A 72,089-nucleotide genomic window follows, 5' to 3' on the forward strand; every position below is an offset into this window, starting at 1 on the left:
CAGTCGTAGAGGGAATGAATGATGCACTAATGTCTGAAATTATAAGGCAATTATCACATTTTCAATTACATACCACATATGGCAATTAACATTTTGTTAATCATCCAGCTTCTTTTTTACGTGGCTTTTTAAAATAAGTGGCTTACCCTCTAACTCCATAAAATTACTGTTTACAATCGGTGCATACATAATTAGACTTCAGACTCTGTATTTGTTCATAGTGCCCTTCCAAAGTCTATTCACACCTTGCAGGGTATGTGTATATAGGCAATCCTGGTCTTACACATTTGGCAAGTACAGGAAAAAAAGAAATAGATAGGTGAAAATTGGTTTACATAATATTATTAGCCATTATAAAGATATTGCTGGACCACAAAAATATAAATATAAAATAGGTTGCTGGTCTCCATATTCTAGCACCCTATCCTTTGTATGTATTAAAAGGCACTGGGTTGCCATGGATCGCTGCACCTGCATTTGAAATTCTGGGGGTTGTAATGTTTCTTTAAATTGTATCAGCATTCCTTAAGTGGCAGATTTTTGAACCCATCAAGCACTCTGGCTTGTTGCCAAATGGGTTTTGTTTTTTAACGGGTTTTTTTGCCAAAAATAAAATGTTCACTACCCAAAACTTAGTAAGCTTTTTAATTTTTGTCAAAAAACTTTTTAAAATATTAATTCAGCACCAAACTAGAGCAATATATTGCAGAAAAATTATCAAGGGGAATTAAAGGCAGACTGCTAAAACCCATTAAATAAACTCCATACAATTTTTTTGCCACCAATATGGATTCATGCAGTTTAGTTACCATCAAGTATTATAAAAAAAAATTATATGACAGAGAAATAGAGAAAAAAGGAAATCATTTTTAAAAATGTGAATTATTTGTATATTATTATTTGTTTAAAAAGAACTCTATAAGAGACCACCTTCCTGTAATTCAGAGATTTCTGCATATCGGGTTTCCCAGTTATACAGTATAATATTCTAATGTGTCAATAACAAAGGGCAGATTCATTAAGATTTGAGATCATGTTTTTGTGCACAGCAAGGAAATTATCTCAAAGATATTCAAGTTCACATTTTTTAAACTTAAATTTTCAAGATTTATTTACAAAAAAAAACCTTATCCAGAGAGCTACGAATTATGGAAAGGCTCCCCCCCAGACTCCATTTTAATGGAATAATTATAATGTTAAGAAATCATTTCCTTTTTCTCTGTAATAATGAAACAGTACCTGGAACTTAATTCTAACTAAGATATATTTATTGCCTCCAATAAAGATTAATTATATCTTAGTTAGGATAGAGTATAGGGATCCACTATTTTGGATTTGGCTGAACCCCCTAATCCTTCGCGAAAGATTCGGACAAATACTGAACCGAATCCGAATCCTAATTTGCGTATTCAAATTAGGGGTGGAAAGGGGAAAACATTTTTTACTTCCTTGTTTTGTGACAAAAAGTCACGCAATTTCCCTCCCACCCCTAATTTGCATATGCAAATTAGGTTTTGGATTCGGTTCAGTCGGGCAGAAGGATTCGGCCAAATCCGAATCCTTCTGAAAAAGGCTGAATCCTGGATTAAGTGCATCCCTAATGTTTTATTATTAAAGTGAAAAAGGATTTTATTTATTTGCTTATAATGCAGTCTATGGGAGATGGCTTTGTTGAGCCTCCTGAATAACAGGTTTCCAGATATGGATCCCATACCTATACATGTGTAATCCCAAACAAGCACAATAAAATAAAACGTTTGTATGTTGGATAGACTGGTGAACACCTGGCTGTGTTCTTGCCACTCAGTTAGGTGCTTTGCATTAGGAATCTACTCACAATTGGCTTGTGGTATTGAGTCTGACTAGTCCTAGTTTGGACCCTGGGTGAGGGAAACGCAGGTACTATGAATAGCCAACTAATCAAGTGCCAGTATTTTAGGTGCAAGAGACACTTTTTCTGGAAAAAAATACCGGCCTTTCTATATATTTATCTTTTTTCTCTATTAATAACATTGGGATCAACAATCATTTTTAGGCCAGGTGGCAACCTTAGGTGCAAGTGTGGTTTTGTCAGACTCCCTCCTGCTAATCTCTGTTGTCATCTTGAGTGGGTTTGCTTTAATTGCACTTTAAACATGGCTGCCACTGATCCCTCTAGTTTGTGCAATACCTCAGGAGCACTGTTCCCTCTAGTGCACACCCTTTTTTTTAAAAAAAAGTGCTCACATAGTTTTAAAAAGTGCACACAAAATAATTTTCTTGCGTACACAGCCAAGATGAAACAAGAGGAAACATTCCTCAGGCAAACATACTGCAAGGAATAGAGTGTAACTGTGTATGTGTCATGTAGAAAACTCCCAAAGGTGCATACTTTGTTTTTTAAAAGGGGATCTTCAACCAAAGACTGATTTTTTCCATCATAAAAGCAACTGACATTCTAAGCACCTTTCCAGTACTCATTCAGTTTTAAAGTTATATGTAAATGTAATAATCACTGAAATTAGAGTCAGAACCTAAAAATGTTATTTATCTGTGTAGATCAGTGACTTAGAAATACAACGTATACCTTTATTTATTTTTTTACATTACACAGCCAAAAACACTTTGTAATTTGTTCCAAAATAGTATGAGAGCTTTCATTGGTAATGCCTTTAATCACTTAGCCAAAGCTAAACACTGAAAGCTCACTAATGTTTATTCCTCGCCTGTTTAAATTGTCATAGATTGCACAGAGTTTCATTTTTCATCCTGCTTTATACTGTATACACTATGCTCTCTTTACCATAAAATAAATGGAACTCTTGTGCCGTCATATTTAAAATTTGTTTTTGTTAACTCCTTCTTGTTTTTTCCTCAGCACAATTAACTGTATTTGAATGTTATGAAAATGGCAAAACTGTTAGGGGCAGATTTATCAAAGGTCGAGGTGAAGTTTCGAAGCGAAAAACTTTTTGAAGAATTTCGAGCTATTTTTTTGTGTACTTCGACTAGGGAATAGTCATACTTCGATTAGAATTTGAAAAAACTTTGAGATTCGAAGGTCGAATTTTTTTGAAGTACTGTCTCTTTAAAACTTCGACCTCGACCATTCGCCACCTAAAAGCTGCTGAAGTGCTTTTTTAGGCAATTGGGGGAGTTTGGGAGATCGAAGGTCGGAGTTGAAAAAACTTCGAATCAAAGGACGATCGTACGATTCGAAGTAGGCCGGGTTTAGGTTACGGTTTCCATTATTTTTAATAGAACTGCAAATTTGCAAGTTGAATTGGGTCATAGTTTCATAGTTTTATTTCTTGGTATAAAGGGTACTGTTTTCCCACTCATAAATTTGCACTAATTCAAAAGCATGTGCTTGCAGAAAAATAAGTGACAATTGAGTACTCTGTGTTTTGATTTAAATGTTCATCTTAGTACAGGTGTATGGGACCTGTTATCCAGAAGGCTCTGGACCTGGGGTTGTCCAAATAACAGATCTTTCCATAATTTGGATCAATATACCTTAACTTAACTCTTTACTAAAAAATCATGTAAACATAAAATAAACCCTATAGGCTGGTTTTGCTTCCAATAAGGATTACTTATAGTTGGGATCAAGTAAAAGGTACTGTTTTATTATTAAAGAGAAAAAGGAAAATATTTTTCAAAATGTGGATTATTTGGATAAAATTTAGTTTTTTTACTTTTTTGGAGCTAAGTCAGAGCTTTCTGGGTAATAGGTTTCCTGAAAAATGATCCCATGCCTGTACTGTGGAGTGAATTGAAAAGGCCCAATTCTTACCGCGAAGTGCGGTGGAAAAAAAAAATCTGCATTGTGGGTAAAATTACATGGTGATTTGTTTTTCCCATTGAATTCACTGAGCAGTAATCCACAGCAGTATTACTGTAGCTTAATAGTAGGCATCACACTGTCCAAAACGTCACAGTAATTATAAAGTACAGCCACTTTATCAAGTTTAATAAAAACATAAATGTTCATCCATGTTTTCAGATTTTTTTATAATCTGATTCTACAAGTTAAACTGAGAACTGCAAGACCCAAGAAATGTTAGAAACGAGCATATGTTTTTTTAATTAGGCTATTCTCCATGTAAATAAGGATTGTGCCCAGGATCAGAAGGAATAATTTTAGCTTTTCCCATCCAAACTTGACCAGAATACATCAAAGATCAAGGAATATCATGACATAACTTTTAGTATAATATTCTGAACATACTTGTCAAGGATTATATGTGTCCTTGAATGATTAATTACATGCCTGTTATCAACCGAATGCTTGATGCATGGAGGCTAAGATTCCAGTTAATGAATTCACTTGGCAACGTACTGCCAGGTACATTTCTTGACAGATATTTATTAAATAATATCAGTTTTGTCATATGCATCCTGTTTATTATGTCACTCTCTTTTTGATAGTATGGGATCTGTTATCCGGAAACCCGTTATCCAAAAATCTCCGAATTCCAGGAAGGCCATCTCTCATAGATTCCATTTTAAACAAATAATTCAAACTTTTAAAAATGATTTCCTTTTTCTCTCTAATAATAAAACACACATATTCGATTTTAAAACAACAAGAGTTAACATGAGATGGGTATTGACATTTCTATTTTAAACAGGTCATACATTTATACTAGTTTGCTTGTTTCGACTTTTCCACACTCAGAATAAAAATTATTTCAGATTTGCAAGCTATTTCCAGCTTTTTATCCAAAAGCTCAGAATTATCGAAAAAACTTCCACAGACTTTATTTTATCCTTTTCCTTTGTAATAATAAAACAGTACCTTGGACTTGATCCAAAATAAGATGTAATTAATCCTTATTGGATGCAAAACCAGAATATTGGTTTTATTTAATATCTACATAATTTTCTAGTAGACTTAAGCTATGAAGATGGTAAAGATGGAAAGTTCTGTTATCCAGAAAACCCAGAGTCCCGAGCTTTCTGAATAACAGGTCCCATATATGTACCACTTTCACTATATCACACTTCCTCTATCAGCTAGCATCAAACTGAATAAGTTCTATGGAACTATTGTGATTGGATGTTGGTGACTGTGCTACCCTTAAGGGTTTAAGTGAGGGGGAATTCCCTATATATATTAAAATAGCAGTCTGCTCAATTATACCCCTGACTCTTATTATGTATAAGATGAGAAAACCAGGAGTGACCTAGGCTAATAATTCATTCACTTTAGAGGAAACATTGCTCCTGTATCATAATCATAATTGTTGCAAAATTATCTACAGCTCACTTAAGGTACATCCCTATTAGTTGAGAATAAAGGTATTCGGATTGCAAAGTTATTTACAACTTACCAACTGTTTTGCTACAGTTCTACCTGGAACTGTAGTCTATTTCAATGTTAATCTGCAGTGAGTTGTTGTGTTTTCTTGTTGGTAAGACATTTCTAAGCAAATGGCATATAGCATTTACTTAATTTCTTCACCCCCGTTATTTTCTGCATACCTTATTATCTCATTATTTGTGTTAGGTCATCATATTATGGTCATATAAGCTTTCTAAAGCTGGTATACAACAGAGGATCTGTGAGCTTTCTAATCAAGTGACTCTTGGCCACCCACATGGTGAACCAAATCAGGTTAATTCAACTGTTTGTGCCCCAGGCCATAGATTGGACCATCAAATGGGATTTTGCAGGATATCTTATTCTGTCCAATCCACAGCATTATCTTTTTCGGGCACCCATACATAGTACGATTAATCAGCTCTGTCTGGAGGGGAAACCTTAATAGCATTGCACTGGACCATTAACTACCATATACAGCAGATGTTTTCTTTGACATTTTTATTTCATCATGTAAGTAGGATATTTCAAGACATTCTCTAACAGCCTATCCGTTATTTTCCCTTGAAACTCCATTTGCAGTTGAAAGAATCCCTGGTCTCTCATTTTGTTTCTACTGCTCATTTATGACCTCAGTGCTAATTTTTCTTCATTCCCTAGGAATGTAATCATTGATGTATAAGGTATTATTCTGGAATCTCTTGTTATGTTTAGCGTGACAGTTTTTTTACCAGACATTCCTGTATCTGCAATTTTTAGGGGCCTATTTCAAGCAATGTATTAAAGATATGATGAAACCATGTGAATCTCAATATTTGTGCTACAATATGCCATGTAAGATAGGCATATTCTAGAATAATTTTTTTATCATGATTGTTGGGTTGAGAATAGACATTGGCATTTGTACAATTGTTTTTTTTTTATTAGGTCCCATTGAGTTCAATGGTCTTTCTATGGTCTATAGTAGTATAACATATTGGTGTTATTTCCTAAGCTATACCAATAATCACACCAACTGTAAAAATAGCAGACTTTATATGCAAGGAAGCTCAGCATTATTCGTCATGTTTTGTCTTCAATGCATCATTTAAAAATAAGACATCTATTTTTGACAACCTTTCTGATATCACCATTCTTTAATTCATATCACACATATACTGTATAAATAGGCCCCATGTTCTCTTGTAAGGTAATGGAAAACATTGGGGCACTAAAGGGTGAATTGTGTTTTTTTGGAAAAAATTCACCAAAATGACAATTCCCAGCGAATTTGCCAATTTACTAAAAGGCGAAGAAGACAACTTGCTAGCAAAAAAGCTCAGCACTAGAGAAGTTTCCCATCATTTCGCTGCAAAAAAATTCTCTAGCGAAAATTCAGTAATTTATCGGTAGTGATGTGCGGGATGAGCAGGCGCGTGTCTATAAAAGCGGAGGCCGAAAGTCGGAAGCAGGTAGTGTAAGGTGTAAGGGCACTATGAGTAAGTGCCCCAATAGGCACGAAACGCGTTAGGTATCATGTCCTAATAAATTTTCTACTTTTTTACATTTGTTTTCGTATTTTTTGGAGACCCTCACATTCCGTTTGGACACTGTAAGGCCCGCCACCTGCAAATGGTGGTGCAACGTCGGGCCGAACCCACCCAACCCACGGGTCCCGCGGGTATCGGGCTGGCCAGCACATCACAAGTGAATGGTACCCTTTTCCCCAAAGTGTACTTTACCAGATTCAGGCTGGCAAACTTGCATTATAAAGATAGAGCAGCCACTTTTAAATCGCAATCTACATTGCTCTTTCCATGCTACTTTTCTCCATGGTGAAAATTCTCTAGAGTTTTTCCCACTTCTTTTGTATTGGGAAATATTCTGGTGAATTTTAGAATTTCCGCAGAGAATTTAGGCCAGGCGAAAATTCCCCACATTTCTCTTGAAAAAGTGAATTTATGATTTTTAGTAAATATGGAGATGTGTTGTGAAAATACACCTTGTGGAGTGAGAGGAACTGTGTTGAAGTTAGGTGAAGAGAAAATTCACACTTTAGTAAATGTGCCCCATTGTATCTACTTTATAATGTAACAATAATGTGGGCTGTAATTTAAATGCATCATGGATGTGTTCTCTACTTTCTTTTGTATAGATGTCATTTCAAGACAGAAGCAGATAAAGCTCAGTTCCAACCACAAGAACAGTATACAGCAATTATCTTCAAGGTGACTTTCAGGTGCCACTTGAACTTTCAGCATTCCACTAACAAATGTTATTAGGATGGTTGGAGTTGAAACTCTAGAATAGCTAAAAGGCCATAGATTAAATATCACTGGCATTTAATAAACGCAGCATTGGATGTATGGCAACACCTTAAATAACATATACAGCTATTCTTGGAAATGAACGTGGTTTTTAATTTAGAAGACATTTTAATTTCTGTTTTTGTTTTTTTTTTAATTTCTCTGCCTCATTAGCTTCCATATTAGAAAACTTAACATGACGAACACTATCTGTACAGACAGCAGCATTCAAATTGTGCTTAGACACTTCTGTTTACGTAGCCTCAGCAGCAAAGACTGTATGGCTCGTATGACTCAGAGTACTCCTGGTCCTATAGATAAGTGATAGTATGGTATGTCTGGACAGCTTTTTTTTAACTCACTATACTCTCCATACCCCAGCTACTGTACCTGTTCAGCCTGATATCGAGAAACCAAGCATTAAAGATACAAAAGTCTGGGTACTTACAAATTATAGAGATGTTAAGTACAAACACAAAATGACAACACACAAGCTCTTCTTGGAGGTAGCATAATTCTGATTATTGTGCATTTATATTATGTATAAGATATGAAATTACAAGAACCAACATGTTAGAGGGACATTGGGGAAAGATTCTTTAATACATGAAGAAAGTGTTAAATTAACTTTGCTGGAAGATGAGAAAATCCGTAATATATATTCGTCATTTATTTTAGAATCAAATGGTATGATAATAAACAGTTCACGATGTTATCAAAAAGCAATAGAGCTAAATGTTTACAATAAATTCTATTAAAAATAAATACAAAAATAAAGAATGTGTGACCCCCTTGAAAAAAAATAAATAAACCTGTATTCTCAAACGTTTCAGTTTAAGATTTAGCATTTCAACCCTGGGGTTTCAGATAATATTTATTCATAATAATCATATACATGCTCAAAAATCTATTTCATATGTGCAAAACAGACAAGTTTAAGCAAAAACAGGGGGCACCCCTGGATTCAATTTGACACTGAATATAGAATAAATGCTATAGGTCAACAATTTCTACAACCTTCCAAAAGTTCATTAGCAAACCAAGAGCATTTAACTGAAAAGATGTATGAAAAGAGTAACTACAAGAATATCAACATTTATCATTAGTGCATTTATAGATAACATGGTATTTAGGAGGAGCAAAGAGATAATTGCACATTTTGTGATCTGATGATCTGTATTGATGGCTTTACATTTTTCAAGCACTGCAGTTATCCTGTGCCTGCGCCCTTCCTTCCACAATGCAGAAAATACCCTTGCCTCCTACACACACACTGAATACATTTTAATGCAGCCTAATGCAAAAATAGGGCAAATGGAATACAGTCTACAAACAGGTAGACTTTAGTGCAGTTATGGGATCAGTTATCCGGAAACCTGTTATCCATAAATCGCCAAATTACAGAAAGGCCATCTCCCATAGACTCCATTTCAAACAAATAATCCAAATTTTAAAAAAGTAGCTTGTACTAATGAATCCTTATTAGAAGAAAACCCAGCCTATGTGATTTATTTAATGTTTACACAATTTTCCAGTAGACTTAAGGTATGAAAATTATGTAAAGATCCATTATGTGGAAAACCCCAGGTCCCGAGCATTCTGGATAACAGGTCCTATACTTGTACATAAAAATAAATATACAGAGAATTTTAGTGTCTCATGGCTTACTAATTAAATACTGTAGTTTGGGTTACTGGGTTCCCTGAACTGGATCCCCTAGTATCTTGGGCCATGAACTTTGTTAGGAAAAATCAAAAGAGGCTGGCACAAGCCTGGACCACACCAAGTAGAAAAGCCGAAGTCAGAGAGTAAAGATTGAAAGCTTACATTTTATTTTCCATAATTAAGAACCAAGGCCTGACGCGTTTGTGTCGACAGAGGATACTTAGTCATAGGCTAAACACTGAGTATTGCATACAGGGTATTTAAAAGAGAAAGAGCCAACGGGAAATAAGCAGGTGGATAGTTAACCTTTTTTAAAAAAGTGTAGAATCAACTAATTAAGTTATATAGTAATTTAGGATCTTATGGTAAAAATACACATGAATAAAATCTAAACTTTAAAGAAAAACAAGACTTAAAAAATTTTGAAAATGACAGCGAAATTGTTATTATAATTGCGGATAAAGGGGGACAAATAGTTGTATTAAATAAAATTGATTACATAAAAGAGGCTATAGAAAGATCGGAGCCAACTAAATTAAATGTAGCCTTTAGCCCGCAGGTTGGTAATAATCTCAATGAACAAAAAAGGCACAAAACTGCTACACTGAATAATGGAGAGTGACACACCCATCCAATTCAACTGCAGCCAGCCAACCAGTTCAGGCCAAGGTTGCTACAATGTATTAAAATATAACTTTTAATTCAGACTGTTTTAAAAGAATTACTCATTTGGCAACACCAGCACACACACACACAGCGTGAAAAAACGCTACGCCATGCGGGACCATGTCCCTAAAATAACACACAATTAAAAACCCAGAGCGTAGGCTGGAATGGTGGTGGGTATATGCAAAGTATTTAGTAGCGGGTTTAAATACCCATTATCAGTACCTGCTCAATAGGGATATTCCTCAGTATTACAAAATAGTGCCGGTTCCCACCCTTCCCCCAGCACGCCTTCTACCTAGCTACGTTGGGAAAGGTGGGAGCTATTCACACCACCTTCACACCACCTTCCACCTACGCCGTCCTACGCGTTTAGCTGACAAGCAGCTTCGTCAGGGGCCCCTGACGAAGCTGCTTGTCAGCGAAACGCGTAGGGCAAGGTACCCTGCATTTCCAAGCCTTTGACAAAGCCCAAGATTAGTGGGCAAAACGCATGTCAGACGCATTTTTAATTTCAGTTAGGCAGGGGCGACTGAACCTTAACCTGTAAAGAGCCATTGGTATTTCCACAGATTGGGAAGGAACTCCGAGTGGGTGAAGGGGTTGGTGTTTGGAATGGAATGGAGTGTTCTTATATTAGAAATTTGATCAGTGTAACTAATTGAATTACCATATTTGGGGCGACTGAACCATATTCAGTCAAGGGGCATCGACTCTTCAAATGAATGGGAAGGAACTCCAAGTGGGTGAAGGGATTGGTGTTTGGAATGGAGTGGAATGGTCTAACATAGCAAACTAATCAACTGCATAACGATTTTTGAGGTTGACGAAGCAGGTTTAACATTTATATGTAGCAATTTGCTCTATACCTAGAATTGTTTTACCTTCAACTTTTGACCACCTGGGAGGCGACTCAATTTGGTTGAAGGGGTTGGTATTCTAGGTGGATTAATGGTGTTAACCTTGACTCTGTATACAGCTATCAGTATGCATTAGGCTACAGCACAGCACACGGCTGATAGAGATCAGATTATTTGTTCCATTGTTCATAACACCAAACCTATTGTCTGGTGTGTCGGCTCCCTGTTCCTTACTTTGATTTTAAATGCTTTTTCACAGGACACACATTTTAATTCAGTAATTATTAAAAGTCAAGTTTTATATGTACATATGAGACTGTGGATTCAGCAGATGGGAAGGTGCAGTGAGATGGATCATTTATTTTTTTCTCTCTACTTATGCATTTAATTTTGAACCCTGCACACCATTGTTTGCTTCTCCAACAGTTGGAAGGTGCTCCCTAATCTTCAATTTACATGTTGTTGTACGTTTTGCCTTGGGGTGTTTTTAATATCTTCCATTGGATTTTAATGACTCTTTTCTAAATTGTACATTTGGTAGATCCACCTGCTCATTTCCCACTGGCTCTTTCTCTTTTAAATACACTGTATGTAGACACAAAACCTGTCAGGCCTTGGTTCTTAATTATGGAAAATAAAATTTAAGCTTTTAATCTTTACCATCTGTCTTTTGGCTTTTCTATTTGGTGTGGTCCAGGCTTGTGCCAGCCTCTTTTGATGTTTCCTGGTGTTTGCTCCCTTTGCTGAAGGTTTGGGGAATGTGCACCCGGGCCCACCGTATACAGTGGTAAGCTTCTTTCAATGTACTTAACGTACTCCTTTCACTGGTTCTCTATTTTTATAATTTGTATATTATCCATGGACTTTGTTAATCAGATTATGATTTACTTATTTAAACAATTCAACAATAATGCCTCATCATAAATATATTTTAATCTTATATAAAATGGCTCTCCAGACTATTGCTACTATTCAAAACTAGAGTAAATTCATTCAAGTACACAAATCAGTATTAATTCATCAACTGGTAATAGAGTAAACCCCCAGATACTTCTTTTTCTGCAGTTTCAGATCCCACACTAATCACAATGTGATAATACTTCCAGACCAAAATGTAGAAACAAAGCAGAAAATGCTAGTATTTTAGTCTGCAAATTGTCTTTTTTTGATGCTTACCATGACAAGTTTTGAGAGCTGGTCCCTTTTTTAAGTATTCATTTATCACACTGATTATATCAGCTAAATACTTTAAAAAAAACTACTCATAGTGGCATTTTACAGACATCTATTCATCACTAAAAAGAATAATAGTAATATACCAGTCATTACTATTACTGCAGTCAATGAATTGTGTATTGTAATTTTTTACAGTATATAAAGCAATGGTGTAATCACATATAGAATATTCAATACAGAACCGTATGCTGTCCAGGACATAAAAGGACGTTTTGAAATACTAAAGTAGAGAAAGGGCAGAGTAGTGAATTTTAATCTAATAAAACAATTTGAAGAGCTCAGCTATAAAAAAAGATTAACCTCATTGTGATTGTTCAGAAGAACAAGGGACAGCGCATCCCCTTATTTTGTTGAAGAAGAGGAACACCAGGCCAGGGTAACAGGTAAATGATTATAAGTACTGGGGGGGGGGCAACTTGGCACCCCCCAATAATTTAACATTTTCTTATTCTTTAAGCAGCACCCTTAATGTAGATGCCTTTATTGTTTTATGTGTTTTTAACATTGGTTATATTGGGTTATCCATGTTTTCTCCAATGCATTTCTAAATAAGACCCAAACTGCTGCCAATTGTTGCAGTATGGTACTTTATTTCACTCAAAACAACTACTCTGCATAGACTCAGTGGTATGTTCAATCTCAAATGCAGTTCATGGAATTCTATTGTAAATGAGATTTATAATCATGGTAGTCTCCCCAGACCGCAAAACATTACGAGTGCAATCATTTAGACTGATCAATATATGTTGAAAGCTATATACCAGTAGATTTACAGATGAGATTTTAATCAGCTGCCAATAATTGCATGAAAATCTTCACAAATTCAGTTAATTTACTTGATTTGTGAAGAAACAAGGTAAAAACAACTTTATATCATACATAGATATATGTATATTAAAATAAAACACACTGGTAAAAGCTGTGTGTTTGCTTTAGAGAGACTTCTATAGTTTATATAAATAAGCTGCTGTGTTGTCATGTGTAGCAGCCATTCAAGCTGTAAAGAATGAGAGAAAGCACAGGTTACATAGCAGTTAACATATAAAACACAAATGTATTGGACATGGGTTATGTGTTATTTGCTATGTAACCTGTGCATTTTCTCCTTTTTTCCAGCTTGAATGGCTGCCCACATGGCTACACAGCAGCTTATTTATATAAACTATAAAAGAGTTTCTGAAGCAAACACAGCAGTTATACCAGTGCATGCTAACAGTATATTATATATTAATTACTTTAAAATGTTTTAATTTTTTGGTGTTACTGTTCCTTTAATGCATTAATATACTTAGCACCACTACATTATATATAATCTTGTTGCCCATTGCAATGTTTAGGCTAATGAATTGCCTCAAGTTCAATGGTAAGTTATTCAGCATTGAGAATTATTGTCATAATTTGGTGTTGCCATCTATCTGATGTGGTTGTGGTTGACTAGATGTCTATACCAAGGTTGGAAATAGTTTATTACCTGAAGTCCTTAAACTCTTAGTTACAAATCTATAGCCTGACTGTAAAAGACACATGCATTTCCCTAAAGGACAATAAAAATGAACATAACGATTTAAGAGACTGATCCTATCTTAAAGAACATTTAACACTGAGATTATAGATTTGTAAGTAGCAGATCTAGGTCTCTTGGTATACACATCTCCCAGTTTGGTACAAACATCTAGGCAAAATAAAAAATACCACATGGTATGTATAGATACAGAGTCATAAGATGCATCACGTGCCGGTATGTTCAAACTTATTCATAAAAAGTGTAAAATAATATAATTGTAGCTTAAGGGCAGGACTACATGACGCAATTGGACCTGACACGTCGCAATGCGACTAAACGCATGCAACGTCACGTGAAGGAAGTTTTACAAGAAACTAAAGTGAAGGAGAAAACGCATGTTAGAACTACATTGATCCGACTGTCGGATGAAGCAGCGCTTTTATCCGACAGTCGGATCAATGGAGTTGTAACATGCGATTTCTCCTTCACTTCCGTTTTATGTAAAACATCCAACACGTCGCATGCGTTTAGTCGCATTGCGACGTGTCGGGTCCAAGCGTGTCATGTAGTCCTGCCCTTTAGCTGCCATTTTTTAAAACTGAATTGCAAGACAATTGTAAAACTGTAGCTGTAAAAGAAAGAGAAAGACATTTTTTATAAGAATGGACCCTACCAAGGGCACTATCTGCAAGGAGTTTGTTTGTTCTCCTTGTATCTGTATAGGTTTCCTCCATGTTCTCCGGCTTTCTCCCACACCCTAAAAACACACAAACATATTCATTGGTTACTGATAAAATTGACCATAGTGTGTGATTGTGGTAGGAATCAAGATTGTATGCTCAACTGGGGCAGGGACTGATGTGAATAATATATAAGCTCTGGCCTTAAGCTGGCCATAGATGCAAAGATCCGATCGTACGAATCATCGTACGATCGGACTTTCCCATCTCCCGACCCGCCACTAACCATTCAGATCAAAGTCTTACCTGTCAGATTAGTTAAAGAACAGATCAGCAATGTTCTGCCCCTGACAGCAATCGTACGATATCTATGTCCAACCAAAGCAAGTGACAGTCTCCCTCTTAAAATCGTACGATCAGCAATAGAGATATTATCGGCAGCCGACAGAAATTTTCTAACCTGTCCGATCGACCAAACGACCGATCGACCAAACGCCCGATCGACCAAACGACCGATCGACCAAACGACCGATCGACCAAACGACCGATCGACCAAACGACCGATCGACCAAACGACCGATCGACCAAACGACCGATCGACCAAACGTCCGATCTCCGCCGGACGAAAAATGACGGGACTCTCCACACACGTTCCGAAAATCGTACGAATCCTCGATTCGTACGATCAGATCTTTGCGTCTATGGCCAGCTTTATATATACAGTTCCCAACTTTTGACTTTATTCTGCTTTAAGTGAAAGCCAGAGGAACTGCTAAAGGTCACAAACCAAGAAAGACAGACAAATGCATCACTTACTTAAGTGGAATAGCCTGTGTTGGCAATACAGCTCAAGTGTACATGGGATATAGAAAATACACTGCATTTTTTAACAAGGTACAACAATGTCAAACAATTAGACTAATACTATCAATGCAGTGACAGATAGATATTAAGATATAAAGACTATGAAATGTTACTTTTAAATAGGTACCTGTATAACAGTAATAAGCAATGTAATTATGTGTGCCTTGTACTTTACATCGCTCTAGATGCTGCCATATTTGGCTGCTGGGCTCAAGTCAAATGCATAATTTTTCTAACTATAACTGGAGAATTATTTTTTCTACTGTGTCATTTCAAAGAGCACTATACATATATAAAATATATAAAACCTCTCTTACCCTGAAAAAGTGAAAGATGAATTAGTACAGAGTATTTTGTTGAGTTGCAAAACTGAGCAGCTAAGCGGTTTAAATCATATAAATATATAATCTTCATAATTGTTAAATGTATATATACCAAACTGAACAATAAATAATTGCTTTTAAACTTCCATCCATATTGATTTTAGGTTTATTCCTATAACTGAGTAAAGATTTTTGCTGTTCTGCTAAAAGCCTTTTCTTCTTCCAGTATATGTTTAGTCTATGTGGATCATTTTACTGGCTGTCATCCAAGCATAAAATTCTAATCAAATTACTTTTTCTTAAAGGGTGACCACATCTTTGGAGCAACTCTTCTACATGTATTTTTATTGCTATGAACTGCCCAAAGTCAGTTTTACCAGGTTTAATTCATATAATTTATGTTCATACACATTACAATTTGTCTATATGCCTTAATTTCACTATGTGTGTGTTATATCTACATAATAGATGTGCATGCATACAAACATATACAGATATGTACAACACTTTAGTAGACAAAGAAAACTTGGAGCTGACTGATAAAAAATTATATAGAAAAAAAGGTGCGGGACCTATTTTCCGGAATGCTTGGGACTTGTGTTTTTCTGGATGAGGGATCATTCTGTAATTTGGATATCCATGCCTCCAAGTTTATTTAAAAATAATTTAAATGTTAAATAAACCCAATAGGATTATTTTTCCTCCAATAAGGATGAATCTTATTTTAGTTGAGATCACATAAAAGATACTGTTTTATTATTACAGAGAAAAAGGAAATTTTTCAGTTATTTGACTTTAATGCAGTGTATAGGAGAGGGTCTTCCCATAATTCAGTGTTTTCTGAACAACGAGTTTCCAGATAAAATATCCCATTAACTCCAAGTTTTCTCTTTGCGAACATGGAGCCTACCATTCGTCCAGACTGCTCATGTGACATCTAGTCCCACATCCTGGCACTGGATTACTTTAAAGGGATACTGTCATGGGAAAAAAAAAATTTCAAAATGAATCAGTAAATAGTGCTGTTCCAGCAGAATTCTGCACTGAAATCCATTTCTCAAAAGAGCAAACAGATTTTTTTATATTCAGTTTTGAAATCTGACATGGGGCTAGACATATTGTCAATTTCCCAGCTGCCCCAAGTCATGTGACTTGTGCTCTGATAAACTTTAATCACTGTTTACTGCTGTACTGCAAGTTGGAGTGATATCAACCCCTCCCTTTTTTCCCCCAGCAGCCAAACAAAAGAACAATGGGAAGGTAACCAGATAGCAGCTCCCTAACAAAAGATTCTGGCAAAAATACTTTCACAGAGGTTGGGTGTGGTGGCAGGTGCTCTCTTTTCTGCATCTCAATTCTGCTCAATAGAAGGTAGAAGTATTTTCGGGACTATTCTTTCACTAAGGGAAGCACTGGAGAGATGTAAAGCTTGGAAGTGGGGTAGATACTTTCTGTCTTTAGACCAAGCTAAAGCCTTCGATAAAGTCAATCATGAATATCTATGGGCGGTTTTGCACAGATACGGTATTCCGGAACAATTCATAAACTGGATTAAAGTACTGTATAAAGAGGCAAAAAGCTTTCCATTGATTAATGGTTGGAAAGGCGAGGACTTTTCGGTGAAGGCTGGTGTGAGACAGGGGTGCCCTTTGAGCCCGCTCCTGTATGTTTTCTCTTTGGATCCTTTCTTGGGGAGACTGCAGGAGTGTGGGCTTGGGGGTGTTCCGTTTCCATTGGGCCAATCCTTTAAGTCCCTCGCCTACGCGGATGATATAACTCTAGTAATATCAAAACCTGAGGAGGAGGGAAAGGTTTTGGAGTGTATCAGAAGCTACTCTGAGGCCTCAGGGTCTCAGATCAATCATGAAAAATCAGAAGCTTTTTGGAGTTTAGACGGGGAACCAAGTTTTAGACTTGAGAAATTCCCAGTAGCCTCAGATCTAGTTAAAATCTTAGGGATCAAATTTGGGAAGGGAGATCTTGATAAGGTAAACTGGGAAGAAAAACAGAATACTGGTCTTGCAAAAGTTCAGCATTGGAAGGCTTGGAAGCTGACCTATAGAGAAAGGATTGACATTATTAAGACTTTCTTGATTCCGCTCTTCCTTTTCGTCTCTTATGTCTTCTTGTTGCCAGAATCTTTCTATGCCCGGATCCAGAGCCTCTTCTTCCAAATGCTTTGGGGAAGTAGGCTCAACCCAGTAAAAAGAGGGATTACTTTCCTGCAGAAGAAAAAGGGAGGGTTGGACATGCCGTGTCCTGTGGTTTTCTTCTGCACCATCTTCCTAAAGTTTAACTTTGGAGGAGTGGTGCAGGGGAAAGAGTCTCTGTGGGAAGTCAGTGTAAGAGATTGGGCATCACCTTTCATCAAAGATTGGCTACTCGGTGGTAGAGTGAAAGAGGTAAGGATAAGAGGAGGCCTTGTTCCCACTTATCTGCGACAAGCGGTTAAAACAGTAAAAAAATGGAACATCAGTTCTGATGAATTAAGATCATTGCATAGAAAATTGGTCTATTGGAAAGTTATAAACTTACATTTTGCATCTCCAATAGGAGTAAAAGATTGCCCGGAAGAGACTTTAGCAGAAAGCATTAAGTTCCTTACTGTCACGATCGCCGCCCGGAGCAGGTCCAAGAGCTCCGGGCGGCGCGTCCCTCCTTGCCGGCGTCGCTCCCAAAATGGCGGCGCCCATGGCCGCCACGTGGGTAGCGGCGCCGGCGCGATGACGTCAGCGCGCCGACGTCGGCGCAAGGGCGTCAATGACGTCGCAATGGCGCCAAATTCAAAATAAAAACGCCAACTAGACGCCAGAATGGCGCCCAAGTATAGGATTACTTCCCTAAAGTGTATCCTGGGTTTCCTGTGTGCCTTTTTGCCTAATTCTTGTTCCTGACCTGCTTCCTGACCCTATGCCTGGACTTTGGACTTTGTTGATATCTACCTGCCTGTGAACTCTTGCCTGGATCCTGACTATTCTTCGATTAACCCTTTGGACACCGCGACCTTGTACCCTCAAGAGGGCTTCCTCCTTGATCCTGACTACCTCCCTGGAGGGAGCTCCCGGCTCCCTGACATTATACTTGGGCCATGGATCCTACTGAGGAAGCTACGCCTGATGTTGGTCGAGCGCTCCGCGGACTGGCATCCCGCATGGAGGAATATGAAGCCCAGCAGTACCGCATAGGACAGGCACTCGATACCCTTCTCTCCCGAGTGCCTCCAGCGCCTCCTGCTTCCCAAGCGGCTGCAAATCCTCCCATGGCGGACGTCTCGTCTAGCACAGGTTTCTCGTCTGGTGAGCCTCGTATTCCGCCTCCTCCTCGCTTCAGTGGGGACCCACAGGCTCTAGAGGTTTCGCTACTCAGTGCCAGATCCAGTTCGAGTTTCAACCCTCGCACTTCCCCAATGAACGTTCCAAGGTGGGGTATGTGATGTCTCGTTTGGTGGGCAAACCGCTTGAGTGGGCAACATCTCTTTGGGAGAAGAATTCTCCACTGACTTTTGATGCCAAGGCTTTTCTTCAAGCATTTCGTACTGTGTTTGATGCCCCGGGTCAGGTCACTAATGCCCCTTCTCGTCTTCTGCAACTCCGGCAGGGTAACCGCAGTGTCAGTGACTATGCTATTGACTTTAGAACTTTGATGGCTGAAACTTCCTGGAATGACGATGCCTATAAGGCCGTATTCTATCAAGGTCTGTCTATTCGCATTAAAGATGATCTTGTCTCCAGGGAGTTCCCTGACCTGCTGGAGGATCTGATCGCACTTTCTATTAAGGTGGACACTCGGCTCAGAGAGCATCAAGTAGAGGGGGAGCGCTGTAAAAGATTTCAACCCCTGCTGGCACCTCGCTTCCAGAGACCTCTCCTGCAGACTCCTGCTACTCAAGCCTCTCCTTCTCCTCCAGAGGAACCAATGCAAGTTGGAAGGGCTCGTCTATCCGAACATGAAAGACTCCGTAGACGAATGGCTGGCTTATGTCTGTATTGTGGCGGACAGTCTCATTTTGCGAACTCTTGTCCGGTGAAGCCCACGAGTTCTGTTCCCCAAGGTATTTCTAGGGTAACTCATGTAGGGGGCACTACTCCGAAGTCTCAAGAGAACACTCACAGGTTTCTCCTTCCATTACAGATTCGCCTAGCCACTAAGACTATTGTCGGCTCCGCTTTCATTGACTCTGGAGCTGCTGGGAACTTCATGGACGCTCAATTCGCCAAACACATGGAAGTTCCCTTATTCCCATTGTCTACTCCTCTCCGTGTCACTGCCATTGACGACAGACCCCTGGAGGCTGAATTTATCTCCATGACGACTGGGGAATTGCCTGTGCAGGTTGGGACGCTGCATAAAGAAAGACTTTCGTTCCTAATTATTTCCTGCCCATCCGTTCCAGTTGTGTTGGGTCTCCCTTGGCTGCGCCTGCATAATCCTTCCATTGATTGGTCCGCAGGACAGATCTCCCGTTGGAGCCCATTTTGCCAGCAGCACTGTCTTCCTGCTGAACCCCTCCAGAGGGTGAATATCTCTTTGTCTGATCTGAAGACTCTACCCCCCTTTTACAAGGAATTCGCTGATGTGTTCTGTAAGAAGTCTGCAGAATTCCTTCCTCCACATCGACAATACGATTGTCCTGTCGATCTCCTGCCTGGAACCATGCCCCCTAGAGGTCGTACTTATCCTCTCTCTCCAGCGGAGACCACTGCCATGAAGCAGTATATCCAAGAAAATCTCCAGCGGGGGTTTATTCGCCCTTCTACTTCTCCTGCCGGGGCAGGTTTCTTCTTCGTGGAAAAGAAGGATGGAGGCCTACGTCCTTGCATTGACTACCGGGGCCTTAATAAAATCACTGTTAAAAACCGGTACCCCTTACCCTTGATTGCTGAACTCTTTGACCAATTGAAAGGGGCTAAGATTTTCTCTAAGTTAGATCTCCGTGGGGCGTACAACCTCATCCGCATCCGTGAAGGGGATGAATGGAAAACGGCATTCAACACTCGGGATGGGCACTATGAATATCTCGTGATGCCCTTTGGCCTCTGTAATGCCCCCGCTGTCTTTCAGGAGCTTGTGAATGACATTTTCCGGGACCTCTTGGGGAAGTCTGTAGTCGTGTACCTGGATGACATCCTAATCTTCTCGAAAGACCTCGAATCTCACCGCTCCCAGGTGAAAGAAGTACTCTCTCGTTTGAGGAAGAACTCTCTCTTCGCCAAGTTGGAGAAATGTGTCTTTGAAGTGTCTAAGATTCCTTTTTTGGGTTATATCATCTCCCCAGAAGGTTTCGAGATGGATCCCGTTAAGGTGTCAGCAATCCAAGAATGGCCCCTTCCCTTGAGCACCAAGGCTATACAAAGGTTCATCGGATTTGCCAACTACTACCGGCAATTCATCAGGGGGTTTTCTTCCCGCATTGCACCTATCCTTACTCTCATCTGAAAAGGGGGCAATCCCAGGTCCTGGCCTCCAGTTGCCGTAGAAGCTTTTCAGTCCCTAAAAGACGCATTTTCTTCTGCCCCTCCTGATACCCCCATCGGATTGGCTTTTGTACCTCCTGAGCTTTGTCTGCCTATTCTGCAACAGACTCATAGTTCCAAACAAGCGGGACATCCTGGTCCTGTTAAAACTCTTGAACTTTTACGGCGTCTTGTCTGGTGGCCGACAATCCGTAAAGATGTCAAAGACTTTGTTTCTGCCTGTACTGTATGTGCCACTTCCAAGTCCAGCCATTCTCGCCCCAGTGGGTTACTACAGCCGTTGCCTGTTCCCTCTCGTCCTTGGACGCATTTGGCAATGGACTTCATTGTTGAACTTCCTCCCTCCTGTGGGAACACCGTGATTTGGGTTGTCATTGACCGCTTCAGCAAGATGGCCCACTTCATTCCTCTACGGAAGCTTCCATCTGCAGTGGAGTTGTCACAGTTGTTCATCCAGTTCATTTTTCGCCTACATGGCTTCCCGGCTGAGATCGTTTCTGACAGAGGGTCCCAATTCACGGCAAAGTTCTGGCGTTCCCTGTGCAAAGATCTGGGTATTAATCTTCAGTTCTCCTCAGCTTATCATCCCCAGACCAATGGAGCGGCTGAGCGAGTGAACCAAGCCTTGGAACAGTTCTTGAGGAACCACGTTTCCCTTTGTCAAGATGATTGGTCTGATCTCCTCCCGTGGGCGGAATTTGCTCATAACAATGCCTGTCACACTTCCACTGGAAGGTCCCCTTTTATGTTGGTCTATGGTCAACATCCTCAAGCCTTGGAACAGTTCTTGAGGAACCACGTTTCCCTTTGTCAAGATGATTGGTCTGATCTCCTCCCGTGGGCGGAATTTGCTCATAACAATGCCTGCCACACTTCCACTGGAAGGTCCCCTTTTATGTTGGTCTATGGTCAACATCCTCAAGCCTTCCCTCAAGACTTTGTGTTGTCTGATGTTCCGACCGCTGATGACCATGCAGCCCACATGTCTGCTATTTGGGCTGCAACCAAGTCAAACCTGGAGAAGAGTGCTCTGGTTCATAAGACGTTTGCAGATCGTAGACGTAGACCCTCTCCTCCCTACAAGGTCGGTGATAAAGTCTGGTTGTCTTCCAGGAACATTCGGTTGAAGGTACCATCTCCTAAGTTGGGTCCGAGGTTCGTAGGTCCGTTCTCCATCTCGGAGGTGATCAACCCTGTGGCTGTCAGACTTCAGCTTCCCCCTGAGATGCAAATTCCCAACGTGTTTCATGTCTCCTTGGTGAAACCCGCTACCTCCAACCGCTTTTCCGTTGTCCAGCCTCCCCCTCCTACCATCTCTGTGGATGGTCAACAAGAATATGAGGTGGAGAAGATCCTCGACTCCAGGATCTCCAGGGGCTCTCTTCAGTACCTCATCAAGTGGAAAGGCTTCGGCCCTGAAGAATGCTCCTGGGAAGGACGCTCTGATGTCCATGCTCCTCGCCTGGTGAGTGAGTTCCACTCCAAATTTCCCCAGAAGCCAAGTCCTGGTGGTCCGGAGGCCCCCCGTGAGGGGGGGGGGGTACTGTCACGATCGCCGCCCGGAGCAGGTCCAAGAGCTCCGGGCGGCGCGTCCCTCCTTGCCGGCGTCGCTCCCAAAATGGCGGCGCCCATGGCCGCCACGTGGGTAGCGGCGCCGGCGCGATGACGTCAGCGCGCCGACGTCGGCGCAAGGTCGTCAATGACGTCGCAATGGCGCCAAATTCAAAATAAAAACACCAACTAGACGCCAGAATGGCGCCCAAGTATAGGATTACTTCCCTAAAGTGTATCCTGGGTTTCCTGTGTGCCTTTTTGCCTAATTCTTGTTCCTGACCTGTTTCCTGACCCTTTGCCTGGACTTTGGACTTTGTTGATATCTACCTGCCTGTGAACTCTTGCCTGGATCCTGACTATTCTTCGATTAACCCTTTGGACACCGCGACCTTGTACCCTCAAGAGGGCTTCCTCCTTGATCCTGACTACCTCCCTGGAGGGAGCTCCCGGCTCCCTGACACTTACACATAAAAGAATGCCAAGGAAATTTTGGGACACTGCATGGCTGTCGTTACAGGGCAAGATGTATGTGAGAGGCAATTTAAAATACCTCAATGTGGTAGACAGAGAGTGTCCATGGGGATGTAAAGTGGATGAATCTCAAGAGCATTTTCTCATAGATTGTCCAGTTTCTAGCTCATTAAGAGAAAAAGTGGCAAGACGTATGAACCTAAATCTATTAAAAGATTTAGATTTTGCAGAATTTTCTTACGGAGTGGTCAAAGGTAATAGAACTGGTGGAAGAAACAAAAACACTTTGTACATCATTCTTGCAGTAATACGATATCACCTGTGGCACATGAGGTGCAGAATGACTACAAGTCAGATTGAAATGTCAGTAGAAGCGGTAACAGAGGCAATCAGTAGAGATGTCACTTTTATTAAGTCAAAAGAATTTGAAATTTCAGAGACACATAAAAAAATGTGGGAAGGAATTTGTTTTTCTTGCTGAAATGTAATATGAAAAATGTAATATGTGACTGATTGTAACTTTTTTCTAGTTTGATTTATTGTAAATCTGAATATTTTTAAATAAAATTCCCTAACAAAAGATAACAGCTGCCTGGTAGATCTAAGAACAGCACTCAATAGTAAAAACCCATGTCTCACTGAGACACATTCAGTTACATTGAGAAGGAAAAACAGCAGCCTGCCAGAAAGCATTTCTCTCCTAAAGTGCAGGCACAAGTCACATGACCAGGGGCAGCTGGGAAATTGACAGAATGTCTAGCCCCATGTCAGATTTCAAAATTGAATATAAAAAAATCTGTTTGCTCTTTTGAGAAATGGATTTCAGTGCAGAATTCTGCTGGAGCAGCACTATTAACTGATTCATTTTGAAAAAAAACATTTTTTCCCATGACAGTATCCCTTTAACTCTCTCACTGCACAGACTTCAATTAAGGACACATTTCATTCTGGATCTGTTAAAAATCTTCACATCATTAATTAAAAGTTGTCAGCATTGGCACAGCATACTGAGCACACCACTGATGTGTTTCGTGCCCTTTCAACAGGCACTTCCTCAAAATATCCCATACCTATTTATTAACAGTCCTATAGAATCTGCCTGGGTGAATAATAAATACAGTAGAACCCCAATTTTACATCACAGTTTTTATGTTTTCCAGCATTACTCATGGCCTGGTACTCATATGCTTTATTTGTTTCTACCCGGATTTTATATATCCCCAAATTTTATATTCGATTTTAGTGGCCCCTTGGAAAAAATAAAAGCTGGGTTCTACTGTTAATAATGATTACTGCCTGAAATATGTATATATATATATATATATATATATCTATATATATATATAGATATATATATATATAGATATATATATATATATATATATATATATATATATATATATATATATATATATATATATATGTTTATTTTCTGGGCCTGAAAAAGAAAAGAATACAAATTCCTCATAGTTGTCACACTGTATTGTTTTTGTTATTGTAGAAACAAATTATTTTTGTATTTCCTTTTGAAATTCAACATTCACAATCAAGGCACAAAGAAAACTCAAAGTTCCACAAGCCAGAGACCTAAAGGAATTGTTCAGTCTAAAAATAAAACTGTGCAAAATAAAAAATGTTTTCAATATAGTTACTTAGCCAAAAATGTAATGTATAATGGCTGGAATCACTGGATGTGCAACATAATAGCCAGAACACTACTTCTTGCTTTTTAACTCTCTTGGGTTCTACTGATTGGTTACCAGGCAGTAACCAATCAGTGTTTTGAGGGGGGCACATGGGTCATATCTGTTGCTTTTGAATCTGACCTTCAAACTAAGGATCAATTGCAAACTCACTGAACTTTTATGTCTCATGTGGCCCCCCTTAAAGTCGCTGACTAACTCAGAGATAGAGAGCTAAAAAGCAGGAAGTAGTATTCTGGCTATTATATTAGACATCCAGTCACTCCAGCCTTTACAGAAGACATTCTTGGCTAACTATATTAGAAACATTTTTTATTTACCCAGTTCTTATTTGTATATTGAACTGTTTCTTTAAAGGAACAGTAACACCAAAAAATTTAAGTGTTTTAAAGTAATGAAAATATCATGTAGTGTTGCCCTGCACTGATAAAACTGATCTGTTTGCTTCAGAAATACTACTATAGTTCAAATAAACAAGCTGCTGTGGAGCAATGGTGGAAATTGAAAAACAGCTAAATGGTACAGGTTAACTAATGGATAACAGATAACACCATTAGACAGACAGAGCTTATTTGCTACCTGCTGTGTAACCTGAGCCTTTTCTCATTTGAATGGCTGCCCCTATTGCTACACAGCAGCTTATTTATATAAACAATATTAGTATTTCTTAAGCAAACACAGCAGCTTTACCAGTGCAGGGCAACACTGCATTATATTTTCATTACTTTAAAACACTTTTATTTTTTGACGTTACTGTTCCTTTAAGCCGTCTGTAGACGTGCAGATTTTATTCTTTGTGTGATGAACGCTTGTTTGTTTCAGTCTGACGATCTACCATTAACAATTCAGATTAAAAGAAGTAGGAAGAAGAACAAATCAGATGATATTCTGGCCATTAATTGAATGACAGCAATCATACAAAAGTTATGTTCGACAAATAGTAGTGACAGTCACCCATTGATGTCATCGGGTAATGCATGCAGAGATCTTATTGGTAGCCAAAATAAATCTTCTAAACTGTCCAATCGACTGAACAACCAATTGCCATGGTACTAAAAATGTCAAGACCCTCCACACACAATCCAAAAATCTTATGAATCTTTGTTTCGTACAACTGTATCTTTGCTTTCTATGGCCAGCTTTAGATGAAAAAGTACCTGCTTACAAAATCAGTTTGCGAGCAGCCGAAAATGGACTGAAGTAAGATAATGGAAATAGTATCACTTTTTGTCATAATCTAGAACTAAAGCACTTCTTTTCTGTAGAAATTGCAGCACAGCGAGACTGCAACTTCATATGTGTATGGTCTTGTTTAATTGTTTGGGATTTTCTGGCTCTAATTTTTTATATTTTATTAAACTATATATATCATATTGTTATAACCATCGGATTTTATGTCAAAATCACTAAAAAATATTAAATACAACATGCATATTAAAGATATTTTCCATTTTGCAGCATAGCGTTGCTTTCCTATATTATGCCAATTGAATTTATTTTTTCAATCTTTCTATGGATTTGATCCATATAGCAGCAAAATTACTTTGTAACTTATCTTACCTTAAACATAGAAGAGCCATTTCTGTAATTATCTACAATTCAAAGTAGAATTGCAGCTAATCATAGGACATGTTATTTTTTGTTGTTCACTCATATTCAGTGCAGCCATTCAGGGGAAATAACCAGCTGTTCTATAGCACGTAACTTATATAACTTGTACCTGTTCACCTTCTATCGAACAAAAGAGGAATTTGAGAAAAGAGATTCTGTTTTCTTTTTGCCTCTTTAATGTCAGAGCATTATTTATTTTTCATTAAATGAGCATTGGGGGCTTTCAATATGTGGGGAAAGGTTTTCTCTTTAAATTCTGTATTAATTACAGGGGAACATCTTTTATGGAGGAGGGTCCGCTAAAAACAAGCCATTCTGTAATTTTCTAACAATTGCCCCTTTGTAATGTAATCAAAATGACTATATACAAAATAAAATGGCCAATCAATCGTTTGGTACTATTTTTATATTGATCTTTAGTTTCACTATATAGTCATACATTTATGACTGTAAACCTATGTATATGAAAATGCATAAACTTGCAGCATGACTAATAAAACATAAGGTCAGGCAATGAATAATGTGCAGCTATTCTCTCAGCTGCTTCCCTGTTCTCTCCAATGACGTCCCATGCCCTGGAGTTGCACAAGTTGGCTGAATGGAACAGAATCACATTTTTCTTATTTTACATATGCAGAAGAGGACTTGGACATTTTCCATGCATTTTTAAGTTCTGTTCAATTGATTGCAATGCAATCGTTGTATTTCAGTATATATTACTTTGTAAATAAATAAAAAAATAATGATTTCAGGCTCTGAAGCTTCTTTAGAACACCAAACATAATTAACTATATAATAATGCTCATATACTCCTCCCTAAATCCCTTATGTATCAGTGTAAACAATTAAAGCAAAATTAAATTAAGAATGTTAGAAATAATGTGACATCATTTCTGTATACAAATGAAAGATCATGCCAGCGACTTAATGAGTAAACCAAAGAATATAATGAAAATATACTGACATAATCATATTCCATTATAATTAGTTTTATTCTAATTAAATGCAGCTGAGCATTTGCATGTGACCAAATGCATTTCCACATATGTTCAATGGATATTTACATTTGCAACATCCAACACTATTTATTGAAAGCATTTGGAAATACTTTTAGATACAGTGTTAGGACTTTCTGAACAGTTTTTAAATATGAATTATTAAAGTTTCCATTGAACAAAATAGACCAAAAAGGACTTTGTATCGATAACAGATAAAAGATGGCTGCACAATCTCGAGTGAAATCAGGACTTTTGTTTTAAAGAAAATCCAGTTAAATTAATAACTAGTTTTTGTATTGCTGGTCCTTTCCTATTTATTTATTTTTATTGTTTTGATTTCTTTTTTGTAAATATATAAAGATGTTCTGGATTAAAGGCATTCATGTTGCAATCTGTTTTGAAGGATGTTGTGAAGTTCTCCAATTATCTTTGCTGAACTGTCCTTTCACACTTTGATAAATATGTCCCCTTGTGTTTGCTTCTGTGCTCTTTGTTTCCATTATGATAATGCACTGTTCCTTGGACTTCCATCTGCGGCATATTATGGAGCAGATTTTGATATAGTGTAAACTCACCATAGAAAAACTCACCCACTTCTGATTCATTCATATGGGATTATTAGAAGTGTATATATCAAATGGTGAACTGTATTTTTTTATCGATTGATCAATATACTTCTAGAAATCGCATAGAAATTAATAGAAAATGGGCTTGCATTTCTGAATTGAGGTTTTATTTCATACATTGATAAATCTGCCCATAGCGTTTAACCAACATACTGTATTTTCATTGGTGGTAAAAACATCTCTGCCAAATGTTTTTCTTTTTGGTATAAACATTATTAGATTCAAAGTTTCTTAAGTTGTAGAGCCTCATATTATCAGTCTCATTGCTGGATGGGTCTCTGCTGCTAGCATTCAACATTTAAAAGGTATATTCTGTTGGATCTCATGGTAATGTAAGGTGTAGTGTTTGTGATTTCCATAAAATATATGTGGGAAATGTAGATAGTTATGTAGATGATGAGTTAGATAGAATTCTAAGAATTCTACGATGTCTGAGGAAAGGAATTTGTCAATGGCAATGACACATGTGGTGTTTTGTCTCCTGTGATTTGCCAATGCAACAAAATGGCATAAAAGTCCTTACCATTGCGGGAGCGGAAAATTGATGCAGGTAAAAAACTTAAATTGCAATTAAGTTATTTGAGTTTTACCTAACACCATGACTAAAATGCAGGAGACATTGCACCATTGCCCTACCTAAAGGGTGAAACAAAAATTCACTGAAAAAGAAAAACATTTTTGTAGCAAAGGAAAACATTTCCCACATGTATTTTATGGAAATCACAATCACTACACCTTACATTACCATGAGATCCAAGAGACTGTACCTTGTTGAATGTTGCATTCAGGGCACCTATCACAGGAAAACTGGTTTCACTACCAGAGGTGTAGGCTAGTAGAGCTATGCTCCGGTTGCTTGTAGCAGTTCTCCTAAGTACTCCTGTATAGTTTAAAAATTGACACCGTACAGTGATGGAGCTATTATGTTTTTAAATTTGTTTCCTAGCATGCACCATAAATCATAAGATCCAAATAAAAATATTTTTTTCCTGTATTGACTTTTAGCAAAATAACTGGAAGTCAATGACAATGTAGTACTATTATATTTACAGGTTCAGGTTTCAAACATGCAAGCAAAAGGAGAACAGCAGGCACATTATTTCACATATCTTTTACACTACAGTTCTCCACGTAGCTACAGATAAGTATGTGCAAAACTAAAGAAATTAAAGCTGCAATAGTAAATGCATCCTTGCAGTGCTTTTTAAGTATGCCTTGTAGCTCTGGCTTTGGTGATAAAATCTTTATTTGATGTTCCATCTGTATAGAGTTTCCCACGCCAATTTCAGTTATGCTTGTTTGAAATCTTGGAAATGTTTCATAGGAAGTAGTTGTGTGTTTAAGTGAGGTCCTGCCTGGTCCAGGAATTTTCTTTTTATTTAGGCTATCAAATTTTTCAGGCACGTTGCTTAAGAAACAGCAATGAATGAAGTGTGCAAGAGATTTTTTTAGTCTCTGGAACATTTCAACTCCACTTCCTTTATATTCCCAAAGTTCCCTGACCTTATACACAAGGTTTAGCATATCCCTTCAAAGAACTGATACAAAATATTTTGCACCTGCCATTTGTATGGCAGGCTCTACTTTTTATAAGAATCTCTTCTTTCTAAACAATACAGAGAAAATTTAGGGGCATATTTATTATGTGGTGTACAAAACAGTGGAATAATTTGCCACACATAGCCAGGCATCAATGTGTAAAAAACAGCAAATATTGCATTTTTCTTTGAGCAAATTCCACTGGAACTTACTTACAAAGGTCTGAAGAAGTGTAAAATAGCAGCAGAAAATCTGGCATTCACATGGCACAAAATAAATCAGACTCATTCATTTTACACAGCTTTTTACACCTTTTTTTGGTGAATTTTGTTTTACACAGCATATTAAATAGGCCCCAAGTGTATATAAGGAACTTGCTTAAATTTTTTATTTTTATTCATTTTTTTCTTTAACAATCTATTGGTGGTCAGTGAGCATAGGCAGTGTCGGACTGGGACACCAGAGGCCCACCCAAAAACCTTAGTCCAGGGGCCCACCAAAAAAACCTTAGACCAGGGGCCCACTCTCCGTACTATTATTCTTCCTCACTCATTCAACCTCTATTCTCCTAGTCTCTTTTCTTTACATACTATAATCCATTATTCCATCTATTTTGCCTCTTTTCTCATAGAATTAGGGAATGACCATGAAATAGTCCCAATGTTTAGCAGCATGAGGGCCCACTGACACCTGGCCCACCGGGAGTTTTCCTGGTATCCCGGTGGGCCAGTCCGACACTGAGCATAGGGTGGGCAGTGATCATAAGTGCAGGCATTGCAGAAATGTAGAGAAAGCACAGGAAAACAAAACTGAGCCTAGCACCAGAAGTGTCCCTTATGGGAGAGGCAATGGCAGTTTTCAAGATAAAAAAGGGGAATTTTTACCTGAAAGATATTATAAATAAAATGGTTTCTTCTATTTTAAGGTTTTGGAAATAGTTTAGTGGCTTCTAAAATATCTTGCTTTGGCATTTTTAGGCTTAATTTAATTATTTTATTTTCTCTTATCCAGAAACCTGTTACCAGACTTAAGATGCAGGGATCCAAATTATGGAAAATCCCATATCCAGAAAAAACAGGTCTCAAGCATTCCAGATAATAGATTCCATACTTGTATTTGTTGTAGGACATGTAAAATGTATGATGTGTTAATAGAACTTTTCTGATCTAAGTTAGAAAACTGATTCCTAAAGACAATTATTCCTGGAGAATCCTCTATAATGTCATGTTTTTATGAATATATATTAATCAGTATAAGTCAAATGGTGAACTCTAACTTTCACCCGTTGATAAATACAAATCTAGAAATTCCATAGAAATGATAAGAGAATGGTAGAATTTTACTGGGATGAGCTCTAATTTCCCACATAGACAAATCTGCCCCAAAGTGTCACAAAGGTAAACATACTAGCCAATATAATATTAAAAGTATGTATTTTTGTGAGGTGTCAATTGAGTGACTGTAAATGTAATTTCATTGAGCCACTGTAGGACATGTATCTTTTTGTTCCTGTACCACTCTAGTGTTACTGTGTTTTGGATGGCTGAAAGTGTGGACTCCACTTCTCTGGCTCAGAAACGTTTGTTAATTAATAACGCTCATTACAGCTTGAAATACTAATTAATAATTGTTGATGCTCTGCCACATTTGAGAGACAACAAACAAAAAAAAGGTTCTTGCTACATGATCCAACAGGATGTAGTTAAATAAGTGGATAATCACTACTAGCTTTTTAATAAAAAAAGGTATAATAAGGGGAAAAAAAGCATTATTTGTCCCTACTGTGCAACAATAATAATTATCTATCCCTTAACATAATAACTACAAAAAAAAACAGCAAAGAGATGGAGGAAAGAGATGGAGGAAAAAAAACAGAAAGAAAGTAGAAAGGTGTATAACCAAGGTGCACATCATAAAAGCCACCTTGGTTTTAATAACTCTAGCAAAAAGGAATGATATGTATCTCCTGTTTTTTAATGTGTGATCAGTTATCAGAAGGTCATGAAACAGGTTAAAATAATTACATAAAAAGACTTACTTTGGGGGGCCGTATTTATCACAATCTGAATTTTTCTGAGTAATTTAACTTAAACAGTCCGACCAAACTAAAATCCACGATTCAGTTATTTATTATTAAAAAAAAAACACGATTTAGGGAAAAGCCATATGGCATGATTATTACTGGAAATGTCCCTATGCATATTTTATTTAAGGATAATCATATATATGTGTTCTATGTGCAGTTTTGCTTACAGATCCTCACTGGAGAATGATTTTGCATTAAGTGAGTCACAGGCCTGGGGAAACATTTATTAAAAAAAGTATTGCTTTAAGAATCATTTTCTAAGGTTGTAACAATATTTCCTAGCATGCCATAATCCTTGGTAATGTACTGGGGTTTGCTGGAAGTTCAGAATAGCATATACTTGACTGTATATTCTGTTCATATATTTTCTGTTTAGTGTATAATGTTGTTATGTTAGCATTACATCATGTTGACAAAGTACAGTTCTGTAGTTATAGATAACTGGGTTCCAAATTATTATTTCTCTTCTTTTTGAGTTCTTATGCCATATTACTGCCCTACAGAAGCATGCAATACCAGAAAATCATATACTGTTGCTGTGATCTCTTGTTGCCATTTAATTACCTGACCCTCCACATCTTCCTAGTATATAATAAATGTTAATGATGTTAATCTTAGAACAATCATTCACCTTTTTTTATCCCTTTCTCATATGTTTGTGGATCACTGATTCAATGTATTGCACATGCAAATCATGACTTATTATCTCAGAATGCTACTGTGAGTCATGCACTTCCCTGGCATGTTCTCATTTGATTATACATTATGATAATTTTAGGATTAGCTCCCTATATCCTTAACTAATCAAATCAAAGCTTATCGGTTTCACAAAACAACCTTTTCCTTTTATATTCCTATCCACTGTACCCAAGTACCTACAGATCTCATTATACCAGTCACTGTTGTATCTTGTTTTACCATTTCTGCTTAGATGTGTTTTATTGTAGATATTCCTGATTTTTCTGTTTATTTCCTCTCCGTTAAACATAATTTTTTTCTCATCCAGATTCATATAAGTGCTTAATTTGATGTCTACAATTTCTCAAGGCAAATATCTGTTAATGGCATAACAAATATTGGTTTCGTCCAAAGAGTGCTAAGACTGTTGTTCAGTTACAGCAGAACAAAGTCTATTCATTTTCACCATTTTCTTCTGTTCCTTCTTTTGACCTTTACTGTCAGTGTCCTCGTGACCTTGTATCCAGTTGTGCATTTTAATGAATACCATCTTGTAAACTTTTTTGGCAGTTGCCTCATGTGATATTATCTGATAATTTTGACAGTGGTATAAGAACAGACACCAAAGGCAGGTTACATAACCTATGCCTAGGGGAGCTCTAGAGATTTCTCTTTTCTTTAAAAGCTTCACCTAATGTCAGCTTGTGTTGCTGATATGATAACAAGCTGTGCAATGTTTGAAAGTCTTGCCAGAAAGTATCCTGTGAAAGTGACCATTGAAAGACTACAGTCTTTTTTGTTTAGTGCATAGAGAGAGGCCAAGATTAGGCACATTATACTTAAGAACTGGATCACCTTTAACAAAACAGGGTGGCGGACAGTTTTTAGTGAAGTCACCTAGTTTGCATGTCTTAACATATGTTTTGGATATCAAAAAGCACCTGTGTTTATATTAGAAAGCATTTATGTGCTGTGTTAGATATACACCATTGAATCACTGAAATACATAAAATGAAGATAATATGAGAAGCAATTAATTATAATGCAGGGTTCAGTTGTGTTCTATATGCTCTTTACCACTTCAGAATGCATAGAGGCTTGATAAATGGCTAAAATAACCCAATATATGCTGTTTTTCTTACACAATACATTTTTATCTGAAATGTTTCAAGAAGGACTTCAAATTCAAAAGGTATTTGATATGCATACATTTAGGGAAATATTTACTAAAACTCAAATTTATCTATTTTTTTTTTTTTTTTATTAAAACAAACTCGACCTAACTGCCATCCACATATTTAACTCATTTATCAAAAAATCAGCTTAAAAAAAGGCAGTGTAGGAAAAATCTTGAAATTTTTTTGAGTTTGATTATCATATGATTTTTTCGGATTATCATACGAACATCAGGCAGATCACAACATCTTCAAATTGTAAAAGGGATATCTGCCATTGACTTCTGCATGACCTTGACTGGTTCTAGCTGGTATTTTCGGATTTTTTTTTTCCTCTCAAAATTCAAGTTTTCCCCTGTAAAAACAACACCAGAAAAAAATTGAGGCTTCATAAATAGGCCCCTTGGTGTAATGCAAGATTAAAATACGCACAGATAGATGGATACATACAGACATTACTAGCCTTCGGCCATGTTAGGTTTCTGTACATCGATTATTGGTGAAGTCAATTATAATATAATAAGGGGTTATTAACTGAAATCCGAATGTATCTAATTTTGTCTTATTTATTCATTAAAATAACTCGAAAAAAATCGGATTGCAGAAAAGCAAAAGCTAAAGAAAGCTAAAACCTGAATCGTATGTATTCTTTTGGTCTTTATTACCGAATAGCTAGATTTTTTCAGGTTATCACGCGAAAAACCCAAATTTTTCGGATTATCGGGCTAAACCCAGTGCACACCCACGATATCTTCAAATTGGAACAGGGATTTCTGCCATTGACTCATACAGAATGTAAGCTTGAGGGATCCACAACAGACACTCTCTTCACTTTTAGGCAGTTTATTTACACATAGGGGTGACCATTTCAGCATGCAAAACACATTTGATGAGTTCACTCACTAAGCTTGGCTACCAGAAAAAACACATAGGTTGGGATCACCCCTGTACTCACGATACTTTCTGCTGGGGGTAGTGCACAGCCTCCTGGCTTTCCTCCGTCTCTCAGACTTTTGGTCACCGCTACCTCTGCACCTTGCAGTTGCAGGCAGCACCCCCAGTCCCTCTAGCAGCTCCTCACACAGGCAGATAACCTTCCTGAGCTCCAATTTGGGAACTGGACTTACAGAATGGATTATCTGGCCTGCTTTCTTTGAGCAGAGAAGCCATTCTCTGTTTAGCAACACCTTGTCTGGAGCTTAGATGCCCCTCTATGGAGAAAACACACCTTTCTGCACATCTCTTTGATCACTCAGCCACAATGACCTTGACAGGTTGGAGATGGTGGGTTTTTGGATTCTGGTTACTATACCCCAGCAATGCGGTATAATAAATTATGGGAAAATTTCCATGAGCCCTAAAAAGCCTTAGTAAATAACCCCCTAAATGTTATGTGTAATAATTATTTTTTAAATATGGACATTTAAAACTACAGTATTTGTATAGTTAAACAGATTTGTATGTGTATAGAATAATAAACCTGTAAATAGTCCCCTTTGCATTGAATATTAGGATCAATTCATTTCCACAAATTGATCTAATATTCTAGATTTGTATTCGAGAACAGAGCTAACAAGTGATTTGCTGGCTGAATTACAGACGTTTATAGGATTTGCAGCACCTTTCGAGACATTCCTGCAATACATAATTTTGATTCAGAAATCTTACACATTTTAAATAATTAATGCTTGTTTTTATCAAACGGATTTTGTCATAGACATAAACTATAAATCTGAAGACGGGATCTTTTATTTCTGTGGAAGAATTATAGTTAAACCATCATATCATATAAGCTTTTATTCCTATAAATTATAAAAGATGCATTTTGGCACAAACGGTATAAATCACTGCAATTCTGAAGCAGTATTTTTCACTGTGGTGTCCCATAGCTTTAAAGGCCCCATTTTAGAACCAAACAAATATTTTTTTCCCTAAGGCTCCTATGAAGGTGTTACTGGATCACATTCCAGTTTTAGTATTTTCAAATGGCAAATCACAAACTTACTTATAAAATGCCATTAGCCTATATTGTATTATAATCTAGTAGACTTTATTCAATATATGTGCTACTGTATGCTGAGTTCAACAGATTCCCATATCAAGGAGCAGACAGGTTCCAAGCATATCTGAGATTCAAGCCTGTGCCTTGACTTATAAACTTCCTTTTTTCCTTTAAAAATTGTTATGAATCTACAGCCTTCGCATTAGTGAGGGGAGGGGGCATAAATCAAGTCTTATAAAAGGATGCATTAAGTTTATTCTGTATGGGCATGTTACTCTATTTTCTGGCCATTTCTGAGATAATTGTAAAAAATATGGGTTAAAAATAAAATGGACTTAATTTGGTTAATAAATGTTCTGTGCTAGCAAATTTGAACTTAATTACATATGTTCTCATGAAAATACTCCTCCAGCTCCTGCACAGGGCTACAAAAAAGTTTGTAAAACCTAGAGTAAACATCTTTCAAGTACTGAACTGAAAATGAACAGCATATTCTAGAATTTCTATTTAATGTGCTGGGATTGTTATATAATGATTTTGGCAAAGATAACTTAAACACTACCTTCTTCCCACGTAAGCCAAATGTGCTTTTCAAACTGGCGGCAGATGCAAGTACTGTAAAACAAGCTGACAGAATGCTATGCTGATTTAGAATAAGGAAAATAAGAAAAATAGGGTGAATGTTTTGAACTTTAATCAAAGGAAAAAATAAATATATACAGGTTTGGGACCTGTTATCCAGAATACTCGGGACCTGGGGTTTTCCGGATAAGGGATATTTCCATAATTTGGATCTTCATACCTTAAGTCTACTAGAAAATCATATAAACATTAAATAAAACAAACAGGCTGGTTTTGCTTCCAATAAGGATTATATCTTAGTTTGGATTAAGTGCAAGGTACTGTTTTATTATTACAGAGAAAAAGGAAATCTTTTATTAAAAATTTGGATTATTTAGATAATTCTAAGCCTCTATGGGAGGCAGACTTTCCACAATTCGGAGCTTTCTGGATATATACACACACATTTTTTTCCAATGTCATTGTCCATTTTTCCCTAAAGGTGATTTTTAACAGCTTGTGAGCTTCTAACAAACCAAAGAAACCATTAAATGCTATGCTCAAAAATCACATTTGAAGGTTAAACCAAACTTCTACAAAATTTTTCATTGCATGACGACTACAGAGAAAAAGAAAAATTCTAGTTATAGAAACTTAATGATTTTGAAATGCAAGTTTCTCTTGGATATTGCCTTAAACATTGTATTGCTGCTTTTCATTTAATATTTTATACAATGTATTTTGTGTGCTATTTTGTGTCTGTCACATTACTATATCAATCAGCAAATTCAGAGAACAGATACATATTAAATCACAAATGCCTACTTATGCCATCTGAAATTATTTCTTTTAGCGAATATCTATTGTCAGGTGGCACAACAACAATACAAATTAAAAAGATGTAATGAAAAAGAAATGGGCAAAGCAATGGGCCCTGCAATGTTGCATGGGCTTGCACTTTTATATTAGCTAATAGTTATGAAAGTTAGCAAGACCATAATCTCCCTGAAGAATAGTCTATTTTAAAACAGAGAAAGGTTGGGTGAAAGTCAAATTGTGAACTGAAATGAAGTTACTTCATGAAGTAGGAAGAAATTCAGTAACTTAATGCAGTTACAGTATGTGAGTATGCCTTAAACACATACAATTAGACAGCTTTGCCTCAATATGTGGCAGGTTTATGAGGATTAAAACAGATTAAAAGTAGAAAGTCATGGACAGTTTTGTTATTTTAACACTGCATAAGTAGTTTGTTATTAAAATTGTCCATTTTCATTGATTATATTTGTATATTCTTTATTACTGTCCCTTTCCAACCTGTAAATAACCCCTTCCTTTAAAGAACATCTCATTAGAATTCTGGATTTTCACATTAAGTCTTTATTTTCACTGTATTTCTTTTTTGTTTGTTGAATAAAAATCAAGCATTTCTTTTGGCTTTTTATCTAAGTCACCAGCTCCCTTTGGACCGCTGTGGAGAAGAAAGCTTGTCAGAAACATTGACATCTCCACAATTCAGAAGCGCTTCTCAGCACCAGCAACTCAGGTGGGTCTGAATGGAAAAAAAAGTGCAACACTTGACACTGCTACTCAACAGCCTGCCAACTCCAGACAGAAGTTAAACATGATGTCAAAGAGGATTTAGCAAACAATTTCACAGACAGAGGAAAGTTTGTTTGCCTTTAAATAAATATTTCAAAATACACAGATCTAAAAGTGTTTTTAATATTTATATTTATTACAGTTTCGCTGTGACTAATGTAGCTCCCCTCGCACGGTGCTGTTTGTGCTCATAATCTTAGGCTTGATCTCAACATTTCCAATATGAACCAACAAAATTAAATATAAAGTATCAGGAATGGCAAACGTCATTGCATTAAATGCCAGATCATTTATTACATTTTATACTTTCACTCTAGGGATATTTCATGGGGTTTCCATGTATCTGCCCTTATGCAATAGTTCCCTAATATGTACAGCATTACCAAAAAAATGGACACAACAGAAGCCCCATTCAATTTTGTATTTGCCCCCTTTCACTGTCACACAGTTATTCCTATTATATGGGGTATTAAAAATTCTAAATTTGCCCCATAGAGGTTTAAAGGACCTAAGCTGCATATTAATGATTTTCAAGACTGGACCATTTGCAACCATGAAAAATTTACCATAAAATGTTACTTGCTGATTGGTTGCCAAAGGAGAAAACCTTGCAGCTTTTATTATATTACACTTGATAAGGTGTTCTGGTTCAACACAGGGAAACAACACATGCTAGGGGCCATTTATATAAGGAACACAAGTCAAGAGCACTAAGGAGCATAAATCATGCCCAGTTGTGCTCATTACATTGCACTTGCATCTGGACATTGCTACACTCTGCACCTCAAGCCTGATTACAAGCGAGGGAAATAGCCATGTGCTTAACTCCTGCCATAGTCATTTACAATACATTTCATTGCATTAAAAATACAACACATGATTTACTGCCCATATTTAAGAGCCCTTGGGCTGCTTTCATCAAATCACTATTATTTTATTAACACAAATTTATAAAGCATCAACATATTTTGAAGGCCTAATAATAATAAATGCAGTAAAATTCAGATTACATTGAAAAAATACAACCGATAAAAGGGGTAAAGGAGATCCTGTTCAATAGAGCTTACATTCAGATATTTTTAACTTACTTTATGTTCAAGTTCTGCCAAATATACACTCCCTGAACTAGTATGAATGATTTTGTGCGTGTATATGTATTATTATGTATTATCACAGCTTTAACCTGATAAAAGATTAATGGGCTTCATGGTCAAAGTTACCCCAAAGAAGCTCAGCTGTGGTCAGTGTCTAAAAATAATCACATGGCATTTTTTCCAACAATGGAAGACCAATGGAGCAGAAAACCCCACATCTAAAAATATGAGTTCATAGTGCATTGTCATTTCCTTTGCTGGAATTTTTCGGGCCAGTGCTCAGAATGTGACATCACCTGTATTGGGAAATGGCCACAGTCTTTATTCAAACATTTCACCAACCCACAACAGAGCAACATGTCAACTGAAGTTTTTTCTAATGTACAACATATGTAATCAGGAGTTTGTAGAAGCAAAGCTGTTGGCTACTGACCCTGGCACTTAGTTCATCAAAAAGATTAATATTTTCAAATGCCTGAAAACTGCAAAATAAAAGCTGTGACATAAATAAATACATAACATAGTAACATAAAACCCCTTAATACATAAACTATAACTTAACAAAAAGAGGAAGGGGGGATAGTAATGGAATATGGAGTACACATGTCCTTTGACTACTGCTGATGGTAGTACTTACCAACAAGCTATTACAGTTACAACTCCCCCAATTGCATAACCTTTGCCTTATTGGTTCAGACAGCCATGGTCTAGCTCCTTCCTCACCCATGGTGAACATATTGCTGGACAGATTTTCTAAATGTTTTCTCATTTTTATATTCTACACTTTAAATATCCCAGTTTATATTACCTTCCTAACTAGTCATATAGTTTTTTGGCTTTGGGTACCCCCTGAAGCTTTGGGGCTTATTTATCAAAGGTTAAAGTTAAAAAAACTTCTAACTTTGAATTCAAAAAGACCAATCGAATGGAGGTCGAAGTTTTTTTGGGGTCAAAGTGGGCCGAATATGATCTTACTTCGATCGTACGATCTTACTTCAATCGTACGATCTTGCTTCGATCGTACTTAGATTCGAAGTTTTTTTAACTTCGACCTTCGATCTCCCAATCTCCCCCAATTGCCTCCATACAGGTTGTATGTGGTCCCCCATAGGCTAAAACAGCACTTCGGCAGCTTTTAGGCGGCGAATGGTCGAAGTCGAAGTTTTAAAGAGACAGTACTTCAAAAAAATTCGACCTTCGAATTTCGAAGTTTTTTCAAATTCAAATCGAAGTATGACTATTCCCTAGTCGAAGTACACAAAAAATAGCTTGAAATTTTAAGTTTTTCACTTGGAAACTTCACCTCGACCTTTGATAAATCTGCCCCTTTATGTATCCTTATATAATATACCCCAGAAGAACTAATACTTTGAAAAGTGACTGACATTTTGCAAATAAATTATTACTATTCCTAGATTAAGAAATATTATTCTGATCCCTTTCTACATTGAAAATTTGTAAATAACCTACTCCAGATATTAATGCAAGCTACGGCAAATATTGTTGAGCAAGCATGCATTAATGTTTCATAAAGAGGGTACAGTCTCTCTCTGCCGGTTCCATTTAGAATATGATTGTGGCTGCTAGACAAAGCAAACATACCCCTCATACTGATTTTCTCATACTGCAACGCATGAATATTTTAAATATCATACGCTTAGTTTGTTGCTAGCAATGCTAGCACATGTCCAAATTACTGGACAATATAAAAATATTTATTTCACTCAATTGGTCTCTCTGATTTTAGTCAAACATGGATCATTTCCTAATATATGAAATATATTTTATGAATCTTCAGGTTTATCACATTCCAAGCCCGTAAGCTGTTTTCTGAAGTTTAACCTATCGGTATCCAAATTCGCAGTGCAGATGTTCTCAGCTCATTACATTACTATTATTAATTACCTTTATAATTTTTTTTTTCAGACATCTTGCTTTCATGAGGTTTATGGGGTGTTGTACCTTCCTAAGTACTTTTGGCACACCTCATATATAAATTCATGACTCTACTTAATTGACAGCAGATGTACAAAGAAAGAAAAACGCAGTGCATTGTTGTCTTCATCATAAATACCAACATACATCAGCATATAAAATGTCAGTCCTGTACAGTAATTTGAGGATGAATACACAAGGTGTGCAGCATTCTTGAAGCCCCTGTTATCCTCCTCTTTCCTCATCCAGATGTATTATTTCAAAGCACAGTCCTTTCATCACTACTGCATCTTATTCTAAATGGAGCAGATGGATATTAAATATGCTAGCAACTTTCAATATTTCAAAATCAAGTGGCATCAATAGCTCCTATTCTTTTCACATCTGCAGCAATATGAGCACACCAGACCCTTTTTCTTAAAATCAGTGCTATGTTCATCTGAGTCAAAAAAAAAAATGTTCCTATGGTCAAACTAAATCAGTTTTTACAAGATGTGATACCAGCAAATGATCCTGCTAGTAGCATTCCTTAATCCTCAAGGGGTTAAAAATAATATGAAATATAAGGATTTTATTTGAGATTTGCAGGATGTACAGCCCTTTAAGATATTAACTGATACTATAAAGGAAATTACTGTTCCCTTCAATCTCCTGACACAATTTCTTTTAAATAAACATTTTGACTAAAGCCGACATGCAAACAGATTCTTGATGTATAAACATTGACAAATGCAGATTAGCGTAACACTGGAAAAATATCATTTCTGTCTGTTGTATGTTGGTAACAGTAAAAGAATTTGCAGAATATAGGCAATATAAAACACAACTGTTTTATTAAGAGTAAGTGTAATAGTATACTAGACATGTGTTTTGTATCTATAGGCCTCTGTTCTTGATCATACGTTATGTGATACAGGGACCAACCCACCGGGGCAGTAAATGCATTCTCCTCAATGCAGAAAGCAAATTAACATTAGTATTGTCTACTAATTTCATAGTGTGTTTACATGAATGGTCATTGTTCTGTATGCAATGATGTAAGTTTTAATGATTGTCCCTTGTCATCTTCTTGAAATCCCTTTTGGTGGTCATATACTGGCAAACCTGTCAGCTACCTATCCCATCAACCCTCAGGCTAGACAGATGGATCTTGTGTTATTTGAGCATCCACATGGACAGCAAAATAGCATTGTTTTGTAAATTTGGGCTAGTGTCAAATTGGTTGATGTCATGTGGCAATTAATACACAGAGGAAAACAACACTAACAACCTATAATTTCTTGTATGCTTGCAGTCTGGATGCAAATACAGCAATCTGTTGTGCTCAAAAGCAACCATTTTGATCCAGTTTTGGCAGCAGTGTAGCACAGTGTATAGAAATGGTGCTGGCAGGTTTGGGGTCCTAGGCTTGATTCTAACAGGTGATTTGGTTCAAGTCACAGTAAAGTCCAAGACCACCAAAGAGGGAAAAACAAGAACTCTTTTATGTCTGAGTTAACAAGTGAATTATCGGCATGGAGTTTGTATGCTTTCTCTGTATGTGTGTTGGTTCCCTTCCACACTCAAAAAACATACAGGCAGCATAATTGACTCCTGATGTGTTTGTAATTGTGTTCATGCACTAGGGAACTTAACTTATACGTTCCACATGGCAGAGTCTAATGTCTCAATGGTGAGCGATCTCTGGAAAGCATATGCATTATTCTTTCATACCTATGCTAAGATAGTAGCTGTTGCTTATCCTCATCAAAGTCAGAGACACCTACTACTGCCAAAACAGAAGACTCTAGTCACCAAAACATAATAATTCTCACTGATACTAAAGCTGATCCTGCCAGCACATATACATGGCTGCAGGAGTTGTAGCAATCTGCAGCTTACTTATAGAATAATGAATCATATTGATATTTTCATGCTAGTTATCCCAATTTTGTTCTGAACTGCAATGATAGTTCAGTCTTTCAGTTTTCTTTTCTTTTTAATTTCATTTAAATAGTGATGAGGGAAATTATGCATTTCACCATTAGTGGATTTTTTCATGAAAAAGTGGCAAAAATTTGCTGTAAAAAAATATGCTGAAAAAAAATGCCTATTCACTTTTGAAGTGAGACAATAATTGAGAATAACCACCAATTAACTTTAATGCATCGGGAGCAAGAAAACACCCATTGTCGAAGCATTTGGAGTAAGAAAAAACTTGAGAAGAAAACACCAATTGACCTTAATGCAATGGAGAGAAAAACAGATTCCCATAGACTCTAATATATTTTTCTACAAAATTAATTGCTGCAACAAAAAAATCGCCCGTAGACTTTAATGTTTCATGATTTTTTCTGCCATTTTGTGAACTTTTCAGAAACTTTGCAAATTTTTAGATACGCTCATCACTGTGGATTTATCACAAAGCTAGAATACAAATGACATAGTAGTCCATACATTCATATACATATATATCAGCAAATAGTTGTCATTTTTTTAAATAGTGTTACATACAGTATCAAAACGAAATGAAATGTATGGTTTTTGGTTTCATTTTTCTTCACAACCACGGGCAACAAAACATCCCTTGTTTCCCTCCCACTGACTAACATTATAATAGCCGGCAGTGAAACATACACAGCCTTTTGATTTTCAAAAGTTAGCCAAAGTTTCCTTGCAAGGAAAGTTTGGAAACTTCATGGCTAGTTATGGGCGAATCTATTCGCCAGGAGCGAATTTGCGACGAATTTGTGCCGGCCTAAAAAAAAACAGACGCCGGAGTCAAAAAAACGGACGCCGTTTCGCAAATTTTTTTCAATAGCAATAGCGAAGATTTAACACAGCCAACAATACATCTCATCTGCCATTACCCTTAAAGATGTGCTACACCTTAACATTAACAATAAGTTAGACAATAGATGAATCCATTATCAGTAGCTTTTTATTTATTAACATTTTCGTTGTGTACTCCAGCTTGGAATTTCAGCAACAATTAGGTTGCTAAAGTTAAACTTACCCTAGCAAGCTGTGCGCAGTTTTGGAAGTCAGAGGAGAAGATAAATAAGAGAGGGCATTACATACATTTAGCAGTAATAAGCAACAATAACAATAAACAAGTAGTTCCAAAGAGCATCAGTTCTTTGGCTGTGTCTGCTACAACTGGATAGTGTTTTTCAATGACTCTATTGAGGACAAGCTGGCTTTGTGTATATATATATATATATATATATATATATATATATATATATATATATATATATATATATATATATATCCAGAATGCTCAGGACTTGGGGTTTTCCGGATAATGGATCTTTCTGTAATTTGGGTCTTCATGCCTTAGGTCTGCTAGAAATTCATTTAAACATTAAATAAACCCAATAGGATGGCTTTGCTTCCAATGAGGATTAATTATATCTTAGTTGGGATCAAGTACAAGCTACTGTTTTATTATTACAGAGAAAAAGGAAATAATTTTTAAAAATTTGGATTATTTGGATAAAATAAAGTCTATGGGAGACAGCCATTCCGTAATTGGGAGCTTTCTGGATATTGGGTTTCTGGATAAGGGATCCTATACCTGTATATGTATATATATATATATATATATATATATATATATATATATATATATATATATATATATATATATATATATATATATATATACATGTCAAAAGGTGCTTAGTGCTTTGCAAAAAGGCAAAAAGTAAACAATCATAGTACAAACATGCAAGTGCGCCGAAGAGAAACCCCCTCTGAAGAGCCTACAAGCAAATTCCTATTGTAAACCATGTTTTGAGAAATAATAAACCTTTCACAGTTTGTTTTTAAAACTAGTTATAATTGAAGCATTTGTTGGTGTGGAAAAGCTTTTCAGGCATCCCACTAGAAAAATTTCTCCTGAAAGAACTTATAGAGCTAAGTTGGCCGCAACCTGCAGAACTGCCCAGTAAGCAAATAAAAACCAATCAGCAATACGTTTTTTTTTTAGTACTATTGAGAGTATGAAAGTAGCTGTCTGAATAGTTACTATAAGTTACACCTACTCTGGGTAAGTTTTTCAACACTTTTTCAAAGAACTTGCCAAACCTACATTCTTTTTTATTTACAGTGGCAATTTTTGTTTATTCATCACCCTCATCATGTTGGCAATGATAAATAATACACGAGCCTGATTTCAAGGACTGTTAAGCACAATAACATATGAGTAACCAATCCCAGCTCTGCCTTCTTCACAAAGGGAAAGTTAGACTGCAGTTCCCCGTCAGGTCCATTTAGCTGCTATCACAGGCATCCTATAGTGAAAAGCACTGAGAGCTTCAGGCTTTCCTATACAGTCCGTGAAAGCAGCTAGCTTGTAGTGTAAACAATAGGCAGTTTGAAGAGAAATATTCAGTATAGTAGCAATAAAATATATAGCAGCATATTTTTTCTATTTTTAAAAGCATGTAATCCACTGGCACGTACTTGTTCTTTACCAAATTTGTCCCAGTTAAAACATTTCAACACAGAACATTTGAATCTGACTCTTTTTGATATAACTCTGTAGCCGATAGTCTAAGCACCCACATTTTAGAACATGCATTTTAGAAATTTTTGTCAGTAGAAATTTTCTTTGTAAATGCTTTGCTTTTATTATTCTTCCTTGGGTAGTGAAGTCTAGTTAAGCCAAGAGTGATTTCTTTTTTTTTTCTTCTTCATATGGCTTTTAACCCAGGCCATGGTAAAAGTTAAACAGAAAACAATTTAAAAGGCCACACTGTCTTTGTTGTAGGCTGCCTTGATGTAAGCGAGGAGTGGAAGGCCGGGCAGGCTTTGCTCCAACATCATGCATTCTTTACATGACATGAAACTTTGAAGAGGCATGACAGAAAAAAAACTATTAGCAGATTAATGAGGATCCCCACAGTTCTGACTTTAATGGCGTGCCAGACTCTTATTCATCAGCCATTTTTTTACCGGACAAGTAAATCCACAAAAGAAAATGTGAAAGGATTTCTCCTTCAACTGCACATAGAAGCATTAGGTTCTTCACAAAAACATCTTGCAGAGTAAAACAATTGGTGTCTCAACTTCCCTCACAAATATTAAAAGTATCTAAAGAAAAGTAATTCATGTAAACTGATTAGATTGTTGTGCACACATACGCAAATCTCCAGCTTTAACTTTTCATATTATCCCAAAAGATTAGCCCTAGTGTGGTTAATCAAGTCATTTTCCTCAATTCTTTGTGGTTTAATGTGCTGACTTTTACTTTATAAAATTCTGAGAAGCGCATTACACAAGTTACAATGCAGCTTATGCCTCAGTTCAAATTTTTAATGCGACCAGATTTTCCTACCTTAGATGCTGAGAGCATTACTGGTATTGCTCAAACAAATATAATAAAGCAATGTGCGATTTACCGTGCAAGTCTGGGCTTTTATCTCTGTTAACAGGAAATCGGGAAAGCAAATAAAACTACTCAATCGGATTTCAAGCTTTTTCTTAAATAGAAGCACTGTTACACTAATTACTAATGCTACAGAAAGAAAAGACTTTCACTTGAAGTTACCTAAGCATGGAAAACATGAAATTATTTTTAGTAAGGATATATAATTAGTTAAATATTAACCAGTTTTAATAAATAAAACTTTTAAAGTGCAGAATAATGCCATAACTGCCACACACACACACACACATTATTATGAATAATTAAGTGCCAGTAAGTTATTGGTGAATGTGGTAATCCAATCAGTGGTATAACTAGAGTGCGCTGGGCCCCCCTGCAAAGAAATCTTCAGAGGGGCCCAGCGCACTCCGATCCCCATTCTCCTTCCCACTTCCCAACTCCGCCCACAGACTACACCCACTCTCCACCTCGTGTGTCTCGTGTGTCCGCAGGTAAGAGAGTGGCTGGGGAGGGGGGGTTCTTATTAACTATAGCGGAAGCTTACTCTGTAGTTATGCCACTGAAACCAATGAAGATTAGCAATTCTTGGAATATTATAGCCATATTTTTTCAACTATTCTTTACTTGGGGGATGTTCTGCCGATGGGGTGAAATTTCTCCCCTTTTTTAGTAATTTTGTAATTGAATATATTATTCATGATTTAACTAGGGTTATGTTTGACACTTTATAGTTATGAGGGTGTTTGCAATTTTGATGTTTTAATTAATATTTGTATTATTTTTAATGGCTTAACTATAGGAATTTTGGCACTTTAAAAATAGGTGATATGTTTGTAAAATGTATTAATTGATTCTTTGCACTGATTGGATGTTAGGGATATTTGAATGTGTGTTCACTTCCTTTCATTATCCTGACAATAATCCCCTGAGGACCGAAACGCACTGATACACTATACAAAAGATTCACTAAAGGACATTTGAATCTGGCTGCCAGGAGTGCTTTCTTTGACTGGGATATTCTTGAATACTGGAATTTCTTTTGTTTGTCCATTTGTCCATTAAAATCAGTTTCTCTAACTGAGCCTGTTGAGTGTGGTGTTTTTTTTTATATATACTTAGACTTCTCTAAGTGGTAATTAACCTCCCTGTGGTGTAATCTGTCAGTACCTTACAGTTTTGGGGATATGAGCGTGTTATTTCCAACTACCCCGCGGACTGGGTGTGCAGTTAATGCATATGTATCAGTGATAATATACTTTTACACACCTTCCAGCAACACTGACTGTGGATTTAAACAGATAAATTGATACCATAACTACTAGAGACACGGATCGGGACTGCATACCGTGCGTGATACTGGGACTTGGTCAAACTTTATACAACTTTAATAATATTTTTCTATATATTTTTTCTATATATATTTTGTATTTTTTTCTCTATATATATTTTTTTGTGTGGTTTTGGCTTTTTTAATGTAGTGGGGTTGTTTCAGACTTATATATAATTTTTGAGTTGGTTAGATAAACACTATAATATCAAAATAGAAATATCAAAATCACGTTAATATGTCATGTTACGGGCATTCATCAAGGGTTAAAGTATGTAAATTAGTGATTAAAAATTCCCTCCTACACTCACGTTAGTGTGACACATTGATATAGGGAACCTTTTAGGCGAATACGCTGCACTGAATATTGGTATGTTATGGGTTATTTGTTACACAAAATATGACACATTGTTTTTTGCACACACTACAGGTTTACGGCCCGTAAGTATCCGGATAAGTAGAAATGGTCTTAAATGAGGGGGTCCACACAGTGGAAAGGGTGCAAGATATACTATGGACGCTGCTACACCGGGCAATAGGTTTAAGACACATAGCAGTGAGGCACACATGTGGTTATACTACATTTGTTATTTTCTATACATTAGCAGGGCCCGATTTCAGAATTTCCTAGGGGCACAATGAGTGGTACTTTTTATACTGAACATATATGATGAATAGAGCTTCAAAGCAGGCCTGTCAACTGTGCTAATTTTTTGTTAAAACTTTCTGTAACATTGTTTAAAACTGTGACAATGAAGTGACAAGTGACAGTAAAAGTAGTATATTGAAACAGTGTTTCACTACATGGTGATTTTAACAGTAGAAGTTATATTGTATAAACATAGAGATTATTAACAAAATGCTATTTATATTTGTGCTATGCACTTTTTAATACATTTCTTGAGATGTTATTAGTGATGTTCTGGTGATGTAATCAATACGTCAGTTCCCATTTGTCTAGATTCCCGCCAAATCCTTGTATTTATGGCATTCTTACAAACAATTAGACACTTTGAGAAAGGCCTCGGAGGAGGCCGAAAAGTCAGACTAGCATGTCTAAGACCTGAGAGTGCGGATCCTTTTCTTTCTTGGTATATATTTACATTTTGATACTGCACCCAGGCGACTGGAGAGTGCTGGCTACCTCGTGAACTATATATATATACACATATATATATATATATATATATATATATATATATATATATATATTTATATACACATAGAGAGCAAGAGAATAACATTACATTTAATTAACAAATAAACAAATATCAGGAGTGTGGTATAATTCCACATCAGATTTAAAGGGAAATACCCAAAAAGCTGTTCCAATACTTCTCTATAGATATTAGAGAAGTATTATATAGATATCTCTATAGATGCTGGAGCATCCCCTTAATCAGTTAGAAATCCTTCTCCTCCTCTAACCCACTCTACCCCCTCCCTCAGAAATTTGCTTTAGCTTTTGATTTATGAACATACTAATTTCTTCTCAGCTTAGAATACTAAACACACCCTCCAGTCTAACAGCCAATGAAAAGATAGCATTGCTGGTTCCCATAGAAACTCTACTGTAGCTGTCTCGTTCTATTTTTTTTCCTAACCACCTCTCCTGAGCTCAACTTAACCATTACAGTGCTCAACCCCAGCAGAACTTTTTATCAAAGTATGTTGTGCCTGTGTAAACCTGCATTCTGCATTACATGAATTTCACAGCATACATACCCTGTTTGCAGATGCCAATGTTAGTGATGTGTCAGAGGGAAAATGTCCGCCGAGTGAAAGCTGCTATTTGGGTGGGGAAGATATGCCTAACTTATACACATATATACAAAATGTAGGCTTTACATGTCCTTTCAAGCTTCCAACTTCAGTTGCAGAATCAAAGATCATGGAGCCAGATTTACATAAGAGTGGGGTTTTCATTGAAGGATTGTTTTGCACTTCAGTTCATCAACTGACACTGGACAGCTAGGGAAATGTTTTTTGAGCAATATTGCTTTAAGGAATACAACCCTGAGGTTGCTGGACTACAGTGACCTGCATGCCTTACCCTTGATAATATCTATAGTGGGATCTAAGTAACCTGTGGTTGAGCAGTATAGTACAATTTAATTTGGTGCCCTTTAAAGTTAATTATTCCTGAACTGCACTGCCACTTACCTGAACTTAACTGTTTTCTTATTGCATGCCCAGATCTGAAGAGGTGTGCTGCAGTGTTGGCACCTGCCAAATTTGGCCACATCCCAATTATTCCCAGTCTGAATGTCAGTGATCACTGACCAGGGGCATGTACACAGCCCAGGACCACAAGTTAGTTCCCAGCCCACATAGTCTCCTTGTAATCACTAACAATCAAGTTAGAAATGGAAGTGATGTGGACAACAATGGAGGTGAGAACAAAGAAACACAGCTTTACAATTCTGGGTGCACTATGGGGGAACTTACCTAAAAATAGAAGTAAAGCTGTTTAAACATAGGGACCAAAGATCCTCCTCCCTAACTGAACCAACCTGACCCACCCTGAATCCTCAAACATATACATTTTCTTTGGATAACTTATGAATACATTTTTACCAACTTATTCTGACTGGTGCAAAAATATTAGTCTTCATTTTCTTCAGTTATATAATTTACGATTTTTTTAAATTTACACTAGTCTCAAATGAGATAAGTGTCTGCAGTAACAACAGCCCAGAATATATTTTGCCGAGTTTCCTGCAGTATCACGTGGTCAACATCCCTGCAACAGATCAGGTACCAGCAGAACACTTGCAAAGCATTCATGAAATTCTTGATTCCCTGACTATGCAAGTGGTCTGTGGGTACCCTGCCTGGGTACTTGGGTAAAGTGCAAGCTATAGTCTTAAACTTGTTCCCCCATTCTCTTCAAGAAAAAAAGTTTCTTTATTATAAGCTGGTTGATCTGCCTCCCAAAGTAACATCACTGCTGTTTCACAGTGCTGGCAACTCTGGGTTCTCATTCAGGCTTAACCTTCCTGCAGGTAGATTTGGATACAGGGTCTGTGGAAGGGACAAAGTGGGTATAATTGTATGTCAGCAGTTCTAGGTTGGTCATTGACCTGCCCAACCAGACCCATACTGGACTCTAATGTGGAAAAAAAGTAGTAAAAGGAGCCGAGTGCCTGGAAGTTCCAATGATCCTAAAGTGGTTTCCTTGAAACATCAAGTCTTTGCCAGGACGCCATATATCACAACTAAAGATAAATAGAATCTAGGAGGAAGTGCATATTTAATCTAATTGTGTGATATTGCTAAACCAACTCAGTTTGAAAGCATTTAAGCAAAATAAGGGGGTCCCTAACAAAAGAATAAATAGACTATGTACTGGACCAGTAGCCAGTGCCACGCCTCCAGAGGAAGTAGAATCGGAAGCCCATGAAATGAATAGAATGATTTGTGGAGTGCTCAGCAGAGCTCCTTCTTATGAAACATGAAATCTTATGAACTTTGCACTAATTTAACGACTATGTCATATGACTGATACATGCAACATCAGTAAGTAGCCACTTTAAAGTTGGATGGTTTTTATTTAAATATAACTGTGTTATACTACATATTGTATATTTATTTTTTATTTTTTTATTTTTTTTATATGTGGACACTCTTGATTGGAAACATTTGCAGATAACAAGACTAGCTTCATCAATGGTTAACCTAAAATAAAGTAAACGTTCAAACTGCTATTATATAATTGTTATATATAAAAGTTGGGTAAGTACCAAACCAACAGCAAGGTGAAATCACTGTATGAAAACTTGATGTTGCTGACCTACACACCCTTACCTTGCATTCTCTTTGTGGTGTTTTACACAGACTAAACACTTATTCTTCTTATTAAGTATTCAGTAACTTTAGTCAATGGTTTTGTATCTTGTCTTTCTAGGCCACCCCACACAATATCTAACACTTTTATTTTTAAATAATTCAGTATAATAATCAGAATGCATTCGCTTGAGATCAAATACATAAATACATATTTATAACTGACAATTTAGATTGACAGAGAATAGGTGGAAAACTGCAATATCAGAGCAAAACTTTTTTATTGTGTAAAAAACTGCCCACAAAAACAAAGTAATAAAGGGTCAGCATATAATTAAAATCAGGGTCTAATAGGGTCTAATAGTTATCTGAATGCAACCAAATTGTGAAAGCCTTGCATAATATACATGAAGGTAGCAATTTACAAAAGTTAAAAAACTTATTAGGATATAATTAAAATATTCTGCAGTCCAAAGGTATTATTAGATAAAATACCCACATTTAAAATAAAGCATATATTTCTATGAATTTGGCAATTTTGTGTAAAACAAAATGGGGTTGTCCAGGTGGTAAGGAAAGAAGCCTTGTAAGCAAATAATTCTCCTCTATAGATGTACTGTATATATAGCTGCATATCCATTGATGGGATCTCTGTATTCATTTATCCCAGAGGAATGCAAAAATGTATTTCTAAGCCTTTCAAATCATTTGTAAAGTGCCAGTTTTGTACATTAGTGGTGTAGGTTACTTATTAATCAATGTTTAACAATGTAATTACAGATGTTCCTGTATCATCAGAAAATGCAAATTACTAAATGACCTGTAACTAGTGAAGTATGTACAGAGGGTAATGAATTCCTCCCATCAATTTACTAATTTAGTTAAAAGAGCACATTGGATTAAAATATTTTGTTGTATCCAAACACTTAAAAGAGCAAAGCAAATTATTTCTTTTTTTTGCTTTTACATTTAACTAAATTCCATTCATTTTAACCAGTCATGAAAGCCCAGGCCTCAAAATGTGATTTTCTAGTGTAGTGTGGAAGCATCCTACTGATGCATTGATTATTTATTTCAGACTTTCATAGAATAAGCAATGCAACTTGTAAATGGAGATACGGGTCTGCATTCTACATACAACAGTTTATTGAAGCAAATATGGCAAACGAAGGCTTACACTGTGCACACACAAGTTATGCAGAGAAATACTTTATTTATTTCAATACAGCTGCTGCACAGTCTGTTTTTCTAACCACCTGCTTGAAATAAATATGTAGTGTCACTCTAAATAACCCAAACAGGTCCAGCAAGTGCAGTTACTTTCACTTCCTTCAAGGAGAAAGCCATTGAAATGCAGATGATGGTGGAATTTTCTGTTGTTGGAATGAATCACAGAAACGGATAATTCAGCGAGTGGAAAGGTTAAGCTTCATAGCTGTTTTAACATCTGCAACTGTTTGCCTTGCAAATTGTACAGCTTTATGATTAACATAAGGAACACCAAGAAACAAAAATACTGTTGCATGTGGCCAAATAATTTGAAGCATCCAGACATTTTTGTAAACATGTTTCCTTTCTCCAAAATACAGCGATAACTACAAAGTAAAGAAAATGTGTTTTTTTTTTTACGAAATGCATTCACAGCGTTCCTCCAGCTGAATCCTGGGTTAAAATCCTTTTTTTTTTCAAAAGAGCACACAGAATTTTTTCTATTTGATTTCTAAATATGATGTGGATCCAGACATATTCTTAGTTCCCAGGTGCTCTCAGTCATGCAATTTGTGCTCTGATAAACTTCAGTCTTTACTTCTGCACTGCAAGTTGGAATGATATGTTCCCCACAGCAGCCTACCAACAGAACAAAGAGACGGTAAGAATATAGCTGCTCCCTGACACAAGCATTGCTAAAAATACTCCCATCCCATATGAGATGCAGTTTTAAGAATTTACTTCTAGTACGTTACCACCGATAGGCGGATTTTACTGAAGGCTTGGGGTGGCTTTCTCAAATCAGTCAGGAGGAGAACTGCTATGAAGCAGAGGATAGTGGAGATGAAATACATCAGAATGAGATGATTCGGTCGGGGGAAGGAAGAGTAAAGGCAAGATGGTTTGATGTTACTGACAGCTTCCTAGTCCCACCCACTAACTTCACTAAGCCAAACAGCTGTTCTACTTCTTGTACTTGCAGATAGAAGTGCAGCACACATAGGGGGATGTTTACTAACATTGGAGATAAATATCTCCACCAATTAGATTTAAAAAGTCACCTATAAGTTAGAAAACAAAAGCAAAGATCTTATTGGTTGCTACGGGCAACATCTCTGGCAATACTTATCTCTAATGCTAGTAAACACGCCCCATAGAGTAGAAAGTAGTAAGCAGAGGGTGGGCGGGTATTGCACAGAGCAGAGCATGTCCAGGCTGTTAGGGTGAAGCAATTTATCAGCAGAGCTAAACACACAGTACTTACACTTCTGCATATTGCAAAAAAGTACAATGAGGTATACAAGAGTCTCTAGTCACTACTAGCATCATTACATTCAGTTTATTAATCTAGTAAAAACTGAAAACTGAGATGGAATAACTTGACCTCTTTACAATGACTAAAGCAACTTATACTGCTTTTTTCTTGTCCATAATATAGGTATGAGAGAGTCAGCATGGCTTTGTGTGTGTCTGATAACTGTGAGAGTTTCTCTGGCTGTGGGGCAGATTTATTAAGGGTCGAATAAGAAATTCTAATTCTTGAATTTTTCTGGTTAAAAATCTCAAATTATGAAAACTCAATTCGAATTTTAATTCAAATTATAATTTTGAGATTTATCAAACCTATGCCCTGGGAATAATTCAAATTTGACTATTCACCACCTTAAACCTGCCGAGTTCATGTATTAGCCTTCCTGACATTCAAGAGTTTTTTTTGAGAAAAAAATCTTGATTAAAGTTTAGTCTGGGGGCGTGGCTTGGCAGGCGACGGGAATGGCCGCATGATTCAGGCTCTCCTGGGGCTCCTCGGGGTGTAGTGCCCCACACCTCTGTCCCGGCTCACCCATTTTGTATCCGGCGGATCCGAATGACTCGGGGGCCGTTCCGCTGTCATTCTGCAGCAACGGCGAGTGCTGGGGAGCGCTGCAGCTAACGGCTCCGTTTGAGGCCTAGCGCCGCGTGGCAAGCCGCGGCCTCGCGTGAACGCGGTCCCCGGCCTAGGACGCACCAACGGCGCGGTCCCCTCTGGAGCAAGTCGGAAGGCCCTGCAAACTGTCAGCATGACTGCTGGGGGGCTGTGGTGGAGGGTGAGTGGCGCTGGGGTCCTGTGGGGCCCTTATTTCGCCTTATTCCACTACAAACTGTGCCAGTGGGTACTGCTTTAATACCCATAGCCTGCAGCTAGGGACCAGGCTGAGTGAGGCTGTACGATCTACTGTCTAGGAGCCTTCTTGTAACACACTTGCACTTGAGTCCTATACTAGTAATACCACTGTTGTGTCCACGTATTTTGAGGACTATCACCCCTTTTGCAGCACAAGTTACCAGTGCTACAGGCAGGTCAACTTGCCCTGGATTCATTAATGCAACTGCAACAATTGCAGGGGGTTCTATTCCAGATATTTTACTTACTGGACACTACTCCGCATAATAGGCCCCCTGCCAGCCTGTGGCCTAAATTGAAGGCCAAGTAAAGACCCCCAGGGGCGTGGCTACCGCACCTATGTGAGAGGTCGCATCTCTGTTTGGTTCTGCCAGCCAACACAACATTCCACCCCGGTGAGATAACGTGCCGCTCCATTACTGTCTACCCTGACTTCTTTGTCCAGCCCTGCCTTCCTATTACAAAATGGGCCCCAATAAAACCTTCAAGAAAGCCCCAGAGGCAGCTGCGCGACTGGGCAGATTCGCCCCGGGATAGTGGGCCTTGCAAAGATAATGGGACTCAGTCTGCGTCTTCCTCTCCAGGTTCCTCTCCCACCCATAGCCCTGCCGCAGCACAGGAACCAACGCTAGCTGACTTGCTTGCTGAGATTAAAGCCACCAGGGAAACCTGCACAACATTGATTACTGCCAAAACTGAGGAGCTTAAAGTGGAGTTTTCCATACTTAAACAGGATATTCAAAAGCTTCGGGAGCGTACGGTGGAAGCTGAGCACCGTATTAATACCTTGGAAAATACATGTGCACCTGTCCCACAACAGATTAGTGAGCTCCAGCAGGCACTCACAGTGTGTCAAGCAAAATCTGATGATTTGGAGAACCGTCTGCGCCGGAATAACATACGGTTTGTGGGCTTCCCTGAATGGGTGGAGGGGACGGAGCCTGAGAAGTTCCTCGAATCTTGGATACGTGACACCTTTGAGGTGCCCTTACTCTCTCCTGTCTTCACAGTAGAAAGGGCCCACAGGATCCCGATGCGCCCTCCTATTCCAGGAGCCCCATCTAGAGCTTTAATTGCACGGCTCTTAAATGCTAAAGACAGAGATGCCTTACTCAGGATGGAGAGGAGCATGCAACACATCACTTTTCAAAATACCAAGATTTCTCTCTACCCTGATTTCTCGTTGGAGGTTCAACGGCAACGGTCACGGTTCCAGGACGTCAAAAAACGTCTGAGGGAAAGGAAAATCGAGTATGCCATGCTATATCCTGCTAAGCGAACGGCAGCACTCAATTTTTTTCTTCTCCACAAGAAGTCTCTACATGGTTGGATAACGCGGCACTGTAAAGTTTCTTTCTTTGACGTCCTCACTGACCCCTGATTGGATTACAAAATTTGTTTACTTCAGCTTTGTTCGTGGGGATCCTACTACTTTTTCCTGGGTGACTACTATTCACGCGAGCATGTGGTTAATTTCTAACTAATGTTTTCTATTTTTGCGTACAGGACACTTTATGACTTTTTTGAATGGATCCCTGTTGACTTCCGCTAGACGCATTGGTGTCGCAATTCGCTCTAACATGGATTGCCCAACATTTTGCTTTGTTTCTCTACCCATGGCTCACACTATGCATCCTGGCTGTTGGCCGGCGGGCCTAGTATACTTTAACTGTTTTCAGTCTCCTCTCAGCTGTCAAGTACAGCATTTCGACGGTTTAACTACATTTCAATATTAATGTGTTTTTTTGTTGGTAGGTTCAGGGATCAAATTCTGCCACAGTTGGGTTTTGGCGGAAAGGGAGGGACTCCCCACACTTCTGTGCAGGGGACGGGAGTTACTAAGTTCTTTTATTTGAAAGTTAAACGGGTAGCTCTAAAGTGTTTACATGTCTATATTACCTACAGGCTCAAGAGGCTTTTGTGCCTTGTCTCCACATTCATTGTGTCATTGAAATGTTTGCGTGTCCTCATATGCCACGTGTCTAAGTGGTTCTTTTTGCCTTCTCCCCAAGACCACAATGTTTACAGTGTCTCCTCATGGCTTCCAACTTAAAATTTTCCTTACTCTCCTGGAATGTCCGGGGCTTGAATGATCGGATTAAGAGAAAGTTGGTGCTAGACCATGTCAAATCGCTTGGTGCGGAAATAATACTCTTACAAGAAACCCACCTTACAGGAAGTAAGATTTTATCCCTTAGACGTCCCTGGGTGGGTTGGGCCTTCCACGCCACGTATTCTCCTTACACTGGGGGGGTATCGATCTTGGTTAAAAAATCTGTAAATTTTCAGCTAATATCTCTGAGGTCTGACCCCAAGGGCAGGTTCATCTTTCTAAACTGTAAGATTAACTCTGTAAATACTGTTTTGGCTAATATGTACATTCCGCCTCCATACACGGATGAGTGTGTTATTCAATTTGTAAATTATGTAGCGGATTTCCCCTATGCCCAAATTATATGTGGTGGTGATTTTAACACAGTTTTAGATGACCGTTTGGACAGAGTAAGGAGCTCTGGAGCTACTTCTAGCACCAGATCATCTAACTTAGCAGCTTTGATGGAGGATGTCTCCTTGGTGGAGGCATGGCGTCATTGTAACCCCTTGCAGCCTGGTTTCTCCTGCTTCTCCACAACTCACATGTCCCTATCGAGATTAGATATGGTGTTTCTCTCCAAAGGTCTCCTTTCCAATATGCAAGGCGCTCATTATCAAACACGAGGTATCTCTGACCACGCTCCGCTGAAGATAACATGGCATACTGGCCCCGCTTCCCCCGGTACTCGACTATGGTCTTTCAACCCCGTCTGGCTCAATATTATAGACAACGATGTATCAATTGCCAGCTCCATTACTGAATATTTTTCCTTAGATCACACCCCTGTTAACACCCCAACAGTTTGGGAGGCCTTTAAGGCCACTCTCAGATCTACTCTTCACACTGAGATTACAGCTGTTAAAAAAGCCTCCCGCAATCGTGAGATGCAGTTGAGCCGAGAAGTTGATACCCTTACTGCTAGTGTGCAGGTTAACCCCTCCCCACCCACATTATTAGCATTACGCCAAGCGGAACAGGCATATGCTGCGCATATGCATGAAAAGTCCAAGAGGAAACTGCTCTTTTCTAAGGCCAACTTTTATGAGCAAGGTGAGCGGGCTGGGAAACTACTAGCATATATGGCCAAGGTACAAGTCTCCCCCCCGGTTGTTGCTGAGCTTTATGATTCACAGGGAGTGCTACATAGCCAACCTAGGGAGGTGCTAGGGATTTTGCAAGATTTTTATACCCACCTCTATTACTCTAAAACTACAGCTTCCCCTGAGGAAATGTCAGCATATTTTGCTGACATTCACCTACCTAGCCTAACTGCAGAGCAGGTCAGGTCCCTGGATGCGGATATCTCCATCCAAGAACTCTCTGAAGCTATTGATGCCTTCCCTAGTGGTAAGGCATCAGGTCCAGACGGTCTACCGATTGAAATTTATAAAAGATTCAAAAAAGAGATTACCCCAAACTTGTGTGAGACCTTTAAGGATGCGGTGCACCGCCAGTCCCTACCTCCATCCATGTACAATGCTACAATTGTGCTACTCCCCAAGCCTGGTAAAGATCCCAAATATTGTGACGCATATCGCCCAATCTCACTACTTACTACGGATGTTAAAATTTTAGCAAAGGTCTTGGCCATGAGACTGGGTGAAGTAATTCATCACCTGGTTCACGAAGATCAGACCGGGTTCATGCCTGGCAAATCCACGGCCCTAAATATACGTAGACTCTACACCAGCCTTTCCCTCTCCCATGATAATCAGGGTGAGAGGACTGTGATTGCCCTGGATATAGCCAAGGCGTTTGACACTGTTGAGTGGCCGTATCTCTGGCAATTGCTGAAAAAATATGGTTTTGGCCCAAACTACATCAATATGGTCAAATTACTGTATAATGCTCCTACTGCCTCTATAAAAACCAGTAATATGACTACCCCTTCCTTCCGTCTCCACCGAGGTACCAGACAGGGCTGTCCACTCTCCCCTTTGCTGTTTGCACTAGCCATCGAACCACTGGCCTACCTCATCAGATCTCATGATAATATCACGGGGTTTGTGCTAGGTAATAGAGAGGAACGTATTCAGTTATATGCAGATGATACCCTCTTATACCTGGGGGATAGACGTGATTCTTTGACTAATGTCCTTAAGGTCTTAGCAGACTTTGGTGGTGTCTCTGGACTGGTTATAAATCAATCCAAATCCACTGCCCTTATGCTAGACCCACTTGCGGAGGATGAAGACATGTCTACCTTTCCTCTTAAGATAGTCTCGGAATTTACTTACCTGGGAGTCAAGGTTACAGCCCTCCCCCAGCAATATTTGAATCTGAACTTGGACCCGTTGAACGATTGGATGTCCCAAAAACTTAAGTCATGGGCCAACTTACCGGTTGGACCCACGGGGCGGGTGCATCTTATAAAAATGATTATCTTACCCAAGCTACTCTATGTGCTACAACAGGCCCCAATATGGATTCCGAAATCTTATTTTCTTAAAATGCATGCTGTCTTTAGGCAACTGGTGTGGGCTCACTCCAGGCCACGACTAAAACTTGAAACATTAATGTGTGCTAAAAATAAAGCTGGCTTGGCCCTCCCAGATATGTTTTTATATTATTTAGCTGCACAATTGTCCCATCTCGCTACCTGGGTGGAAGGTTCGCATCATAGAGTGCTGCACTCGCTTTGGGCTCAGTTGACAGGCTTTCCTGATAACCCAATAAGTTGGATCCTAGGAAATTCTGTCACTAATCACAGGCATTACTCTCCCCTCCCATCGGATCCCTACGTAGGGTGTGGAAAATGGCAAACACTCTTCTTAATTCTCCTGCCACTGACCCACTTACACCGTTATGGAACAACCGAGATTACCCCCTCCTATTAAAACTAGGCCCGATGAGTCTCTGGTCGGACCGTGGCGTGAATACGTTGGGTGATGTGTGGCTTGATGGCAAACTAATTTCTTTTGTGCAATTAAAGGACCAATTTCAGGTCCCACATACCCAATGGCTGACCTTTCACAAGCTCAGCCGTGCTCTCAATGCCACACACAAACACCATGACTTATCGCTATCCACACATCCCCTTTTGCTGTACATTAAGAGAGGGCATACGAAAGGTCTGGTCACAGTGCTATATGCTAAGTTGCTACAAGAAGTACACAAAAACAACCTAGATGGGCTACGGTCAAAATGGGAGGTAGATGTGGGCACCATCATGGATGAGGAGTGGCAGGAAGCGCAGGAATCCCCTCAGTTAGTATCCCCCAATCATCGATTACGGCTAATTCAACTGTATATTCTCCATAGGGCTTACTACACCCCTGTCAGACTTCATTATATTAGTGCCAGCACCCCGGATGTTTGCACTAGATGTGCTTTGGAAAAGGGGACTTTGCTACACATGCTGTGGAGCTGTACTAAGCTCTCTACATACTGGAGGAAAATTCTCGACACATTAGATGCGGTGCTCCAGGTGACCATTATCAGGTCGCCAAAGGTGTGCATCCTGGCCATAATTCAGGACTTAAAACTGACTCATCATCAGTCGTTTTTCCTTCTTGAGGCCTTACTACTAGCTAAACGGTTAAATACTCAGAATTGGAGAGCGGTGGCTCCTCCTACCTTCTCTTCCTGGAAAGCAATAATGCAGGATACCTGTAACACTGAATGCTTAATGTACCTAAAAAGGGGAGTCCCCATCAAATTTCAAAAAATTTGGGGGCCCTGGACCGACCTTTACCCCCAGCACCCAAGACAACTTCCAGCAGTTTAATCTGTCAGGTTTCAGGGAAGCTGACAGTTGTATTAATACAAATGTGAACTGTTGTGCCTAATAGTGATGGCGGCACGTTATATTTTCTGCAATGTTTTTTGTCTATGACATGTAACTTGTGATACATTGTTCTTCCTTGTTTTGACTTTATTTTGTAAACTGCTATTTTTATACACTCAATAAACTGCCCGAATTTAAAAAAAAAAAAAGTTTAGTCTGATTCGATTCTAGTTTTCGGGTCGGTAATATTTGTTCAAATTTTAGATGTTTGATTTTTTTTTCTTAAATAACTTCCCAGTCGAATTTCGCGTACATTTATTAGAGTTAAAAAAAAACTCACATGAATTCGAAATTCGACCTTTGATAAATGGGCCTCTATGTGTATTCCTGGTGAATGTGTTACTGTACATCTGACACTGCTCCATAGGGGAAGATTTATCAAAAAGTGAAGTTAGAGATCACCACAGTCCTCTAGAGTGAAATTCTACCACTCTCCATTCATTTCTATGGGATTTTTAAAAGAGTATTGATCAATGGGTGAAAGTGAAAGTTCATCCTTTGATAAATACACCTTTCAAAATCCCATAAAAATAAATGGAGATTGGCGAAATTTCACTCTAGTGGACTGTGGTGATCTCTAACTTCATTCTTTGAAAAATACACCCCTAAGCCTTTATACCCAGAGAGTAGCCAGAGTGCATGGCCATTGTTATCTAGAATTAACAGTAGTGTGGAAGGATCAGCAGAAAGTAAAAGCAAAGTTATTTAGCGCTTCTTTATTTTTAACTTTGGCTACCGGTTTCAGGTATATTATGTAAGTAGTTTGTCATGGGGGTGGTGATCAATATTTTCCCTGCATTATAATATTACCCTGACATGTTTTCTATTGTTTTTGTTTTGATATTGCATTTATCATGCTATGAGTTTTTGGTGTAGAATATATGAATTACTTACTGAATTTACGAACTGAATTTATGAACTGGCACTGCATTTATCCATACATATTCTTGGGGGCATTGTATTCTGTATATGTAACATGTTGGCTATGCATTTTTTTGTGCATGGATTTTATGTGAGGGTTTATTTGAAAAATTGTTAAATTATTTTATAAGGTTACTTTTTTTTTTAGTTATCCACCCCAAACACAAAAAACACTTTTCGCCTAAAAAAAAACAGCAGTTTTTGTTTTGATATTGCATTTATCATGCTATGAGTTTTTGGTGTAGAATATATGAATTACTTACTGAATTTACGAACTGAATTTATGAACTGGCACTGCATTTATCCATACATATTCTTGGGGGCATTGTATTCTGTATATGTAACATGTTGGCTATGCATTTTTTTGTGCATGGATTTTATGTGAGGGTTTATTTGAAAAATTGTTAAATTATTTTATAAGGTTACTTTTTTTTTTTAGTTATCCACCCCAAACACAAAAAACACTTTTCACCTAAAAAAAAACAGCAGTTAAAACCTTGTTTGACATTGCCCTTAAATTAGCCACAAACATCTCTTAACAGTACTGTAGTAAAGTTTATAATAACCGACAATAGATCTTGCTTTGTTTTGCCTTTGATATAGAGAATATCTAGAATTTCTGCAATAAAACAAGATAGAAATGCTGTAGTTATCCAGAAAGGGAATAAAAAGAGTCACAATCAAAAGGGAAAGTAACATTAATATTTCAAAAGTTGCATTATAAGCTTTTTGCACTTTCAGGCCAAGTAAACATTTTTTATGCCCTGTTAATTTTTGTAATCAAATGGCATTCAAGAGGTTTAAATATTTTGAAGATTTGCAGCAGCAAATGTTCAAATGCTAATGGTGCCTAATTCTGTAGTCTATGAACACTTTTATTATCATAAAATGCATATATTTTAAGCACAAACATACATATATACCACTAAATAAATAGATTTTTATATTCTACCATGTCTTGTGCAGTGCTATACTTTTTTTTTTGGTCAAAACTCTCAAATTCGAATTGTGAATTATCCAAACTCGATTGAAGTTTTAATTAGAATTTTGAGATGTATCATACTCCGGCCCTTTAAGAACTCAAATTTGACTATTCGCCACCTTAAACCTGCCGAATTGCTGTATAAATCAATGGGAGAGGTCCACGGATCATTTTGGTGATGTTTGCAGCCTTCCTGACATTCAAGTTTTTTTAATTGGACTCGAGTTTTTCTAATTCAAATTGAATTTGGTTTTCAGGTTGATTCAATTGGACCGAGCTGAGAAAATTAGATTTTATTAATACATTTCGATTGGTCGAATTTCGAGTTTATGGGAGTTTATGGGAGTTTTAAAAAACTCACATGAATTCAAAATTCGAACCTTGATAATTGTGCCTCTATGTGTAGAGTGCTCCACTTTGGACTCTCTCTCTCTATGGGGAAGATTCAAATATTGAGCAGAGAGGAGTGACCCATAGTAGTGCTGCATCATCCCACCATATCTATCCCAATACTCTATTAAATGGATAAAACTTTTAATAATGGTATAAAATTAACAGATGTCCAGCACGCTTAATTAAAACACACATAGGCAGTAACGTATTGTGGAACACGATATACGCAGAATTCTGCTGGGTTTGCAATTTGGTATATCACAAGGTTCTCTGTCTAATCCACCCCAATACTGGATTTTGTCCACAGCCCTCGTGCATCCCTGATGGAGACAGCAGATCGCCGTTACCTGGGTCTGCTATATTACAACTGGTATTGAGCCTGACCGACTTTTTATGCTAGATGGGCGGTAATTAGTATACTTGAACCTGCACACCCCCTTTGCTTCTCTTGATGGTTGGTGCTCCCACACACACAATTTTTTATCCCTTAAACAGGCAAAGTATATCTGAGGAAACAGATCCTAGAAAAGACAAATTCACTATAATGCACTATAAATCTAACCATATTTAAGAACTATAATAAAGTTGTTTCTAAGACAGAACCTTATATCATAGACTTGAAATGAGACTGAAGCTTAGTAGCCAGTCAAATAGAGGAACAGGCATATCTCCAAATTTGTGGGACAGTCCTTTATCATGGCTCTGTCAATAGGCAGAACCTTAATGGGAAAAGCTGAAGAAATCTAAATTAGGCTTTTGTTACCTTTTATGATTATCATAAACTATTTCTAAACAACCTTTGGATAAACCTGTGAATTTGCAGTCTTGAATTTGTAGGTAACATTCTACACAAATGGTTGTAGTAGTGGTAGTGATAGTAACAAACCTTGCCATTATTTTTATATTACGCTACATCTCATTGCTAGGCATCTCTATAATAGTATTCATAATTGTACATTTCCACTGTGTATTTACGACTCTAGAATAGATTCTTTATCAGGGTTCAAACAAAATGTGTACTGTAGATGGTGCAAAACTTGTTAAATACCTCTGAAGTCAGTGAAATGCAACATGATGCCATTTTGGACATGTACTATTTGTGACACTTTACAGTTATTTCTGCGGGTTTATTATTTCAAGCAAACAGAATATCCAACCCAGGATGGATTTATACCTTTATGCACCTTTCAGAACACAATAATTATGGTTTCTAGTTTTTCGTTTGTAATGTGGAAATGTAGCACAAATTTCAATAAACAGACAAAACCATGACATTTATACAGCAGGTTGCCTTTTGTTTGAATATACAAAGTTTATTAGGAGAAATATTGTTAATGCTGTAGTCTTAAAAGTAGATTTACTAAATATTACCTTTAACACCTTATCCATAAATTTGATAAGTAGCGATGGGCGAATTTGCGCCGTTTCGCTTCGCCGAAAAATTCGCGAATTTTGCGCGAAATTCGCGAAACGGCGAAAAATTCGCGAAACGGCGCCGGCGTCTCGTTTTTGACGCCGGCGCCCGTTTTTGACGATTTTTTTCCGCGAATTTTCGCGGGAGTTTCGCGAATTTATCGATGGCGGCGAATCGCGCAAATTCGCCGCGAATTCGCGCCTGGCGAATAAATTCGCCCATCACTATTGATAAGCTAACTTGCTGCCCCATTTCACACATCTACTGTGGAGTCATATTTCTACTTAGCATTGAATTCTCTTGTTCTTAGAAGTAGAATATTTGCACAATGAGATGCACACATCAATGAATTTCAGTTCTGTAAGAATAATTTAAAGGTATTTAAAATGAAACCACCGGTTTTTTGTTTATTTTCTGTAGTTCAATTTATTTTTAATTTCTGTACAAGGTTTTACATGGAATTGAATGGAACATGTTATAAAGGGTAGGTTGTCCTTTCATTATGGTTTTAGATTAAGTTTTTTATTGGCTTTCCTATTCTGCCTTTTTTAAGACTGCAAATGGAAATGGTTGTTTGGCTTACTGACCCTAGCAACCAAAAACAGATTGATTATGCAGCTTTAATTGTATTCTTATTTTTGTAGTTCATCTTTTCTTATCAGGCCCTCTACTTTTTATGCTCTGTTTTTATTTTAAAACTGTCCCAAGTGCTACAGTAATTAACAGTAATTAACTCCTAGCTAACTAGATAGCAGCAAACCTGTTAGTTGTAGAGCAAAAACACATTTTAAAAAAAATGCAAAATCATCTTACAATTTTGCAGTCTACATTTTATTGGAAATTAATGTAAAGTTGAACAACCCCTTTAAATACTTTTCATAGTTTGAGCAAATGTATATCACAACACCTATTTACATATCTGTAAATGATACAGGAAGTCTGAAATGACACCCAACTGCTGAATGAAGACAGAATGTAGAGAAACAGATGCTGAGAGAGGAATAGTGAATATAAACGTGGATTATTTAAAAAACAATGCAGAATTTTTAATTGATTGTATTCAGGAAGTGTATTACTTCAGTATGAGGAAGCTTATATTAAATTTTCATTTTGCCCCTTTAAGGAAGACATTTAAGGGAATTTTATACACACACAAACATATATATATATCAAAACATCCCTTTGTGTTCAGAAAATACTTGCACTAATATTCTACATTTACATTTGTGTTCCTACATCTGCTCCTAAGTAAGCACTTTTTTTTTCTTTACTTTATGGAACTGGTGCTGAGCTAGGTAGTGAGTGAGGCCATATTAGCTATTAGACAAACCACAATTAATTTACCAGTTTATAATTATATATCAAATAAAGTGTTGGTGTTGCTTTTAGTTGTTATTATTTTTTTCCTTTGTAATCAATTTAAAAATAGCTTGAATGGCTTCTGGAGATTTGTTTTCTGTTACAATCAGCAAATAGGAGATTTGACCCAACTGGTTACATAGGCCTGATAACAAACAAGAATCTCTTAAACAGTGAGGCAATAGTGATGTTGAGTGAGGGAAAAACTTAACTCACATCCAACCCTAACCCTCAAAACTCAAAAAAACCTTAACCTACACCCAACCCTAATGCACAAAATTGAAGGACCCGCACCCAACCGTACTCATAACAAACAAGGGAAAGTTGTGCTCACCACTATTTTTTAAAACCATTAGGCGGGGGTGCAATGAGGCTGTGACCACAAAATACATATAGTCAAATACAAAAGTCCTCTGCACTCAACCCATTATCAATATATTTAAGACAGCGACATTTGTGCATACTGCTACTGAAAAATGCCTTACCCTTTAAACAAAACAGGGATTGTTTGTCCATATATTGCAATATATGGACAAACAATCCCTGTTTTGTTTAAAGGGTAAGGCATTTTTCAGTAGCAGTATGCACAAAATGTCACTGTCTTAAATATATTGATAATGGGTTGAGTGCAGAGGACTTTTGTATTTGACCAACCGTACTCATGTTTCTTTCTCTCTACATTACTTCTGTGCCCACCAAGACAGGGCATCTTCGGGAGCAGTGGAGGAGTGTACTGCCCCAGTTTGACCCACATGCAACTGTAACATGCAATGGTTGGCCAATGGTGACCAACCTATGGGTTACTATGGGGCAAATTCACTAAGGCGCGAAGCGCCGAACGCTAGCGTTAATTCACTAGCATTTGGCATTTTCGCTACTGCGCAAATTCACTAACGAACGCTGGCGTAGTTTCGCTAGTGTTACTTCGCAACCTTACGCCAGGCGAATCTTCGCTAGCGACGAAAATACGCAAATTCACTAACTTGCGCAGTGTAGCGAACGCTACCTTTTACGCTAGACTTCCTTCGCCACCTCAGACCTGGCGAAGCGCAATAGAGTAGATAGGGATTGTTTAAAAAAAAATCAAAATTTTTTCTAAGTCCCAAAAAACGCTGGCGTGTTTTCTACATGATGGCTGATAGGTTGAAAAAGATCGAAAAATTTTTGGGGCTCCCCTTCCTCCCCCCTACTTTTCCTGACTCATGGCAACTTACCTAGACACTGGGCACATGTGTAGTGCAAAATAAAAATTTTATTTGCAGATTTGAAGGTTTTCTAGGCATTTGTAGTGCAGATACGTGTTCCTCCATTGAAATTTGAATTTCGCGCCGTATGCAAATTAGCCTTCGCTAGCGCAACTTCGCTTTATATAGCGAAACAACGCTAGCGCAACTCCGCAACCTTACGCTACCCCTGTGCGCAACTTCGGATTTTAGTGAATTTGCGAAGCGCTGGCGAAACTACGCCTGGCGAAGTGCGGCGAAGTGCGGCGAAGTTGCGCCTGGCGCAACTTCGCATCTTAGTGAATTTGCCCCTATGGGTTTTGGGTCAACCCACACATCACTATAAGCAACCTTGGGAAACTACTTATATATTCTATCCGAAAGAATGTAATTTCCCACAGTTGCCTTACTGTTTGAGAAATTCTTGTTTGTTATCTGGACCATGATAGGAGGGGTGGAGGCTTTAAAAGGTGTTATATGTTTATTTCACTGTATATTTCACCCGAGGAAGGACCAGCTTGGTTCATAACATGTGCTGTGCTATGCACTAACAATCAGACCACGTTTTGCATGATTGCATGGCTCTCCAGTGGATTTTTTCAATACATTATGAATTTTGCATTTGACAAAACCCAGGTGCTGTTTGATGAGCCACTTGAACTTCACTGCTACATACAAGGTGGTGGAAAAGAGCTATAGAAATTCTTCTTTGTGATACAACTGGAAGTTGATAGATGTATTTCCAGCCTTCTTAACTACTTATCTGTTGTTAGGACATGATCACCTCAGCAGCTGCTGAAAGCTAACTAATTCCAGAGATCAAATAAGAAAAAAAAGAATGATATTTCTTAATGTTGGTAAAGTGAAACATACATAAAACATCTGTATTATTTAGGTAGGAACATTGTTGTCCAGAGGAACTTATTTTAAAAATGCATGTACTGGTTCTCCTAAATAATGTGATTTTAAAATTCATTTAAATCAAAATATGCAATCAAACTAAATATTTTAGTTTCAGAGTTTATGACTGTAATTGTGTATATACATTTTCCTTTTTGAAATTTCATTTGAAAATTTGATGATCAAACCACTGTTATAAGAATAATAATAATACAAATAATATTAGAGTTTTCTAACTAAACTAAAACTGCATAAAAGTTACTTCAGGAGTCTGAAATCAAATACATTAATTGGAGAAACCTTGTCAGAGGAAAGTTACTGTATGTAAATTCACAAATATTTGCCAATACCAACTATTCTATGATTCTGTGGATGAACTTACATTAATAACTGAACAGGTTTTTTTCAATTAGGGCCTTAATTTGTCTCTCAGCTCTGAACTAAATCTCCCTTAAGTAAAGGCTCTCCAATTCCCACGGTAATTTATGAATCTATGGCAAATGAAGAGAGGCTGCATACAGTATACAAACTCTGATATCAGACTCTTTTGTAAAATGAATTATAAACATAATAAAATGTCAGAGGTTCTGCATAGATAAATATCATATAGATTTATTTTTAAGCTCAAAAATGTCTATTGTAAGTCATAACAGACTTCAAAATATAAAATAAATATTAAACATTGCATGTGATGTACATAGAAACGTATATCAAAGATGGTTTATATGTTATATGCATTGTTATCCTGATTGCTCAGAACTTCGAGTTTTCTGAATAAGGCATCTTTTGGTAATTTGGATCTCCGTGCCTTAGATCTACAAAAAAATTATTTAAATATTAATTAAACCCAATAGGATTGCTTTGCCGAAAATGACAATTAATTATATTTTAGTTTGGATACAGTAAAGTGTATTGGTTTCTTATTACAGAGAAAAAGGAAATCATTTTTAAAAAATGTAATTCTTTGATTAAAATAGAGTCTATGGTAGATGGCCTTCCAGTAATTCGCAACTCTCTGGATAATGGCTTTCCAACTGATCCCAGACCTGTATAGTATAACCTGCTGTTGCATCTTTATTCCATTTTTTACAAAGTACAGGTATAGGATCCCTTATCTGGAAACCCGATATCCAGAAAGCTCTGAATTACGGAATGGCTGTCTCCCATAGACTCCATTATATCCAAATAATCCGAATTTTTAAAAATGATTTCCTTTTTCTCTGTAATAATAAAACAGTAGCTTGTACTTGATCCCAACTAAGATATAATTAATCCTTATTGGAAGCAAAACCAGCCTATTGGGTTTATTTAATATTTACATGAATTTCTAGTAGACTTAAGGCCCAAATTACGAAAAGATCCATAATCCGGAAAACCCCAGGTCCCAGGCATTCTGGATAACAGGTCCCATACCTGTATTGGTAATGGGTAGTGATAACAGGAATTGAATGAGTTTACAATGTCCCTGAATGAGACTGAACAAAAAACCCAACATTGGGAATACCAGGAAAAATACCAATACCAATACCCAGATCTGCTCCCCTTCTGAAGCCTTGTTCAGTGCTGCCACCTGACCTTCAGCCTGGGCCCCATTGTGGCGCAAGAAGAGGAAGGTACGCGCTGGGGGGGCAGAAGGGAGTTGCGGTTGGGGCAGGGGGCCTTGGGGCGGGTGGCTAAGGTGGTCCAATGCTGTATGTAGATAAAAGACAGGTATGGAATTTATTATCCAGAAACCAGGTAAACAGAAAGCTTTGAATGACAGGAAGGCCATCTTCCATCATTTCATTTTAATCAAATAATTAAATTTTTAAAAATATTATTTTGTCTCTAATAAAAAAGTTGCCTTATTCGTAACTAAGCAGCATTTAGCGCATCCATATTAGGGCCAAAACAATCCTACTTATTTGATGTTTAAATAATGATTTGTAGCAGACTTAAAGGAAAACTTTTCCCTCAAAATGAATATTTAAGCAAAAAATTGTTTACATTATAGTAAGTGGCATATTAAAGAATCTTATCAAACTGGAATACAGCAGGGAAAATAAGTAGGGATGCACCAAATCCAGGATTCGGTTCGGGATTGGGCCAGGATTCGGTCTTTTTCAGCAGGATTCGGATTCGGCCGAATCCTTCTGCCTGGCCGAACCAAATCCGAATCCTAATTTGCATTTGCAAATTAAACCCAGAGGATGGAAAAGTCCGAATCTGAAAATTTTCGGGAAAATTTAATAAATAAGCATAAAAAAACAAGAAGATTTGATCAGAGTTTGCATCAGAAAATATTGAGATAAATTCGCACTTAGATAAATAACCCCCCAGATGTCGGTAACATTCCAAGTAATCCACAGATACAAAGAAATCAAAACAAATATGTCCATAAATGAAGTTATGTGTAATAAAGTAAAATGACACAGGGAATAAATATTGAACACACTTACTGTAATTTATTTAATACTTAGTAGAAAAAACATTGTTGGTAATGACAGCTTCAAGACGCTTCCTGTATGGAGAAACATCATGCATTGCTCAGGTGTGATTTTGACCCATTCTTCCACTCAAACTGTCTTCAAAACTTGAAAGTTTCAGGAACCTCTTCTATGAACTCTGATCTTCAGTTCTTTCCATAGATTTTCAATTGAATTCAAGTTGGGTGATTGACTGGGCCATTCTAGCAGCTTTATTCTCTTTCTCCAAAACCAATTTAAAGTTTCCTTGGCTGTGTGTTTGGGATCATTGATCATTGTCCACCCTCACTTCATCTTCAGCATCCTGGCAGATGACAGCAGATTCTTATCAAGAATGTCCAAGTACATTTCTCCACTCATCCTTCCTTCAACTATATGAAGTATGCCAGTACCACATGCAGAAAAATAGCCCCACACCATGATGTTCCCACCTCCGAATTTCACTGTTGGTTTGGTGTTTTTGGGGAGATGTGCAGTGCCATTTCTCCTCCAAACATGGTGTGTGCAATGACATCCAAAGAGTTAAATTTTGGTCTCATCTGACCAGTCTATATTCTCCCAGAATTTCATTGGCTTGTCCAAATGTAGTGCAGCAAACTTTAACTGAGCTTCAACATGCTTTTTCTTCAGCAGTGGAGTCTGCGTGCATAGAGGCCATGTCGGTTGAGTGCATTATTTATTGTTGCTAATTCAAGGTCTTTCTGAAGCTCTCCACAAGTGATCCTTGGCACTTGGACAACTCTTCTGGTTATTAATTTCACTCCTTTGTCAGTGTAACATACTAGTTCACCCGGAACCTGGAGTTCAGACTTCAGAGGTCAGACGTTCCAAAACGAGGTACAGACAAGGGTCAAACAAAGAGGAGTCACAAACAGGCAGCAGTCAGGACGTGAGTTTCATAGTCAAAGGGCAGGCTATACTGTGCCTTCCCTATGCTCCTTGTGTGCATGCCCTTCTCTGCCTGTGTGTGCCGTACTCTGCCTGCCCTATTCGTCCTATGTACCATACACTGTCTGCCCTATGCAACCTGTTGAACATGAGCTTCGTAGGGTTTGTTAGAATTTGGAAATTGTTTTTAGTGGCACTTAAGGTATTTAATCATGTGCTGAGGGGGTGCTGTATTATCCACAGGGGTGGAGGAGGCATATGGATTTAAGGGCATGTTTTAATATAACTTAAAATTTTCACATATAAGTTATATCCTTGCAGTGAGCATCAACCATTTGGTTTTTTGGTGTGTTACCACCATTAATGTGGATATGGGCTAAAAAGTTCTTGTGGTAACATGGGTGTGGTTTAAAAACAGGGACTGGGCAACACTGGCTTCCATTATCGATGTTCCACCACGTAGGTGAGAAAAATTCTGCCCATCAGTTCCACAGAAGTTGATACTGAGCACTGCTTTAAGGTATGGAGATCTAGGTTAAGGAAAGGTCTAGAAAACCCCAGGTAGCAATAATAAAGTATATTAGATCCTTTACATGTATACACAAGCCTAAAGACAGCAAGTGCAAACAAAAGCCTTAAAGTATATAAATATTTGTAATCTCTATTATGATCATTATAATCCACACTAATTTCAGATACTCACAGTCTATATGCAGCCACTAACAAATGGAACCTAACCTTGAATGTATTTACTAGCAAAGGAGCTAACTGTGCTAGGATTCTATAGAATGTTTCTGTTATCTACTGTATAACCTATGCATCTCCTTTTTTATACTGAATAGCTGTCCCCCCCTAGGCTACACTGTTACTTGTTTATATAAACTACAGTAGTTTTGCTGAAACAAAAACCAGTTTGCCAGTGTAGGGCAGCAGTGCATTGCATTATAATTACTTTAAACACTTATTTTTTGGTGTTACTGTTATTTTAATCTTATGTCATCAGGCTCCACCAAAAGTGCAGGTTTTTTAGATTATGTTCACAGTACCTTAGGGAGGTCAGTCAGCACTAAGGATGATTGTGTGAGTGACCTAAGCTGAACAGGTAATTGGGAAAAGCAATAACCACAAATGTGTGGAATTTATCTCAGTTGTCTGAGCTTAGCACAATGTCTGTAACAATTATACATTAGGAGTCCAGCTAAATTACAGATGCCGACAGATGCAGTAGGCAGAAAACCCAAAACTTCAATAGCAGGAAATTGGTACTTATAATACAAGTAAAATGTTCCAGTGTCATTATTAGAC

This window comes from Xenopus laevis, chromosome 5L (assembly GCF_017654675.1).
Source record: "Xenopus laevis strain J_2021 chromosome 5L, Xenopus_laevis_v10.1, whole genome shotgun sequence".
Classification (NCBI taxonomy): Eukaryota; Metazoa; Chordata; class Amphibia; order Anura; family Pipidae; genus Xenopus; species Xenopus laevis.